The sequence below is a fragment of the Strongylocentrotus purpuratus genome, unplaced genomic scaffold (assembly GCF_000002235.5).
Source record: "Strongylocentrotus purpuratus isolate Spur 01 unplaced genomic scaffold, Spur_5.0 spur5_scaffold_1, whole genome shotgun sequence".
NCBI classification, from domain to species: Eukaryota; Metazoa; Echinodermata; class Echinoidea; order Camarodonta; family Strongylocentrotidae; genus Strongylocentrotus; species Strongylocentrotus purpuratus.
In genome coordinates this window covers 3,154,674-3,226,762 of record NW_022145594.1, presented here as the reverse complement: position 1 = coordinate 3,226,762, position 72,089 = coordinate 3,154,674, and the positions used below count along the sequence as shown (strand labels likewise).

The window sequence follows — 72,089 nt, the reverse complement described above, 5'->3', positions numbered from 1 at the left end:
TACACCATGGATGGATTCTATCTTCTCTATCTGCTCCTGTTCCTCTTGATGAGATCTGGTGATGTTGAAACCAATCCAGGTCCTAACGCTGCAGAAAGGTACATGTATGCATATACTGGCTTTGAATAATCGGGTCATCGCGTCCGGTTGGGTTATTGCGTCCGGTTGGGTTATTGCGTTACACGACCTTTCATGAAACAAAAGACCATGTGAATATGCATGTTCAGGATGCGATGTTTACTTTAGTAGATTTGCTGTAGGGTTTTCACAAAGTGTCTGGTAAATTGGACCAGACCATTTGTAGATGAGAGGGGTTTATTTCACAACATTATCCCCAACATTTTGTGAATAAAGGGGCATTTTTTCACGAAATGGAGGGCAACGTGAACCCGAAATGATGACCCGATGATTCAGAGTAAGCTCATATATACTAGTAGTATGTAGTAACCTTTAGGGGTTAACAATAAAGTTTAGTTCTGGTCACGCGATTGCATTGCAAAAGAAACATTGTTGAAGTGATTTGAAAGGTTGATCATGCATGTAGTCGTCAACATTATTATTTTGCCCAGTCTTGCTAAAAGTCACATGCACTGTACTGGACACAGAAATGTGTATATAGGACTACACAAACATGTAGCATGAAAGTGTGGTCCACAACAAATTAATTGTCATATTTTGAATATGAGGGCAAGGAACATTATTTCTACGATGCTCTTCCACACTAACATACCGTAAACAGAATGAAAAGGCTCACAAATTATTTTCACCTTTCCCAGAACTCAACTTTTTCTTTATAAGTGAAAACAAAATATGCATACAGATAATCATAATAATGATAATAGTAGTAGTAGTAGTAGTAGAAGCCGTGGTTGTATATTAGTAGAAGTAAAAATAGTAATGATAATAATAATGACAATAATTATAATCATCATCATCATCATCATCTTATCAATTCTAGTAATAATAATGTAAATGTCATTATCATTATTATCATCAGAAGTATTAGTAATTTAGTTTTCTTCTTATTATTATTATGACTGTCATCACCATTATTGTATTTACTGCCAAACTCTACTTTTGGGGGAATTGCCAGAACAATACTGCCCTCACCTGCAATTTGTGGCAATATGTTTCAAATGTTGATCTCACAGGCAATATATTCTGCAGTCCCCCATGTTGTTTTATTGCACGCTCAAGCACGTAATACAATTTTTTTGAGTGTCACATGATAGCTTCTCAGCCAGTAGAATGCTCTCTATATCATACCCAATTGATTTATTATTCATTTTACAGTACTGTCAGTGAAATGGAGTTCCTGAAGCTGGCCCAGGATATTGATCCTTCTTACTACTACAATGTAGGGATATCCCTAGGGTTCTCCCATGCTCAGCTAAAGGTAATCCTGATTGAGAATTTGAAGAACTTCAAAGATGCCTTGATGGATGTCTTTATGAACTGGAATGTCAAGCAGCAACCTCCACACTCAAACAAGCGGCAGCTCTTGGCAGACAAACTACGAGAGGTTGACTTGGGTGGCCTATCAGACGGATTACTCAACGAGCCTCTTATTCCAAACAGCACAGGTAAACAGACACTAATTCTTGCTTATTGCTGGGACTAAAAACCGGGTACCAGGGTCCCGCCCAAGAGCCTTGGGTCCCGGGTCAAAAAATGAGATACCCATTTCCCAAAAATGGATGGCAATGAAAAAGATGCCCCTTAAAATTGAAGTGACTTCATTTATCAACAAAAACAATAAACACATGCGTACCTCGGCTCAGATCGGTACATTCTAACAATTGACATTATTTTCATCCATGTTTGCTTTTATTAGTGCTGATATCATGCCTCTTAATGTCAAAATCTGGGGTAAAAGTAGAAAGAGAACATTCAAGCCGCCATTTAGATTCACACAGGATTAAAAAAAGACTAAAAAACAATGTTGGAATAATAAAACGGCTTTCTAGAAAAATCTTCTTAAAAAAAAAAAAAATCCAATAATTTACTAATGACAAAATAAATATTTTTCTCTTATTCTAAAGCCCGAAGTTTAAGCGGGTACCCGAATTAAAACTATACCTGAAATTCCCAGCCCTATTCTTGCTACAACAAAAGAAAACCATGCATAAAAGTGAAGTCAGTTTTTAACATAGAGAAAGTGAGTGATGCTCTGTGTTCTATACATTTGCCACAATTTACTCAAGTGTCAAATTTTATCAGGCCCCGTGTATTTTTTAACATAATTTACTAATTTAAATTTGTTAATCCTATATATTTTCTCTACAAGCACTTTGAGAGACAGCAGAATTCAACGTTTGTCAGCTTTCTTTATGTGTACATGTTCTACAAACAAATTATATTCTTTTGCGTCATTTCATTATGATAATAATGCATCTGCCCACGGATGAATAATTGACTTCATACAAATTCAGACGAACATGTAGGACTTTGTGTCTTTGCATGAGTGTATGCACCTAGTTGTAGGTCACACTTTTAGCCTTATGCCTTTAAAATCCTTTCAGATGTATCAAAATATATATATATATGTGTAGTCATGTCAATATGCATTATCTGTTTATTTTTAGGAGGGCCATCAAGACTGCTCGAATCACATACCAACCATCCTTCTGCTGGATTTCAGACCAAACCACTTTCTCCTGAACTGGTTGAGCGGTGTGCAAATGATTTCAAGTTCAAGTACAGGTCAACTGTCTGTAAGATCAGAGCTGATCCTCTCAATCCTGCTTCCACTGTGCAGTTTCAAGACATGTATACTAATCTCGTCTTACTAGAAGAACATGGGACAGAGAAACAAATGCTAGATTACAATGATATCCTTGATCTCAAAGTCAATGGAGAGTTCCCCAAACGGATCATGGTTCAGGGAGAGGCAGGGGCTGGAAAAAGTACATTTTGTGCAAAGATTGCCTGGGACTGGATTGAAGGGATGTATTTCAGTCACTTTGTGTGGGTCTTGATTGTTCCACTACGTGAGTTTAAGCAACACAATATTGGCAAAATTGCAAAGTCTTATCTGGCCAAGAACAATCCAACAACGGCTTCCCAGATTACTGAGTATATCCAGTCAAATCCTGACAAGGTATTCATCGCACTCGATGGGCTAGACGAAGTCAGTGGCAAAATCATGAAGTCAAAATCACGGTCACGGTCTACTGATCAAATGCAACTTCAGCCATCACAGCCAAGTGTCAACTCTTCAGAGGCATGTGGAAGCTCATCTGAGACTGGTGATATTGGACTTGTAGATATTCTTTGTTCCGATCAACTTGCCTCTTGCCCTGTCTTGGTTACCACTCGCCCATGGAGAGCAGTAGAGATTAGATCAGATGGTGATCTAATGAAGCTCTACACATTCATTCGTGTTCAGGGTTTCAACAGAGAGAATTTGTCAGTTTACATTCACAAATACTTTCCAAAGAATGAGGATAAAGCAAATCAGCTAATCCAGTTCACCCATGAGAATGATGTCATATCTGAAAACATGGCCCACTATCCTATATATGTAGCCATGTTGTGTCTTATGTGGAAAGAACTTGGTGAGCAAAAACTAAAGGAAATGAAATCACTGAAAACTTTTTCTCAAATATTCAAAACAATGATTGCCTTTCTAAAAGAACATTATGCTCAGAAAGAGGTGAAGAAAGTAGGCAGCCCCTCACTTCTTGCCTCTTTGAAACAAATTGATGAGCTCCTTGGACCAATTGCCAAACAGGCCCTCAACGGTTTGCTAGAAAATACCTTGGTTTTTGGTGAAGATGATTTCGAAATATGCCCAGAATCCAAGGACACTGCCTGTAGGGTTGGGATTTTGTCTCAGGAGGACAGAATTACCACTAGCACGGACATACATAAGGGGAATTCTTATGTGCAATTGCCAGTCTTCTTCCCTCACAAACTGTTTCAGGAGTACATGGCTGGAGTCCATCTTGCTTCCCTGTATGAATCAGATCGTAATGAATTCAACAGGCTGATTGAGCAAGTAGTGCTTCCAAGGAAGGGGGAGTTTAGGTATCTCTTGTACTTCACTGTGTCACAGAACAAAAGTATTGCAACCCATGTAATGAAGTCTATGCTTCAGGGATTAAACAGGGATTCATTTGGTAAAGAGTTACCTTTCATTGTTGATGTAGCCTTTGAGAGTCAGGACCCAGATGTAGCAGCCTTGGTGAGGGACAGTGTTTCATCAGAGGAGATTAAGCTGGTCATATCCAGGGACATGACAGCACACGCTGTAGCTGGTTATGCATTCATTGGACCACATGTGGTAAGTTTGATCATAGTTTGATAAACAAAATTAGTTCATCCATTTTCTTACATTACGTCTTTTTGCAATTTTCTTACCATAAAAGAATATAATTATGGAAGGGTGCATCAAAGAGGTTTAAACGGTAATATTGTTAAACTAGAACTGCAATTGGTGATGATATGCATGCATGCATTCATGCCCGTATTTCTATTTCTTTGAGGAGATAAATAAAGCAATTAGATGATCCTTTGTACAATGTACACTTAAGGCACATGTCATTACGCACCTATGGTTTTCCATATGCTTTAGCCTACATGTATATGGCCTTGCATCCTAACGTACCAATACATGACGCATATAGAGCGATACATCGTAATGCAGGATATAAAAAGGCATCTAAAACGTCCGGATGACAGGTTTTCAAAATTGGGCTATGAGACATGCCCTGAGTTTGGCCATCCAGAATAAAATTGACGTCATAGCCGATACGTGTTACAGTTGGGCAGAAAACCTGCGTAATCCGAATTGTGACCTGCTTCCAATATCGATCTACTCAAAATTTACTGAGTGAACATATACTGTGTATGGAACCATTTGAAAAGCTATTCCATTGTGGTCATTTTAACCCATTGTCATGCACACTAAGGTACTACAAGCATGTCACGCATTGTACATGTATGTGATGCATAGCAAATTCAACATTTTAAAAATTAACCTAGTGATGATCGACGTCATGAAATTTTACCAAAGTTGGCATTCGGTTGTCAAGTAGTTTGATACACGATTACACATGTCTGTTAAGTTTCATAGACCTAGGTATAAAGTTTGCAAATAGATGTACAGTGTATGTTGAAGTTTTTATGGAATTATCCTGAAAAGTATGGTTTTCGAGAGCAATTTTTCGCAAAGTTGGTCAGTGGTAGGATGAATTTATTTGTTGTTGTTGCTGAAAAGTGTATATCTTTAAGTATCTAGATCCAAAAAAGGGTACTGATAAATTTAGGCATGATGGAGCTATGGCCCCATAAACATCCATTGTCAGATGTAATTCATATCATGCATGACTATTGATGTGTAAAATTCAGGAGAAATAGATGTATACCGGTATGTGCAATGCAAAGATAAAGATGCTGTACATATTTCAGACAGAAAGAGATTGATATGACAAAGTTAAGGTAATTTTTCTTTTTCAATGGTCAATATTTAAAGAACTTAAGCGATTGTTGAATTTCGGCCTTATATTTAGAGTATGAAGATTGCATTTTGAAGGACCAATTGTATATTTAAGATTAAGAGCAACTCTTGCACTATTTAGAGTATGTTTTTAGAAGTCTGTAGCATCTAGAATAGGGGAGATAGGTAGGCTGAAAGAAAGGCATGTAAACGGTCCCGAAACAGTCAAAATGGCGCCTGGACGAAGTTCAGCAGCTAGTGCAGACGGTGAGATGGTAAAGCATATGCATACAAAATCTGAAAGGAATTGGGATAGAGAAAGGACCTAATTAGGAATAACAAGCACTAGCTGCATGCAAAACAAATGTGATTTGGGTGGAAGAGGAATAAGAAAAAATTCAGAACGTGCAAATTGATATATTAGGCATTGACTCAATTAAATTACGTTATTATGTAGTATGTACTGGCACATGCATACACATTGCATCTATACCTTTTAGATGAGATAAAATTTGGGGACAGGAAACTTCATCAATAGTTTGCCCATTTTCATCCCTTCAAAAAAAAATATCTCTTGCCTAATTGAAATCGCAATTGTTGGTTTATGAATGTTTAACAGGAGCAAACATGGTAAACAGAGGTCAACAAAGGAATCTGTTTGATATTCTTGGCCCAATGTAAAATTGGTGTTATTGAAATTGCAACTCTTAACATAAATGTACATTATTAATTTTGATTTTAATTCATCCTCTGCTTCACTCTCCCTTGGTAAGATTGAATACATACAACTGTGCTCATGCCGGGGTATCAACATTTTTTCTTCTTTTCTCCTTTGCCAGCCTAAATTTTTTCTCTGTATCCCCCCTTTTAATTTAGTGATGGTATTCCTATTAAAATTTATAAATGATTAAGATATGATCGAGGCACCAGATGGTGTGGAATTAATTAATCTCCTTTGAAACCTGTTCTTAGACTTTACATGGTAAACTAAGATAAGATATTCCTACTTTTGCAAAAATAGGAATTTGATATGAAATGTCATGGCAATAGCTCTTCAGCCTGTACCTTTGGTTATTTCCTTTTCCCTCTTACTCTCTGTAGTTCTAGCAGCAAATTTAGGGCAACCGCTCATGTAGGTTACTCATGTATGGCTTACATCCAAGTGAACATCTGTATTCTGCATCTCAATCTCATCAGTAATCACTTTGTCATTTTATCCAGGTTAAGCTCAATATTTTGAGAAATTGTGGACGTACTATGTCACTTGATGTGGCAGAGATGATATGCTCCGTGCCATCCTTGAAGGAAGTTTTTCTTTATGATGCCGCATTCCATCATTGTTTTTTTGAAACACTTGCAAGGAAAGGAAAAGAATCAAAGGTGAGCAGTTCATCCACAATTGTGATATATGTTTGAGTTTTAAGTTAAGTTAATTCCATTACCATCTCTTCCTTTTTCTAATGTACATTTTACTTTTCTGTAATTCCTTTCAATATCTCATATATGGTGGTTCTTTTGACACAATGTGAACAACCCCAAAAATGGCCTAAAAAACACTCCATCCGGCAGGCGGAGCGCAATGACTTGTCCACAAAAAAACAAAAAACAAAATGAAGAGAAGAAAAGAAACAGGTTAGTGTCACACTCTTCTTCAGTGGCCAGATGTGACAGATGTTTAAAAACTAAATCTGTTTCTGATGCAGACACACATAAGGTGGTCTGCAACGTACTGGTCAGACGATTTCAAACTAACCTGTTTCTTGAATAATGCTGGTTCTTTTGACAGAAGAATATATCTTCTCAAAGATTATAGCATATACATAGATCCAGTCCAAACAAGGTGAAAAACTTACACTTTTAAATGCAGGGATATTACTTCACTAAATCCTTAAAAGTCAGTCCTGCAAGGTCTACACTATGCATTGATGACACTGATTACTACACAAACTATTGGACGTGATCATGAACCAAAAAATATAACAAAACTCTGAGAAATACTAAAGGGCTGCCTGCTAGGTGCACATCATCAGTTAGTAGGAAGCGGAACTGGTGCTGCTAGATTTTAGCGCAGCATTTGATACGATTGACCATGATCTGCTGCTTGAAAAAATGGAATCCTACATTTAAATCAGGGGAAGGGCACTTCGATGGTTTTCCTCATACCTTGAAAACAGAAAGCATGTTATGATAAAAAATGCCTCTTCGCAATCCTACCATGATAAACATGGGGTTCCACAAGGATCCGTCATCGGGCCCCTTGCCTTCAACAATGTACACAGAGCCAATGGAAGATATCGTAACATCTCATGGTGTAAATGTAATGCTTTATGCAGATTACACGCAAATTGTATATCGTGTTCAAGCATAGTGAATGTGAAGAATCATTAGAGAGGTTAAAAGCCTGCATAACTAAAATGAAGATTTGGGCAATGAAAAACAAATTGTCTTTGAATGATTCAAAAACTGAAGTTATCCATTTCACATCTAAGTTTCGTCAAGATCCCTCCCTATCTAGTGTATATGTCGGTGAATGCCACATTAATCCTGTGCCTTGAGCCAGAAATTTAGGGGTTATGTTTGACCAGCACATCACAAATCAGCAATGGCAGGAATCAGGTGCATGAGTTAAATCAGATGTTTCCTCTCGAAGCAAGGTGCTCTCACTCTGGTGCATGCTGTCTGTGCGTCCGACCCACTTTCTCATTAAAGGGATATCTCTAGAACACGGCCCTTGAGATATGACCTTTAAACTTAATGATAGTATGTATCACTATAGGAAGAGAATCTCATCAGATTTTGGAGTAAATAGGTCAAAGGTCAAGGTAACAAAGGTCAACTTATGAACTTCCAGAAAAAAGCACATGTATTTGTTAGTCGATTTCTGCCCCTCTATGGAATTTACAAAATGGAAGATGTTAAATTTTACATCACTTAACACAAAATGCAATTTAAAGATAAACAGTAATGAGATAACTACAGAGCAGTATATTACTAGTATCCCTGGGTAGCAGGGTTTGCACAATTTAAATCTTTTCCATAGACTGTATCTGGACAGCTACATTGTACCCCTTGGACAATTTACCCCCCTCCCTGGCAACTACCAAGGACAATTTATTTGGTGTAAAAGTGTGAGAGGTTAAGATATTAGAGTTAAAATGCCGGGGTTAGGAAAAAATGCCATAAGTGACAATTTTACACATCAATCAATTTTGATTTCACCAATCCTTTTCCTAGGTCAATTATAAAAGAAATAATTAAGCATACTAGCTCAACAAAGATCACCACACTAGATGTCAACATTTCCATGTCCCTTTCTACTTCTAACTATGTGCTGTGGGGCGCCATGTACACTCCAAATAATTGATTTTGTCCACGGGATCACTACTGACATTGATTTTGTCAAACCATGAACTGATTTTTTTTGTTTGAATTCTTTAATCCAAATTAAACATGGCACTCCCAGATTAAGGATATGTTTATGATCAGTTAGACATATATTTGAAATGCTTGAATTAATCTAGAAGAAAGGTAGAAGATTTGTTGATGCCACTTAATTGGTTTCATTGATTTAACATTAACTTAAAAGTATAGAATATTAAAAACTAATCCATCCTCCATGAATAATAACTTATTGAATTCCTCATGAAGGTAGAAATACTCTAGTTCGATTTTGTTGTGATAACCATCGGTTTTATTGTTACTTCTCTTGCCTGCACTATGTAATGAATTGTCAAGTATTCCTGTTAAAACTTTTAAACAATTTTCTTCTATACCTTCGTCCTTTCTCTCTCTGTCTCTCTGTATCTCTGTCTCTCCCTCTCTATCTGTCACTCCCTCTCTATGTCTTTTTTTCTCTACCTCTTCTCCCCATCTTCTCTCATCATAATGATGTTTCAATACTGGATTATTTGATGAGACCATGAATTCACTCTTTATTGGTCTTGCCTTGATTTTTGTTTTAAGTAGAATGTACATGTATTCCTGCACGCCCTCTCTCTCCTTTTCCTTCCTATATCTCATTAAAGTGACTCTGTATTACATTGTTGAAGATTGATGGAAAAATAGCGTATTTTTTAAAGCAAATGTTAGTTATTATATTCCTTCTACCGTACTAACCCCCTGACATGCCAAAAATCCTGAAAAAAACTCTCAACTAAGTATTTATGGTTTTCTCTGAAGTCGTCACTGTGCAACACCCTCTAACAGTAAATTTTCCCAACCAAATTTTGAATTTTCCCACCCAATTTTCCATGAAAATAAGACACCAAACAGGCTTTAAACAATCGTTCCACATATTAATGTTTGGAATGGTATATTTGGAGAGCCAATTCATTGCTTTGTGACGATTTATATTGACCTAAATTTAATTAAATTATAATAATATAGTTGGGAGAATTCAGGAATTGATCAGATCAGTTTATCTTTAATTGTACATCTAGCAGTGGAATCACTACGTTAGCACCATTTTATCTCATCTGCACATTGTTACCAAGTCCCTTTAACCACTTGACTGCAGACCACGTACAATGTACGTGTTCTCGCTCTCGCTTGCCTGTGGGTACCATGTACATTGAGCTCTTTCTGTGCGGCCCGCGGAGCTTTGAAAATAGGGTAAAACATTTACACACAGCTATCTCTATTTCCATAATTTGTTTTCATCATTCACAACTTATTAGGCGGTGTCACACAGAGGCCAAAAATCCGGATTTCAGTTACCCTCTTAACTGGCCGTCTGTCATCAATTAACCCTTAAAAAATCCCTTAAAAAGTCCCTTGAAAAATACTCTAATGAAGCAAGGTAATTCTCCCTTGAAAGGATTTTTCAAGGGATTTTTAAGTTTTTTTTCTGTCTGACACCAATGTTGGAATAATCTCCTTTAAGGTGAGTGTAAGGTCTGACTTAATGATTGGCTGGCATACGTGCTATCATAACCTGCGCACAATTAAATTAGGGCGGATTTAATGAGACGCATTAATTGCGCATTACTTTTGATTGAACATGTGATGTCACAATGCTTATGTACCTAAACGGCGCGTGCGCAATGGCCCATTAAAAATCCAGATTTTAGTTATCCGGATTATTCGTAGCCTGTCTGTCACCAGTCTGTCACCGATGTAAATGCAAAAAATAGATTTCTAAAATCTGGTTTATTCAAGATTGGTTGGGATTTTTCCTGTGACACCGCCTATTGATCGACTACTTGGTTGATACAAAACTCCTCAAATTTCCTCTCATTCCATAACATTAACGAGATTAAAGAGATCCAGTAACTTTGTCTTAGATCCTTTAGAAATAATCCTTGATTTAGCTCATGCTGCAATGATAATTATAAACCTTTAGGTCAGCTAGGAACTCCATGACTTTTACAAGCCGATCGCCTGTCTGATTATCAAGATATTAATGATTGAAATTACAAATTTTGAAAACCGTTCGCCAAACGGTTTTCACAACACTACAGTCTATTGGGGAAAACGAGTATGGTAAAACCGGTCACTCAAAGATGTTTACTTTTTTGAGGCACTTCTTGATCATTTTGAAGCGCGATTTTTTTTTTAGGGCTTCAATATTACACCATATCACAGACACTGGTAACATGTAGGACCGTTTATCTCAGATTTAACATTGTTAAACGATCCCTTTAACATCACTCGCCGTGTTGATTTAAGTTTGTAATTTCCGCACGCAGTAACGTTTGTAAATATACAAATGTTGTGAATCGAAATGCCATGTTTGAAATGCCATACTTGTCTTGAAACTTACAACCCTTTTCTCCCACCGTTGAATTTTCTCATGAATCTTAATCGTAAACTTGATAGTCCCCTTCCCTTTAAACCGCGTTCAATGAGATGTACATTGTACAACTAATAAAGGTTAGGATATTGTACAACTAATAAAGGTTAGGATATTTTTTCTGCTGTGTCCTTGATTTTGTTTAAAATAACAACCAACATATGGCATCGACTTTGAGACCTGCGAAGAAAAGGAAGGTTTCTGATGAAGGCAGAAACTTTAAATCAGATTGATCTCTGAACTATTTCTTCATAGAAGAGAAAGGTAACCCACTTTGCCTCATTTGTCACCAGAGTGTGAATGTAATGAAGGTTAACAACATAGCAAGACATTATGACATGCTGCATCTAGCAAATTATGGAGAGTTACAGGGTGAAGCTAGAAAACAAAGACCTGACAAATTAGTAACCGGTCTAACTTGCTGAAACTTTTTTTCCACTGATTTTGTTGTTTGATTATTAGTTTTTGCAAAATTGCAGATGTGTACACGTATTGCATTAGTGTTTGTGTGGGGGGGGGGGGGACATTACCTACGGCCCGCCAAGTTATGCCAATCGTTAGCTGTGGCCCGCGAGCTTTAAAAGGTTTGCCACTTGTGACGTACATGTACATGCTTAGTGCATTGTACTTTCAAGACCGAATCACTGCATATTATGCCTAGCTCTACTGTGTCATTAGCACTGCAATGATGTAATACAGGTCTTGAACAGTAGCTGGCGCTCTTGCCCCCCAAAAAGATCGAGCAGTGATGTTTCAGTCCAACGAATGATGTTAGTGCGAGTAGCACAGGGGGTATGAGCGTATTAAAGGTGAAATTACAATTATGTCAACTAATGTATCACTAGAAACTGGTAAGCTAACAGATGGCCATCGTACAAGTTTTAGGTCAACTACATATCGGGTGATTTATAAAAATACAAATACAACCACCTCCATAGCAGCTGGGATATACGAGAGATTCGCCAGGAAAATAACGATGTTTTAATGACGTCACTATATGGACCAATACTGCCCAAGCAGACGACATCCCATAAAGAATGAACATAATTGTAAAGCTATTATTTGTCAAATTATAATGAGTTTAGTGTATATAAATGTAATGGCATGTCAAACCATTCAAAAAGGGATATGACCCAATTCTAATAACTAAAATCTTTTGCTTGTAAATACACAGGATAGGAGTTAATTAACAATCAAAGAAACCAGACTTTCAAATTGAAAAAACCCCGGAATGATATTAAGGACGGCATTTGTTCCCTCTTGAAACGCCGAACATACCGCGGTGTGTGCAGCTGAATATACAATGGCGTCTTATTTTATTTACAAGCGACAGATTCCTTTATTTTTGTATCGCTGCATTTGTCATCAAAATAAAACCATGCGCGGGGTTTAGAGTGAGGCAATATATTATACATTTAGCCTGACGGTAGTGAAGTAAGAGAAAGAACTCAAGAAAAGATGAAAACACAGGCACTGAAAATGTGTAAGATGTCATGGGACATCGTCTGCTTGTGCAAATCATGTCCATACTGTGATCTCACACATCTCATCAGCGTTCGGAGATCTCTTCAGGTGCTATGCCGGGGCTGTATTTAAGCGTTTTGTAATTTATAATAATAGTTACTTCGAATGTTTCCAAGCATTGAATTTTGATAACCTTGTCGAATCCAAGTTTCAACTTTGCAATAATGAAAATAAAGTTAGTTTTTAAAATCAATGAATATCTACCTAAAGCCAATAGCAATCAAGTGGTCATTAATGAAAAACATTGTAAAGGCTATACAGTCTAAATATCAGTAAGAATTTGATTTAGACTCACACATAGAGGTTCCAAATTGATTGACAATCAAAGTATTTTGAAAGAATAATGTTTGGAGAGCAAACTTTTACATCAGTGAGCAGAGACGTACCTTAAGAGATGTCCTAGCTAGAACCCCTTTCTTGGATGCTAACACAATTGTGTACCTGGCTATCAAATTATTTCTCAACGGACAATTTTGGTTAATCTAGCTAGCTTCATGATTAAATTCCCTTTATCGCATTGACACTAAAACTATTATCTAGAGATATCATTTACATACAATCAGACTGGGTGATGATATATCAAACAACTAAACATAATTAGTTTTGCATTTTCCCAAAGAAACCAATGAAGCCTCAGTCTTTAATGTTTCTTTAATGAGATCGGACTGAGTGATGCTGTCAAACAACTTAATAATATTAAATTTGCATTTTCCTGAGCAAACTAAGGAAACCTTGGTCTATAGGTAGAAAAAAATGATGGCGGTGGTGCTCGAATTAATGGTGTAGGTCTTTCTACACAGTTTTGAGTACAACCAGGGGGAGGGGGGGGGGATCTGCACATGATATGCATTTTTAAGAGAGGAAAGACAAGAAACTAACAACCATCACATCATGGTATAAATAGGCAATTATGCTCTGCAAACTTCACAACTTGTAGGCCTTGATAACAATTTGTTTTGAAAAGCTATTGTTTGCCACAGGCTCCATAGGCCTGCAATCTCATAGACCACTGTTCACAATGAAAATTTGATCCATTTATTTGAATGCATTACAAAAAAGTCTATTCTTCTTAGGAAACCATTGTCATGTATTTCGCATGTGAGTGTCCTACATTGCATACAGGTCAGTGGGTATCTCACAAGTTGTACTACTATGACATCACTATTTTAATCAAAATGGCAACTCTCATGCGAGAATGGCTAGCAAGGAAACTGCAAAATATGGACAGATTTTTTTCCTTGCTAAGTAATCAAATAGGAGTAATTTCAAGATATTTTTGACCGGCTCTAATTTGTTTTAGTAAGGCTTTCACTTAAAATTTGTTGGGTTTCATTCTCCTTAAAGATTACATGTGGAATATTTAATGAACACAAAGACCCTTGCACCCAAGAACTCCAGAAGAAGAAGAAGACCACTTAATTAAATATTCCTTCTGATGATTTTTATTCATTTTATTTTTTATTTATTTATTTATTTAACTGTTTTTGTTAAGAAATGTGAATATAAAGACAGGTTTTATATACATACCGTAGGTGATAGATATATGAATGCAATGAGAAATTAGTTCTAGTAAATAAAACAAATGCATGTATGGATTAGCTGCTTTACTATATTGACAAACAATGCAGGTCCAGACTCTCTGGCTTCAGCGTCTCAATTGTCCCACACCAGCCTCATCAAATCACCTAGCAGAAGCACTGTGTTCTATGCCAAACGTGACTGACCTGACACTCGTTGGGAAGGCATTCACTCAGGAGCTCTTCTCTACATTGGAAGCAAAGGCCTCATCCATACAGGTATGTGTGTCCTAATATAAATGTCATTGAAAAGGGTCATTGAAAAAAGAAAGTGTAGTAATAGTTATACGGTGCACAGTATATACATCTATGTTTTTTCCTCGAAACACCCTTTTTAAAGGCCATTCACTTGGTATACTGGAACAGACATGAAATAAAAGCATTCTACACATGTACTGATTCAGTTGAAATTCAAGTTTGTATAACATTTACATTGTTTTGATTAGTGCTGTAGCCGAAGCGCCGAACCGAACGGAAGTTCGCCAAACATGGCACTTCCGAACCGAACCGAACCGAACCGAACTAAACGCAAAGGCCTGGTTCGGATGTTTGGCAGAAAAATGTTAACGTTTTCGCAAGCTAATAAACTTGTCATTTTGTACCTAATTTTCATGTCATGATTGCTCATTTTATATTTACTTTTTTCCCATTTTCCGCCTTTGTGATTTATGCCATGGATTTATGCCTATCCATGCAGTGGTGGGCGCGACTTCACTGGCGGCATTTAAATCCCAAATCCTGACCACACTACGTCGCGATCGCAAGCCATGTGACATGTGCGTGATCTAGGCGCTGATCAAAACAAGTTCAGCCAAACCCATTCAACAAAACAAAAAAAATTTTATTGTAACAATATCGGGCAAATTTTACAAGATAAATAATAAAATAAATATATATTATAGTATGGTATTTATTTATTCAGGAAAAATAGGGATTTTATATTTTTCCTATTGAAAATAAACACTTATAAAAACTAGAAATGCAATCGTGTCAGAACGATGTGCGTGCAATGACGCCGTGTTTCTACGTGTCAAACAAAAGAGCTTCTCTCGGACTATCCAGAGCAATTTGCACGAAGTCTGTAGCTTCTGTGATATTGGAGATAGGTAGGGCGAAAGAAAGGCATCAACAGTGACCTTGATGGGATGGTACTATGCCTACGAAGTTTGAAAGAAATTGGGATAGGGGAAAGAACCTAGAAAGGGCTCGCAAGCACTGCGTGCACAAACCAATTGGATTTGGTGCATGTTTGACATTGCAATCAAGTTCGTTCTGGGGGCCAAAAGCGTGAACCCGATATGCCCCATAGACAATGCGTGTAATGAATGGGCGGAAAACGTGCAGGATCTGTATTATGGCCGGAGTTAAATTGTTTTTTCTCTCTCTCTTTACGTCTCTTTATGGGCCGTATTTGGTATCATTAGAAAGAGAATTTCATGGTTGTTATTGTAAACCACTCTCTTTTTTTCTATGATAATCCTATCGAAACACGTGATGTAAAATAGATGTATAGGACAAAATGGCGTCTTAAATGGCCCCCTTGACCAATTTCAAAAATCCGGCCAAGAGGTGCCCTGCGTATTGGAACTCGGCATGTCACTGCAAATTTTCAAGGAAAAAAAAGGACGTTTAAGGGGCGAAAAGCAGTCTGAAAAATGACGTCATAGCCGAAACGTGTTAGGTTCGGGCGGAAACTCGGCGGAATTCGTGTAGTGATCTTTGTTCAAATGCGATTTACTCACAATTTTCTGTGTGAACATATATAATACTTGGTATCATCCGAAAGGGCACTTCATTGCGGTCAGTTTGACACCATTGTTAACTGCGCGCAATGTATTGCGCGCATTGAACGCGCTATTACGTAATCCATAGTAAATTCATCATTTTTGGCGATAACTTTGCGCTGACATATTCGAATTTTACCAAACTTGGTAAACAGTTGTCACGTATATGGATACATATGTCTGCAAAGTTTCATTGATGTAGGTAGAACGATCGCCATTGTAGAGCAAGTTGAAGTTATTTCTCAATTTTCTTGAAAATGGCGAATTTGGAGGGCAATTTTCTCAAATTTGGTCAGTGATAGGGTATATAATTTTGTATATGGCTGGAAAGGGCATATCTTCAAGTATCTAAATCCAAAAAAAGGTACGGGTTTGCCAAGCCATTATGGAGATACGGCCACAGACAGAAAGCCAATTCCCAGAACTTTAGAAGGCGCTATTTATGTTGTGCAAAACCATTGGAGCGTGAAATTTGGCATGGCTATGTGCAATTATGAGATAAAGATACTGTGAGATTTAAATACAAAACGGAATTTATATGAGAAAGTTATGGCAGTTTTAGATTATTTAGGGGTCCATTTTTCAAGAACTTGAGAGATTTTTGACGGAGTCGGTTTTAGATTTGAATTTCGAGTATGAAGATGGCATTTTGAAGGTCAAGTCATCCGTCGCAGATGAAAGAACATCTCTCAGACTATCTAGAGGAATTTGTTAGAAGTTTGTAGGATCTAGGATAGTGGAGATAGGAAGGAAGATATAAAGGCCTTAAAATGGACCAGAAACAGACAAAATGGCACCTGGACGGTCATGCATGAGTGATTTCCAAAATCGAAGAATGTAGTGACCTTGATGAGATGTTAGAGACTATGCCTATGAAATTTGAAAGGAAAAGGACATGAGGAAAGCACCTTACTAGGAATCACAAGCACTACGTGCAAAACGAATGCGATTTCCGGACGATAAGGATAAGGAAAACAAGGATAAGTATATTAATGGGGCAGAATGTGAACGAAAACAAGGCAATGACGAAGGCAAACAGTAATCAACGAGCCTGAGTCGCTATTCAAGATGGCATCTTTCATGACTTTCACATTAGACAACAATCGTCTCGGAAAATCTTTAACAAATATCATTTATTGACAAATTGAAAACATGATTCTTTTAAAATTGAAAATTAAACATGATTCAAGACGGAAATACGAATGTAAGTAGTACTTTTCTTATCAAATAATTACGTTTAGAGCAGCATTGTGTTTCATCAAAAGTGGGCAGAAGTCCTCCGTGCTGGTCGGGACCGGCCGGCCGGCCCACCTAGTGCCGACAGCTGTGGCTATAACGCTGCTTGCTATTATATTACCGAACCCCGAACTGAACCAAGTTCGGGTGAAAAATTGCCGAACTCTGCCGAACCGAACACGAACATAGCGTCTGACTTACAGCACTAGTTTTGATCAATAATCAATATCCAACCTTTTCCAAGTTTGATCGATATGAAAAATAGGTCATACAGTTTTTTTAAGAGCCAAATTTAATAAAGGCTTGAATTTACCAAACTGTACTAACAATCCTCCTGACTTAGGACCTTGTGCACATGAAATCCAGAGTTATAAATACCTTTAATACATTGATAGCAAAGGTTTATTTCCGGGTATTATTATTTTCGATGTTATTAGGAGTAGGAACAGGTTGGAAGCGCTACAAAGAATATGTACAGAATTTTGAAAAAAATCACTCATACTATTCCTCTTCATAGAAACCTTAGTGTGTTCTTTTTGAGAATAGGCAAGAATTGAATTGAAAATAAAATCTCTTCACTCATTTTTGTTTAGAATGTTATTAAGGTACAACTATGTAATTAATGGAATTTGTGTAAAATGTAAAAATACAGTCAGAAATTAGTAAATAAGACATATGCATGGATATATGTGCTGTTTAACTATATTCACAACCATTGCAGGTCCAGACTCTCACGCTAAATGATGTGAGTTCCACACCAGCCTCATCACACCACATAGCAGAAGTACTGTCTTCTATGCCAAACCTGACTAACCTTAGACTCGCTGGAAAGGCATTCACTCAGGAGTTCTTCTCTACATTGAAAGCAAAGGCCTCATCCATACAGGTATGTGTGTACTAATGCAAATTCTCATGGAAAGGGTCATTGAAAGAACGTAAGAGCAGTTGTAATTATATGGTGCACATGTTTTTTCTCCAAACACATTTTTTTAAAAGGTGTTTTACTTGGTATATTGAGACAGTCATGGAAGGAAAGCAAAATACACATGTACTGATTCAGTTGAAATTCAAGTTTGTAGAAGATTTACATTGTTTTGATCAATAATCAATATCCAACCTTTTCCAAGTTTGATTGATATGAAAAATAGATCATACAGTTTTTTTAAGTGTCAAATTTAATAAAGGCTTGAATTTACCAAACTGTACTAACAATCCCCCTGACTTAGGACCTTGTGCACATGAAATCCAGAGTTATGAATACCTTTAATACATTGATAGCAAAGGTATATTTCCGGGTATTATTAATTTCGATGTTATTACGAGTAGGACTTATCGATACAAACCGTTTGAAAGGGCTACAGAGAATACGTACATAATTTTGAAAAAATCATGCCAAACCTGGCTGACCTGACACTCACTAGAGAGGGTCTCCCTGAGGAGTTCTACTCTACATTGAAAGCAATGGTATCATCCATAAAGGTATGTGTGTACTAATGATAATGTCATGGAGGGTGATTGAAAGAGAGAAATAGTGGTAATATTTATATGGTGCACATGTATATCTTTTTTTTCTTCTCCAAATACTCCTTTTTTTGTAAGGCCATTCACTTGGTATATTGGAATAGTCATGAAACAGGGAAGGAAAGCAAACTACACATGTACATGTACTACGGATTCCGTTGAAATTCAAGTGTGTATAAGATTGACATTATTTTGATCAATAATCAGTATCCAACCTTTTTCAAGTTTGATTGATAATGAAAAAAGTGTCATATAGTTTTGTAAGATCCAATTTTAGTATAGGCTTGAATTTACCAAACTGAACCATAGCAACAAACGTCCTAACTTAGGGGTCTTGTGCATATGAAATCCAGAGTTATAAATACCTTTAATACTGAAAGTAATCTTTTAATGATTTAATTTAAAAAAGATCACAAGATCAAAACTAGATTTTAATTCGTCACTTTGACGAATAAGGTGGTCTGTCTTCAATGTTATGATACGTTTGAATATTTACTATACAGTGCGTCCCAGAAAAAACGAAACCGAGAATTATCAACGTTTGATCATAACTTAATCACAATTATAATTGATAAATGACACATATTTGGAAAGCTGAGATCCTCCTCTTTCATCTGATATAACTTATATAAAGCATATTTCACGCATGAGTGATTAAGATGACTTTGAAGAGAGGAAAACAAAAAGTCATTTGGCGGACGGTATCTGAATTTCAAAGAGAAAATCACTTTTCCAGAAAGTTGAGTTTCTGTCCTTTCATATGACACCTCAATCACGAAAGATGAGCTAGGAATAACAAAGTTCTGTATGTTTAAAGTAGTGCTTGCATATCCATAATTTTATCAAACGAATTCATTTTCACTGGCTGCCTGCCTTAGCGACACACAGAATTAAGAAAAGACTTAACTCCGTTTCGTTGACAATCGGCCGTAGACGAAAGACTTCATGCATGGCTGATTGCCAACGAAACGGAGTTAAGTCTTTTGACAATTCTGTTTTTTGCTACGGCAGGCAGCCAGTGAAAACGAATTCGTTTGATAAAATTATGGAAATGCAATCACTACTTTAAACATACAGAACTTTGTTATTCCTGGCTCATTTTTCGTGATCGAGGTGTCATATGAAAGGGCAGAAACTCAACTTTCTAGAAATGTGAAATTCAGATACCGTCCGCCAAATGACTTTTTGGTTTCCTCTCTTCAAATTCATTTAAATCACTCATGCGTGAGATATGCATCACGTGAGTTGCATCAAATGAAAGAGGAGGATCTAAGCTTTCCAAATATGTGTCATTTATTAATTATAAATGTGACTAAGTTATGATAAAACATCAATAATTTTTGGTTTCGTTTTTCTGGGATGCACTGTATAGAGAAAGGGAGAAGTTATATAGACATGTACCTGTAAACAATGATGATGATGATGATCATGGTAGTAATGGTGATGATAAAGATGATGATGATAATGTTGATGATGAAGAAAATGATGATGATCATCATCATGATAATTTTGATGATCATGAGCATGATGAAGTTGATCATGATCATCATCAGACCATGATGATGATGATCATCATCATCATCACAACGATGATCATGATGATATTGATGATCATGATCATGATCGTGAGCATGATCCTGACATCTGATTGGAAAAATGAGGGGTGATTTAGATAACATGTAGTCTCAGCTACAACATACTCAAAAATCAACAAAAACCATTCTCAAATCCCACTTTGCAAGTGAAATATGAGCATGATCCCGGCATCTGATCGAGAAATAAATGACACATTTGTGATAGCTTGTTGTCTCAGCTACAATATACTCAATGCTCAGCGAAAACGAAGCTAAAATGACGGAGATATTGCTTGTGAAAGACTTTAATCGAAAAAATACGCCATGATGCTTTCGTCAAAATGAAAATTCGTGACCACTGCATTTGTAGAGAATTGTCTCAGCTAAAATATATCTAAATTTGGAAGTAAATCAATTAATATTTACAGAGATACAATCAATTTTCCAAAAATATGCTGATTCATAATATGCAAATTGAAATTTTGAGTTCGGAGGCAATTATGATGACGTCATGAGTTAATTGAGGGTCAAATGAGACATGAAATCATAACTCTGATTCATACTCTATCAAAATATGAAGAAAAAAATTGGGTTCACTTTGCATCCGAAAGCGCTACAATGGATTTTGTATAGGCATGTTTTTGCCCATGTATGCTATGTATTACAAGAGCTCGCACGCACGGACATTATCTCCATTACGCGCGGAAACGCGCGCGCATGCGCATGTGCGCGTTTTTTTGCGAAATGCTTCAAATGGCCTGAAACGTATGCAAAATGAATTTGAAACGATTTCGAGCATTTTAAAATTTTGCGCGCGCGCGTTTTTTGACCTGAAATTGACCGGACGGATATTGACCTTAATCATGATAAATATGAATAAAAAATGCCTTTCCGTTATGAAGATATGATCCTGAGTAAAAAGTACCACAAAAAAAAAAAATGGCGCCTGGATGACGTCATGAAGACTTGATGACCTTGAAAATGTTCCTGTCACGTCTTATGACAATGACCTATAACTGTGCCAAAATTGAACGAAATTGCCTGAACCGATCTTGAGTTATCCTGTAAACAAAAAAGGGGGTACAATAAATAAAAATAAATAAATAAATAAATAAATAAAGAAGAAAGAAAATTCTGAAGAAAACAATAGGTGATCTGTCGAAGACGACAGACCACCTAATAAGACTATTTAAAGACATTTTTGCTGGAATTTTAGACTTTGGCAAGATCATATTTAGTCATTTTGTCCAGGCTGTTCATAGTGTCAATGTGGAGTTCTACTCTACATTGAAAGCAAAAGCATTATCTATACATGTATGTGTGCACTAAATATGTATATGGCATAGATAGGGTCATTGAAAGAAAGAAACGGCAGTAATAGTTATTATTATTATTATTATTTATTCGGCATTTCAAAATACAAGAACAATACAGAGTAATATGCAAATTACAGCAATTACAGGAACATATATATATACATGATAAAGAAAGGACCTGAATCAGAGATGATGGGGCTGCCTGGGTTTGGAAAAGGTTAACTAAATTACCATGACCCACAGGTCTTCTTTCCCACACCCCTTCAACTCCATCCAGGTCAGGATAAGAAATTCCAAAGAAAACATATTATATAAATTAACAGTGTATAACTGGAAACTGGCAACACACTTGGTGTAATAAATGTAACATGAATGTCTCAAGCAATATAACATTCAAACTGATCATTTAAACATGTATAATAATTCAAATATATGATTGAATTATAAACAGATTGACAAAACTTACCAATAATTATTATCTAATTTAAGTTATATGGTGCATATGTATATATGTTTTTTTTGAGTGAAAATGATTCAACAGAAAACATCTGTTAGATCTACTACTGGTGTTAAATCTATATGTTCTCATTAATATGCTTAGATTTTATTTTAGAAGCCAAATATCTTTGAATATACATCATAAGCATACCTTGGCTAATATGAGAATATAGCTCATATGAAGTTATTTTCATCCATGTTTGGAATTGTTTAGTGCTTTTCTTTTAGTCTAAATACCTCAAGTTTCTTTTAAAACCTAATGTATTTGCTTTAATAGTAATCACAATAAGTTTTGATACTCGTGGCTTTTACAAACCTAATTTATAAAAACGTAATCGTACCCAGATATCATTAACCTTACGTTAACTGTAGAAATTTCGCGACTACTAAACCGCGACAGATATACAATTTTCCTTTCATGACTTTTTTCTTTTGAGTCTTACGCATCTTCTAAAACTCGGACGTATAGTTACAAAGTCACGTGACCTTTTGTCTTCGCATGTCAGCCTCAAAACGCTCATTTTTGTGATTTGTGTACAAAACATATGGAAATGTCATTTTTCCTAAAAAGAGATAAAACATTGGTTATTTAGTCTTGTTTTAAGTTTAGGTGTTTGTTTTGGGGTCAAAATAGTTGAATTGTAGTTAGAAATGAAATAAAACAACAAAAACAACAAAACCAATAAAATACATAAGTTAAAAAAACAATGAAATACATAAGAGATAACATAAGGAATAACCTGGCTCTTCCAATTTTTGTGTTGTGTTATTATTCCAAATGGTCTAACAAATATATGTAGTGAAAAAGAATGCTTAAATATGAATAATGTATGATTTATGGGCAAAAATGTGAATTATATGACCTTATTTGCATAAATTACCATAAATATGCAAATGAGTGAATGTTTCAAAAAATTGAAATTACCATAGTATTCTATACAGTACACTTCACTTGACATGTACGCAAATTTTCGCGGCGATCGGCAGTGAAACGGCCGAGATCTTGGGGGGGGGGGGGTCAAATTGACCCCTCCCTCCAGTAAAAACCTGGTCTGAAATAGCCCAGTTAAAATAGGATTAAAACTATGAGAGCATTATGAGAAAGACAAGAACTTCTCAAAATTATTGTAAACATGCAGATACATAACTTGGACAAAGAATTCAATTGTTGTCCAAGAAATGCCACAGAAATAGTGATATTTCAGGAGTTATTAGGTACATTTAGTATCAGGATGGTCCTGGTGCAAGGTTCTTACACATGTACTGTTCATCTTGATCACTACGCTAGAATCCACTCTACTGCCCTCTGCGGTAAAAAGCAGTATAGCAGTGGATTAGAGTGTAGTGATTAGCAATATTAAACATTATATCCCTTATCGTGTTCGCAACAAGAAAATTACTAGTATTACTAGAATAGATGTTTTCTGTCGAGTAGTTCATTTTTTATTGCTGACGTCACAAATAGTCAACTTTTCCCGGGAAAAGTGAACTATTCTTTTTCCCTAAAAAATAGTTTAGGTTCGTGAGGTCGGATGTTAAAGGTCACAGGATCATTGATCATTGAACATGAGTAGGTACTTCTCTTTCCCATCTTTTTTCTACTTTTATCTCTTTCTGCCCTATTTTTCGCTTTCTTCTATTCTTTCTTTCTCTGTAACCTTCTTTATTGACGTGTGTGTGTGTGTGTTGATGTACGGATGCATACTTGTATTATTTAATTCTGTTACTTTTTATTGTTAATTTATGTGCATTATCTTGTTATTGTTTGTTTGCAGGGCCCCGATTACAAGCAGATTTCTGCTTCTTAGGGGTCCTAACCATTATATTGTATATTGTATATTGTATTTTCATTGTAAATTGTTTTTATACTGGTTGAATAAATGAAATGAAATGAAACATACATGTAGGGGGAGTCATATCAGAGATGCAGTCACATTCATCTTGTTTATTCTGCATTGTGTACATTACATACTGGTAAATGTCTATTTTGGCTGTGCACAGTGCAGTCATTCTTGATGCTGCACAGTAACCAATGGTTAAATTCTATAAATTTAGTATCAAAGATGCACAAGATTCTAGGCTATTAAGTCAGGACAGATCTTGGAAATAAATTATTCTCAAACACATTACTTACAGGAAAGTAGGCAGCTTCTACCAACCCAAGCCATTTTAGGGTTGAATCATAAAAGTAATGCTCTTCTGTCTCTGTTGGTCTCTGATCCCCTAATAGTATGAGAAAAAGTATAAAGATTTGTCTAACATGTAGTTGATTTTGATTTACTTGTCGCCGATACCATATTCCACTACTACTGTTATAGTGGATGGATTGCTCATAAGAAAGACGAACTCATCCAGAATATCCCGCTTGGAATCGGATAAGACCGTAGTCTGATTTTATTCAATCTGAAAGAACAAATTGAAGAATTCATAAATACATAAGTCAACTTGACTCATTCATATCAGTTGCAAGTATAAATGTAACCTCTATATAACAGAAAATGCAAATCTGACTGAATATCCTTTTTTTCGTGCATAATTAAGCACTAATTGAAATATAGATATCACTACTAAATGACCAAAATGGCATCTTATATCTTTCATAATATTCCTAGAAAAACCCCTCTTCAACATTCAGGTTTTATGAATGACAACACAAGGTCAAATAATTTCTCTTGACCTTCATAACAAATGTGACACACCTTTCAAGTGACTGATATTCATATTAAAATCCATACAGAAATCTGTTTAAAAGACTCCATTGATTGTCATACTCATAAAATAGCTTTACCAAAATACAACAGATATCATAAAATTCCCTTTTTAAAGACCATGTTCAGTTGAAAATCCAACAACCTCCGTGTGCAATACCGATAGCTAGTCTTAATTCAGACCATTAATTGAAAGTCTATCAATACGACCATAAATAAACCACCAAATCATCTTTTTCTCGTAAATTGTAAATACCCGAGTGCTACAATCAACCCTGAAAATAATGCCCTTTAATATTTGTATACTGCTTATTCTTAGCAATGTGTCAAATACATGTCAAATATATACTTTATATCAAATGGTCTGCACACAAGAATATCACCTTTACACGTGTACACTCTCACTGAGCGAAACTCTATTTCGTTTAAAACAAATCAGAAAACATCCATAATTGTCATGTTTGCATAAATCATTCTGAAACCACATTCACACCAAGCTGTACTCACTTCTTGGCAGGATATACTGTCGAAATACCGATTGTCTCATTCTAAAATGAGGCATTCTTGCACAAAAAATTAGAAAGCGAACATCGCAAGATGTTGCCTCTGGAAAACCCAAAAGTGCTCTCCTGGTTTTTACATTTAATTAGCACATACGTACACATCTACAACTGAATTACGTAATGGTATCTGCAAATCAAAAAACATAATGAAATCAGTGTCTTCAACGAAACAGTGGATACTACTGCATTACTAATGTAAATTTCTTGTGCAAAATTTGTCTTACTCTAGCTTTTTTTAATTCTCCTAAATTCTTTTTTTTCCTTGTTATTTTAACTTTAGATGTTGAGTGTGTATTCCCCAAGAAAATATATAATATGCCAGAATGAAATAGATCCACTTACTTGAAACTGATACAAAGTTTACAAGCAATGTTGCTATTATATGTTACAGGGTTGTTTTCCTCAGATCAGGAAGGGAAACTTCAGGTTCAATGGAGTTGCTCAAGATGACTTGAACTCATTTCTTGACACCCTCACACGTTTGCAAAGGTCAGTACAGTATATGTGATAACAAAACAAAAATCAGGTAACAGTATGTAGACTTTTCATGAATAGTGCGATATATAAACAATATAAAGAGCCTCTAGTGGAATACTAAGAAAAGCTACAATGCTGATACCTCTTTAGGGAGCATCTGATAAAGTGATACTGTTTACCTTTAAAAAGAAAGAAGAAGATTTCTTGTCTTACAGTACTGAATATTTAGTAACAGCTTTATTGAACAAATTTCCAACTGTAAATTGGAATCGGTCAACCTAAATTTTGTTGATTTTTTTGTGTTCATTATATATACTGTATACATATGTTTTTTTTTTTTTTTTTTTTTTTTTTTTGGGGGGTGGGGGGAAGGGGGGCTGTAGTCTCTTTTATTTATTTTTTCTTCTTCAGTCACTGATCAAAATGTTTCTTGAGACTAGTACTTTCAATAAGACCAATAGTAGTCGATTTTTTATTTCTCATCTTGCAAACAGATGTTAAGAAAAAATCTGTATAATTTATAGCTCAGCCGACTTGGCCAACTCAAACGTTACTCAGTTTCCCATCATTCCTTACAGTCTTATCAACCTTATTTCAGGTCACGCTATCCATTAAGAAGCAGCTCAAATGACTCAGACAACTCAGCTGACTTGGGCAGCTCAAATGACTCAGACAACTCAGCTGACTTGGGCAGCTCAAACGACTCAGACAACTCAGCTGATGCCAACACCAGTGTTACCCCAGAGAACCTACCAAGGGAGTTAGGTGCTAATATTCCAGTCTTGCAAGAGTCTCTGGACAATTTCATTGTGGGGCAACCTTTACAACAGCCACATACATTGAGGACTCAGTCTGAGAATAATGCACTACCATTGGATCCTTGGCCTAGTCAGCTCCAATTAATGCCTTACAATCTTCAATCTGGCATGTCTGCTGGGTACCACACCCTTGCTCCAAATGAGCCATTCAGTGGTTATTATTGCAGTCCTGAGTATAAAGAGGCTTACTACAGACCTACCTACCAACCCACTATGTCAAGTTCTGCTCCGCCTCCTAACCCTTCAGTCTCGAGGCATGATCAACCTACCATGTTCGCAGGGTACGTTTCACCAACACAGTATCGACCACTGAATGATGAGAGCACAGGTTCTACATGTACCATCCTGCCTTGGTCAAGTCAGGATCACCACACTCAATCCTACCATGCCTCTACGTCCAGCCCTGCTCTGTTGTGTAACCCTCCAGTCTCTGGATATCTTCAACCTGCCATGTCGAGATTACACATTTCAGATGGACCATTTAAACCAATGATTGTAGAGGGGTCAGGAACTAGCCAACCTCAGCCTAGTCAAAATCGCTCCACTACAGTATTCCATTCAGCTTCCCATTATCCACCAATTGTACGGGAAAGAACAAGTAGACCAGGTTCTTTAAATCAGGGATCACATTCCACCAACTTTTCGTCCCTAATCCAAAGTACAAGCAATACTGGTAGAGACCACCCTCAACAGCAACCCATTGTTGATGTACACTATCCAAGAAGGACATTTCCACCATCAGACCACCCTCAACAGCAACCCATGGGTGATGTACACTATCCAAGAAGGACATTACCACCATCAGACCACCCTCAACAGCAACCCATTGTTGATGTACACTATCCAAGAAGGACATTTCCACCATCAGACCACCCTCAACAGCAACCCATGGGTGATGTATACTATCCAAGAAGGACATCACCACCATCATACCACCCTCAACAGCAACCCATGGGTGATGTACACTCTCAAAGATGGACATTACCACCATCATACCACCCTCAACAGCAACCCATGTTTGATGTACACTCTCAAAGATGGACATTACCACCATCAGACCACCCTCAACAGCAACTTTTGGGTGATGTACACTCTCAAAGAAGGACATTAATACCATCATACCACCCTCAACAGCAACCCATGGGTGATGTTCACTCTCAAAGAAGGACATTAACACCATCATACCATCCTCAACAGCAACCCATGTTTGATGTACACTCTCAAAGATGGACATTTCCACCATCAGACCACCCTCAACAGCAACCCATGGGTGATGTAAACTCTCAAAGGACATTAACACCATCATACCATCCTCAACAGCAACCCATGTTTGATGTACACTCTCAAAGATGGACATTTCCACCATCATACCACCCTCAACAGCAACCCATGGGTGATGTTCACTCTCAAAGAAGGACATTAACACCATCATACCATCCTCAACAGCAACCCATGTTTGATGTACACTCTCAAAGATGGACATTTCCACCATCAGACCACCCTCAACAGCAACCCATGAGTGACATACACTCTCAAAGATGAACATTACCACCATTATACCACCCTCAACAGCAACCTTTGGGTGAAGTACACTCTCAAAGAAGGACATTACCACCATCAGACCACCCTCAACAGCAACCCATGAGTGACATACACTCTCAAAGATTGACATTTCCACCATCAGACCCCCCTCAACAGCTTCCCATGGGTGATGTACACTCTCCTAGAAGAACATTTCCATCATAAGACCACCCTCAATAGCAACCCATGGGTGATGTACACTATCCAAGAAGGACATTACCACCATCAAACCACCCTCAACAGCAACCCATGGGTGATGTTCACTATCCAAGAAGGACATTACCTTCATCAGACCACCCTCAAGAGCACCCCATGGGTGATGTACACTATCCAAGAAGGACATTACCACCATCAGACCACCCTCAAGAGCATGTTGGCAATGTATCAGATATGCTATGTCAATCCTCTCAGACACTCAGAGAGGGTAGCAACAGTCGGAGCAGGCCTTACAAGAGGCCAGCTCCTTCTACTCAGTCAAGAGTTCCACAGGATGATCCTGAAATTCCAGAGAAGCAATCTAAGTATGAAGTCTAATTCCTATGGTATTGGTAGAGTAAGACAGTGTCCCAGGGGTAGCACTTCATCTTGACTTTGAGTATGTATGATGCAGGGCTCCACACTGGTTCTTTTCTTGGAAAAGAGGTTAAGATTTAACTTTTCCCGTCTGTATGCATTTCAGCCCCAAGAAAAAAAAAAAAAATTCTGGGGTCCGGACCTAGATGTTGGGTGTCCATGTGTCCCGGCTGGCCTGTTGTTTTCAACAGTGATAGCAAGAAATTTGGGATAACCTTTCGGCAATGTTCGCAAACGTTTGAATATATGTAAAAAGGCTGTTTTCTTCTTTTTCACCTTGATGAGTACAGTCCACTTTCTGGTGTTAGTGTATACATTTTACGAGAAAGAGAACATAATGTTGTCACCATGTTCAAAAACTTGTGAAAGGCCTACCGGTATGTAACAAATAATGCAAAACTAGGATACGTTTTGTGAATGTAATAAATCCAAAACAGAGTTGAATCCAGGGCTGGTGTTGAATGTCGTTTGCTGAACCGGTTGGAGTTGACGATTTACGTGTAATTTTTTCATTCACCAGCCCCTAGAGATTTGGAAATTCATGATTTCAAGTTTGGTGTTGGTGTTGGTGTTGCAGGGTTCCGCAGGTAACTATGCGTGCATCTGTCACGAATCTCACGATCAAGCCAAGGTAAAATCCATGTCCAGTCAAAACAACTGTAAATCATGGGAGCTTTATATATTTTCCATGAGAAATTATAATTTCTCTATTCATTTTTGTATATGACATTACATTTGATATTCGATATGATGTATTTCATTGGAATTTCTGAATGGATTATGCTTTTATTGCAAGACTTTTTCGCCTCTAGAGTAGGACGTCACTGCACTCGGTGTTGAGCTATTGATAACGTGATCGGTATCGTCCTTCTAAACTGACCGTCGGTGAAAACAAAAAATATGAAAATCTATGAAAATAAAAAAACTGACCGTTGGTGTTGGAGCACGGTTCAGCAGCCTTTTCTCAACACCAACACCGAACAACATACTTGAAATCACTCATTGTGTACAATGAGTGATTTCAAGTATGTTGTTCGGTGTTGGTGTTGAGAAAAGCCTCCTGTATAATATTATGCAGAAAGGGGTCATGTTGTGTGGAAAATGTTTTTGAAAATACTCCAAATAGGCCCATTTTTTTTAACTTGGCTATGATCATGCATTATGCCTGTGTATAGAAGGTGACAACAACTAGTTGTTATAATGATAATAATAATAATGACACTCAAACATTATTGTGTGGAAAATGTTTTTGAAAATACTCCAAATAGGATTCATTTTTGACTTGGCTATGTTAATGCATTATGCCTGTGTATAGAAGGTGACAACAACTAGTTGTTATAATGATGATAACGATGGCTTCTAAGATATAGTACCCACGCCATCATACCATAACACTCAAACATTATTACAATGGTCCTAGGTGGCTGAATATGTAGTGCTTTGGTATATCGGGTGCTGATGTGTACCTGGGTGGAGAGTGGCAAATGTGGATTAATGCCTTGTCAAGGATGTTTTACTATTTTGTTTAGGTGATTTGTATGCAATGTATGAAATAACACTCAACTTTCACAAAGTGAGTTATGAGGTTATGTATATAATATTTCAAATTATCTTATCAAAATATCACTGTATTGTCAATGTCATTGCACACATGTTCAAAACAAATATAATTAAGTAGAATCTAAATTAACTTGTGAATAATTACCATAAATGACCCAGATGTTAAGAGCCATATTGCTCTAGTTATCATGTCAGCGAACTTGATAGAGCTCAATCGGTATACTTGAGAACTAGCTTTATCTGGTAAGGGTGTACCGGTATGTCAAAGGCCTGAGTTATCAGTGTAACATTTTATCTGACATTGATTATTGTTTTAAATTTAGAAATACATCCACTTCTAGATTTTAAAATCCATTTGAGGAAATATATTTCCAGGACTTTCCCTACATCACTCCAGTGTATATGTTAATATGCTGTTATCATACATATCTCTTTGGTAATGTACCATGCCTGAGTTATCAGTGTAATATTTAATTTCACATGGATCATTGTTTGTATTTGTTTAACTACATTCACCAGTACTTAAAAATAAATCCAGTTGAGGAAATACTTTCCTGGGTTTTCTTTACATCACACCACTGTTTGTGTAAATATGCTGCTATACTATTGAGATACTTCTGTCTTTTGTTAATGTAACATACCTGAATTATCAGTGTAATGTTTTATTTGACATGGATTATTGTTTATATATGTTTTAACTACATGTATATATCCACCAGTACTATATAATAAATCTAATTGAGGAAATATTTTCCAGGTTTTTTAAAAACATCATTCCAGTATATTAATATGTAAATATGCTACTAAAATTGTACCATACATGTTTATTCTAATTGTATTCAGTACTGCATTTCAATAATGTTGATGATATATATTCCAGGCTTTTCTTCGCATTATTCCATTATGATTATGCGATGGTATCATACATGTATATTTTGAACTTGTATATGTTTGCCATACTTGCCTTGTAAATAAGTTTGATATTTTAGTAAGTTGGCATTCCTGATTGGCTTATAAGATACAAACATAAATAATACTCTTATGAGCATTCTGTTACCTTGCCTTTTGATCACCGTTCTCTTCTGATTAAGTGATGTCATTTTTATAATCCGCTCTGATTTTCTTAATAGACAATGTGAATCGTTCAGATCTGCGAGTTTATCCAGATTTGTTCATTCAAAAGAATGTACTAAACAGGTCTTTCTATATATATTAGTTAATTATGAATAACTGAAATGAAGTTTGCAATGCTGTAGATATTTCAACATTTTGATAAATTTGTAGTTTAATGATGGTGTATTTGTTAGTAAGTTTCTAATTAGCTGAAACGGTGTCACGTGACACTCAAAATTTTGTTATACATGTATTTGCACAACCTAATTTTGCATGTTATAATTGTTTGCATTGTCTTAACTGTGCGCATCTGACGGGAAGGCAACCTGAAAGTAATCAAGAGGGCATGACTCCAAAGGTTCGCAAATATCCACAATTGTGTATAATAAATATTCCATGCATTTCATTGTCCTGTGTAACATGTATTCATCTCCTAATTCAGAAGTCCCCTCGTGCCATTATATTTCAACCTCAGCCTATGGCCTCAGTGAAATATAAAATTTCTGATAGATGTGGGTTAGCAATATATATCTGCTGCACCAATATTTTATACTTCATAATTGATGTGTATTATTTTGATAGCATTGTTCTTTAAGTCCCTGATACAAAGTGTATTACCCTTCAACCTAATCTGACTGATACCAGGAATATGTTAGAACGTTCAAGAAAGGTAGTGAAACGCATCATAGCTGCAGTGGATTTAGCATCAATCGAAGATCTGTACCAGAATAATGTCCTCTCTAAAAGAGAAACAGATAATGCAGGACCCCTCGCATCCACTTAGTGAGAACTTTAAGTTTAACAGATCAGGAGTACACCTGTGTGCACCACAAACTCAACGTGCATGTGTCCGACGATCCTTTGTTCCTAAGTCTATCGTCTATCCATGTGTTTAACTCCAAAGCAAGACGAGTTTCACCATCATGAAGTTACCTTTTAAATGTGCAACAGTGTACAGATTTGTCATCTCTCTCTCTCCCTTTTTACCCTTTCTCTTGTTCTATCCCCTCTCCCCTCCCCCTCTCTTTCTCTCTCTCTCTCTCTCTCTTCTCTCTCTCTATTTCTCTTCTCTCCCCTGTATCTTAGCTAAAATTCCTACTTGTGCACATACATTGCCAATACATAGATTTCATACTGTATCTAAGTTATCGGTAATCAATTAAGCCACAAAATAATAATGTACTGGATTGTCTAAACATAATATGATCTAGCCACACTATACCAATGGCACTGAATGTAAGAGTTTGATAAATGATATTGGATAAGTAATAAAATGCAGTAAGTAGGTAGATCAGTAATTACTATCAATGATACAAATAGTAATACTAATGATTATAATAATAATAAGCTCATTTGGTTAATAATCTTTCGGATGATATTGATTTCTAGGATGACGATGTTATGTATGTATTTGATTTCATTATGTGTATGTTTATATTGTATTACTTGTATCAACCAGCGGAATTCAAATTTCCTGATATGGACAAATTTCAACAGAAGTCAGGATTATAAATTTAATAAAGAATGGAAGATTTAAATATACCTTCTGTATCTCTGATCTCTTTGTATGATGTGAAATATATAGGAGAGACATGGGAAGACGATGAGAGAGAGAGAGAGGGAGAGAGAGAAAGAGAGAGAGAGAGGGGAGGGAGGAAGGGAAAGGGAGAGATGAGAGAAACTGATTAATAGTGATGAAGAGAAAAACAAAAGAGAGGAGCAAAAAGCGAGATGTTAAGAAAACTTTAAAACATGAGTGAGAGAAGAGGGTTTTTTTTTTTTAAAGGGGGGGGGGAGCATGGGAAACGGTGATAGCTAGATGACTTTGGAGGGAGACTGAATGGGAAGATAGAGAAAGGAAAAGAGGATCACAAATAAGGAGATAGAGCGGGGTGAGAGGGAGAGCAATGAAGAGAGATACGAGGAAGGGTGATGAAGGAAGAGGGGGTTCGGGGATGGGGGCAAATATAGAGAGATAATGGAGATGGATGATAGGGGGGGGGGGTGAGAGGGAACGAGCAGGAGAAACGATAATAGGGTGATTGGTGATATAGAGAGGTAAGAAACATTCATTATTGTAAACAGACTGAGAGGAAAGGGAGTAGAAATATGGAGGAATGAAACATGAGCTAGAGAGAGAGAGAGAGACAGAGAAGACACGAATGGGATTGAAGAGAGAATGGTAAGATTGAGAGGAAGAGAGAGAGAGAGAGAGAGATGTCGGATACAAAAAATAAATGGATAAAAGAAGGAAGGGATGGAAAAATTATACTAGGGATGCATGCTGAGAGACTAAGAAATAATAGAGATAGATCGATAAAGACGGAGAGAAAGTGAGAGAGAGGGCCGGGGATCGGGGGGGGGGGGCAGGGGAGACACATACCGGGACAGAAATAAACGGAATAGTGGAGGAATGAGAGAGAGAGAGAGAGAGAGAGAGAGAGAGAGGGAGGGGGAGGGGTTGGAGTAAAAGATAGTGAAATAGAAAGGGAGATAGAGAGAGAGAGAGAGAGAGAGAAAACATTTTAAAAAGACAGAGAAGCAGTGAGTGGCATTGTAAATGAGCATTATATTTCTTATTTCATCATTAACCCTCAAAAACGCATTTTTTAATGGATTTATCATTTTATTCATAAAAAAAATCACTAACTGGTAGCCGATATAGGCTGCATAGCCCTTTGAAGTAACAGAACAATTGGAAGAAGAAGCACCTCAGCCATTGGCGTATACGGCCATATTTTTACTAGGGTCGGATGAGGCCTCTTGCCACTAGAAAGATAACTTAGGGGAGGGGGGGGGGTAGCCCAAACTCCTTTAGAACCGCTTTTAATATGTTTCTATTTAGAACCAATGCGTAGTCTCAATAAATGTACTAACTTTTCTAAGAGTGCACTGATGAATACTTCAATTCATTATGCAACTCAACATAATAACTAACCCTTCATATTTATTCCCCCACGTTATTGTTTGGGGAAAACCCAGTAATTCCCCCCAAAAAAATTACACCTACTTTTGAGACTCACTGTTCAATAAAATTGAAAAAACCTTTTTTTTGTTATGCTCTCTTAAAGACAAGTTTATAGAACAAAGGGTTTTTTCTTGGGAACCACTAATACGGATGGGGTCCCCAGACCTGTTATAGGTCCCCGTCAGCTTGCAGAGGCAAGCCCGGGGGTCGAGGGGCGGAGCCCCCGGACGCTCTCAAGTTTTAGTTATTCAGAACCTTCCAGATAGCCGTCTGCGGTAGAAACACACCCTCTCTCCTAACAACAATTTTATAGAACGTACAACAGGTTGTTTTGAGGTCCAGGGGCCCGCCTTAGAGCCCCTGCCGGGTAGATCCTTTGCTAGGGAGCCCCGAAGTTCTTCAGTTTTTAACAATTTATTTTAGAACCTTTAAGATGGCTGCCACGAGTGATAGAAATTGTTATTTTCTCCTTGAAATTAAATAGCCTTTATCATTTCATTTTTAGAAAAAATGATCTCTCTCTCTCTTTAAAAAAAAATATTTTGCATAAATTATATTAACTGTGTTTTGTACTGTTTTATTTTCCTCCGAAGTCTTCGTAGGCCCATGTCAAGTAAACTCAACGAAGGAAATCTGTATGTATGTAAATTTAGGTTTAATGTTTTTATTTCCTGTTCTCTCTCTCCCTCTCTCTCTCTCTCTCTCTCTCTTCCTCCCCCTCTCCCCCTCTCCCTCCTTCTCTCTCTCTCTCTTTCTCTCTCTCTCTCTCTCTCTCCTTCTCTCTCTCCCCTCTCTCTCTCTCTCTCTCTCTCGTATATATCTCTCTGTGTTTCTCTCACTCTCTCTATACCTCTCTTTCATTTTCATATCTTCTCCTCTTAACCTTCTTTTCTATTTTTTATTTACGTCGCTCTCTTCCCCCTTTCCAGGCCTCCGAAAAGGAGTGCATGGCCGAATCGCCCCCTGGATCCGCCACTGACATGACAACAATCGTTATTGGAGACCCTGAAAACTGTCTCACTAATGACCGATTTCAATCTATAGCTAATTGTGTAAAAAAAAAAAAGGAAAAGACAAAAGGAAAGCTAGCCTATGAGACGGTGCAGATGAAGTGCTCTGATGAAAGAGACTTTCTGTCATATATAGTCTACCAGATCATGCAACAATAATGCTTATAATATTATGATAATTGTGATTTACAGCGTACTTGCAGTTCCACACCACACTAGCAGAAGACTGAACTGAACTGAACTTTCTACACTATTATAGCTGTGTACCCCGCACTTCGCTGAGATAGGTGAGCCAATTAAGTCATGACTCGAAAACAGAAGTCTGGAAAGACAGACCCCCCCCCCCCCCCCCCCCCCCCTCCATCAGTAAAAGTGAGCCATGAGATCAAGTTCGATGCTGCATTATTAAAGAAGGAACGCCGTGGGGCAGATAATCTGTCAAGATTGAAGAGCGCCATCTAAACCCCAACAACAACATTGCTGAAAAGAGCCGGGGATTCCCCTCATTCATTCGCGCGCTCAGTGACCCACCGAACTGTACAGTCGCCATTTTTCTGCCAGATATGTGCACATCATGACATGCACACGTCCTGTACTGTACTGCCACGCCACCTCGCCTAGCTTTCGAGTTCGATTCATTGATTGATCTTAGTAAATTTGAGGATCTTTCTTCAGTTGCAGTAGCCTTAGATTGAAGTCTGTCGACGAAATGCTGCCTTTGCTTGTAAACATAATCAGACTGAAGTGAAACAAGGTTACTGGTTAGTGTATGATCATCATGATCTACATATAGATGGAGTCGGGCTAACTCGGCCCACGGGACTACTCGGCCCAGCTGGAAAAACTGGGCCGAGATGTCCCGACCTGATTAATCGATCGAGAGATACCAATGTGTATATGTTTGTGCTCTTTGTGACTTAATAATGCCCTTTCCAACCAAAATCTTTAATGGAATTGTGTTAAATGATACCAATGAAGACAATTTATAACTTATCTTTAGGTAAAATGACCAAAAAAAATGACATTTCGGACAATTTACTCACAGCTCGCAATCCGCATTGCCGCACGTACATTAAATGTGCGTTGTATCTACTCGGACCACTGAAATTCGAGCAGTGTTTTTGTCGGTAAATCACTGCAAAAATATCATTTTTATCTCGTATGAAGGTCTATTTTTTATTCCTGACACAGATTTCATTATTGAGAAGTCGAATATAGTACATTTTAGACGAGATGGTTGATGTTTGTTCACATTCTTTCGTCCTGGCCGTAAATTAGCAGACTACTGCCTAGTGCTACCGCAGCAGCTCAGCTCAGTGTGCAGCTAGCCGTACAGCGCCGCCGCCCAGGTCGGCGGGGGAATTCACTGACTCGTGCCGGGCCGCTGCACTGCATTGCATGATTGTACTGCCCAATTTGATCGAGTGATGCGAGTAACTAATCAAACTAGATCTATATCTACTGTATTATCATTATTCATTCCGAGTAGAATATCCAATTTGATTTTAGTGAGTAAACTAGACCTAGATCTATATCTACTGTAGCTACATCATTATTATATTCTAGATTAGTCATTCAGAGTAGAATATCCGATCAATGAAGGAATGGAATTTTTCTTTTTTCATAATCAGATAATCATATTTTACTCCTAAAAGTTAAAGACTTGATAAATAGCTAGATCTCTCGTAAGGGCCTAGCCTAGTACTGTAAGAGAAGTGAGCTGAAGAATCGCCTTCTTTTTTTTATTTTGGAGGGGCAGGCGCGTAGCCAGGGAGGGGGGGGGGGCAGTGGGGGCGGTCGCCCTCCCCCCCCCCCCCCCCCAAAAAAAGGAAGAGGACGTAAGAAGAAAAAGGATTAAGAGTCGAGAACGGTACAACGAGTCGTCTTCTTTCTCTAATTATTTAATGAAACATCAAAGCATCAAAGGGGGGGGGGGGTGGGGGTCAAAACGAATTTCCATCCCCCCCCCAAAAAAAAAAAAAAAAAAACACAGTATAAAGCAGTATAATTGATTACTATTTAGTAACCAAAAAGAACATACAAAAATAATAAAACCTAAATTGAATCAATTTAAAATGATATTCCATTCAAAGAATTAAATTTCATAATTAAATTTCAATTTACATGACATGGGGTGGAGATGATGAGAGGGATGGAGATGATGAGAGGGATGGAGACAATGTGAGAGATGGAGATGATGAGAGGGATGGAGACAATGAGAGGGATGGAGATGAGAGGGATTGGTGAGGGATGGAGATGATGAGAGAGATGGAGACAATGAGAGGAATGGACATGGTGAGAGGAATGGAGATGATGAGAGGGATGGGAGGGATTGTTGTGAGGGATGGAGACAGTGTGAGGGATGAAGATGATGGAAGGGATAGAGATGGTGACAAGATGGTGAGAGGGATGGAGACGGGAGGGATGGAGACGTCTCCATCCCTCTAATCATCAATATCGTCTTCATCCCTTACATCATCAAAATTGTCTCCATCCCTCTCATCATCTCCAATTCTCCATCCCTCACATCGTCTCCATCCCTCTCATCATCTCCATCCCTCACATTGTCTCCATCTCTCTCATCATCTCCATCCCTCACATTGTCTCCATCCCTTTCATTATCAATATCCTCTCCATTCCTCTCATCATCTCCATCCCTCACCAATCCCTCTCATCATCTCCATCCCTTACATCATCAACATTGTCTCCATTATGTATTATGCCACGTTGTGGAAATGCAATTTTATTTTTGTATTCATTATTTATTTATAGTATGTACATATTTACAGGTACACAAGATCAGATATAAATTTGTTAACCCCCAGCCCCCCCCCCCCAAAAAAAAATAAAATTGTAACATGCCTTGTGTTGTGGTATTGGTACGTATTATTTCATATGCAATTTACAAGGCAAAAAAAAATCTAAATAAATAAAGTTAAAACAATTAAATAAAAAAATGAGGACATGTTTGAAAAACACACATAATAGCAATAAACATTATTTGTTTACGACTCCAAGATACAAATTCCAACAATATGACGTCAAGCTGACTCAAAATAACAAATGATAAGCAGGTGTAATCGTGTATTAATTTTATGCCATGTCGTGGTAATGCAATTTTGTTTTTTTATTTATTATTTATTTATAGTATGTACATATTTACAGGTACACAAGATCAGATATAAATCTGTTAACCCCCAGCCCCCCCCCTCCCCCCCCCCCAAAAAAAAAAGTTGTAACATGCAGAGACCAGTACAGATGACATGCCACACCATTCCTTGTGTTGTGGTATTGGTATGTATTATTTCATATATTGAAGTTACAAGGCAAAAAAAACCTAAATAAATAAACAAAGTTAAAACAATTAAATAAAATTGAGGACATGTTTGAAAAACACACATAATAACAATAAACATTATTTGTTTACGATTCCAAGATACAAATTCCAACAATATGACGTCAAGCAGACTTATAATAACAAATGATAAGCAGGTGTAATCGTGTATTAATTTTATGCCACGTTGTGGTAATGCAATTTTGTTTTTTATTTATTATTTATTTATAGTATACATATTTATACAGGTACACAGATATCGGTTATAAATCTGTTAACCCCCAGCCCCCCCCCCCCAAAAAAAAAAATAATTTTGTAACATGCAGAAACCAGTACAGATGACACGCCACACCATTCCTTGTGTTGAGGTATTGGTACGTATTATTTCATATATGCAAGTTACAAGGCAAAAAAAAAACCTAAATAAATAAACAAAGTTAGAACAATTAAATAAAAATGAGGACATGTTTGAAAAAAAGATTAAAAAGGGCACTTATTCAAGATTATTTCAAGATTTATGAGAATGGAAAATGGACACTTATTGCAAAGGAAAATGGGAACATGCCGAAGGAAAAGGGGCACGTGTCAAAAATAAAAAAGGGCACTCGTCAGAGGTGAAATGGGGGAAGGGGCACTTTTACTAAGTAATAGGGGCACTTGTCAAAGGAAAAGGGGCACTTCTTACAAAATTAAAGGGGCACTTTTTCTATGTAAAAAGGGGCACTTTTGGGGTATCTGAAAAAGTGGGGGGGGGGGGCACTGTGCCCCCCCCCCACCCCCCGGGAGGGCCGCCTCTGCCCCTGCCCCTCCATGCACCGGCACGTCATTGCAATATCATGTCTTAATTGCTTTGCTTTGTATATATCTCTTTGATTCCCAGAAAAAGGGAACAAAAAGGAGATTTTTTGGTTTGTTTGGGGGGGGGGGGGGTGGTGGGGGCTGCATTAGTTATACTAAAAACTTGAAGCCAATACCTTCTTTTCGTAGAATTTTTTTGAAGCAGCCCCCTCCAAAAAAATAAGGCGATTCTTCAGCTCACTGAAGAATCTGCTTAGAGTACTAGGCTAGGCCCTTACGTTAGATCTAGCTATTTATCAAGTCTCTAACTTTTAGGAGTAAAATATGATTATCTGATTATGAAAAAAGAAAAATTCCATTCCTTCATTAATCGGATATTCTACTCTGAATGACTAATCTAGAATATAATAATGATGTAGCTACAGTAGATATAGATCTAGGTCTAGTTTACTCACTAAAATCAAATTGGATATTCTACTCGGAATGAATAATGATAATACAGTAGATATAGATCTAGTTTGATTAGTTATACTCACATCACTCGATCAAATTGGGCAGTACAATCATGCAATGCAGTGCAGCGGCCCGGCACGAGTCAGTGAATTCCCCCGCCGACCCGGCCGGCGGCGCTGTACGGCTAGCTGCACACTGAGCTGAGCTGCTGCGGTAGCACTATGCAGTAGTCTGCTAATTTACGGCCAGAACGAAAGAATGTGAACAAACATCAACCATCTCGTCTAAAATATACTATATTCGACTTCTCAATAATGATATCTGTGTCAGGAATAAAAAATAGACCTTCATACGAGATAAAAATGATATTTTTGCAGTGATTTACCGACAAAAACACTGCTCGAATTTTAGTGGTCCGAGTAGATACAACGCACATTTAATGTACGTGCGGCAATGCAGATTGCGAGCTGTGAGTAAATTGTCCGAAATGTCATTTTTTTTGTCATTTTACCTAAAGATAAGTCATAGATTGTCTTCATTAGAATCATTTAACACAATTCCATTAAAGATTTAGGTTGGAAAGGGCATTATTAAGTCACAAAGAGCACAAACATATACACATTGGTATCTCTCGATCGATTAATCAGGTCGGGACATCTCGGCCCAGTTTTTCCAGCTGGGCCGAGTAGTCCCGTGGGCCGAGTTAGCCCGGATTCATATAGATCTAGATCTAGATCTACCTTGTTGTTCCTTGTGTTGTAGTATGGTGAAGTGTGCATGACGTCATCAAATATCTATTTTTAGAATTTCTCGATTTTTTCGTATTAAATGGAAGCAAATTTAATGCATACATCTTTGTTAGAAGCATTTAATTCACCTGTTACAAATAATTGTACTTCAATAGTCAGAATGCAAATTGCATGTAGACCGTATTCCATGATGTTGTTAGGAAAATAGGATCTAGATCTAGGTAGTTTAGGACAAGAAATCATGGTTGTCCTACCTACATGTAACAACAACTAATGTTTGCAATTCACATTCTGACTATTGACATAAAATTATTTGTAACGAGGCACGTAACAAAGATTTATCTATTAATTTGATTCCATTCCTGTGCCTCTTCTTGCCACTGCTGGGCCGAGGAGCCTTGAATGCACTCTATATATGGTGTAGACTGTGCAATACATGATGACGCTCATTGCATGCTGGGAAAGAAACCTAGCTGTGTGCCCTGATTCTCGACTACAAAAAAACAAAAATCACAAAATCATTGTTTTCTGCCCAAATATAGCATTTCGTGAATATTAACCCTGCGAGGCACAGCTTCTTGGCTGGTCCCAGCCATTCTTTCCAAAGGCGGGTTTCAGGAGGCGGGGGCAAAAAGTTTATGGCGTCGAAACCCCCAAAACCTTAAGCTATTATTAAAAGATGTAGTGAATTGAAACTCTGAATGATAGTTAGTCCATCTGTTTTATGTACGTAAAATATTTATATTTTTGAATATTGTTTTCAGATATTCTCGTTCATGTCATATCACCATTTTCCAGAGGACTAAATCTCTGTAGAGTGCAAAGAACATCTTACACCATGGATGGATTCTGCCTTCTCTATCTGCTCCTGATCCTCTTGATGAGATCTGGTGACATTGAAACCAATCCAGGTCCTAACCCTGCAGTAAGGTACGTATGCATATACTAGAAGCACCTTCAGGGTTAACAATGACGTTGAATTCTGGGCCCTGTTTCATAAACCTTGTTATCAATAACAAGTTACAATAACTGTTTTGATCTACTAGAATAAGCCAGTTCACGGTTGCATGAGCAAGAGCAGATAAAGGTTATTGCAGAACAAATTGTGAAAAATACGGAGACGAAATACCGGATATGTGTTGATGGAAGTAATATGTAACATTATTCATTCATGCACAAGCAGTGCACTCCATGATACACAGGTGGAAGTATTCTTTGAAAAGGGAAAACAAAGGCTAAAGCACCTCCATCGCTGTAGGAGTGATTATTTCAAAATGTACAAAGTGGGACCTCTTCATGTTTTGAAGATCTTTGGATATTCAGGGTCATTGCAGAGTTGTGCTAACCGTGAACTAGTCTATTGTGGCATTTGTTCTGCTGAGAGCCTAAGATCAGGAATGTCATAGAAATTTAGCATTTGTGATTGATAACAAGTTTTATGAAACAGGGACCTATAGTTACGCGATTGCATTTCCAAAGAAACGGTTTGGAAGCGATTGGAAAGGTTGTATGGTGTATACTGTGAGGTGTTGGAGTTGTCAAAACAATAATTTTGCCCAGTCTTGCTAAAAAGTCACATGTACATGTATTAGCTGGACACAGAAATATGTATATATGGAACTCCACAAACATATGTCGGGAAAGTGCATGTGGTCAAAAACAAAATATTTGTCATTGAAAAAAAATGAGGGCATTTGAAGAGCTATCTTTTTCAGTCAGGGAAGATTTTGTTCTATGATACCCTTCTGTACTAAAATAAAAAAAGTGTGAAAAAGCTCAATATTTTTGTCACCTTTCCCAAAAACTCAACCTTCTTTAAACAAGGCAAATCACTCAATGTGGTCAATCATCATGAATGAGTCAATGTGCCACTTAAAATCATCATTTTATAGAACAAACGTTTAGTGATTACAAATATTTTGCATGGTACAGATTATAGTAATGATGATGAAGGTAATAATAATGAAAATAATAACAATGATGATAATTGTAAAATTAATAATAATGATAATAATAATAATCATCATCATCATCATCAATTGTATTAATATACATTTAAAAATTATCAGTATTTTGACAAATAGTAAAGTAATCCTTTACTTCTTCTTATTATTATTATCATCATCGTCATTATTGCATTTACTGCCTAACTCTGCTTTTTTAAAATAATAACCCTTGTCAGAACAATACTGCCCTGAGCTGACCTGCAACTTGGGCCAATATGTTTTAAATGTTATTATATACATGTACCTCACTTAAGTAATCCAGCAATCTGATTGGTCGAAATTGCATTCATAAACTTTAACTGTTCCCGAAAATTCCCGGTAACCATGGTTAAAAAACAGTCAAAAATCCCAATAACCATGGTTATTGGGAAAATAGGTCAGTCTCCATGGTTACCCCATAGGTTTACATGTTAAAAAATGGTCTGAGCGATCGAGGATACCGTACGTGTGCGAAGAATTGGTCGGTAATTTCAATACAATTGAATCTCGATCGATCTTACCGACAATTTTATCTTGCATTGTTGACATGAAGACGAAAATAAACTTCCAAAAACAAAAAAACGACATCTGCCGATAGATCTTGATCTAAGTTCGTGCCAATATGCATTGCAAAAGTAAAAGAAGGGCCCGTTTAATGGAGCAGCGGCGAAGCATCGACCACGCGAAGCCGTTTTCAATTCATTTTAATGTATATTAAAGAAAACTACTGTATATGGTGAAAGAGCGCGCTGGCCGAGCGGTTTAAGGCGCTGGTTTAAGTTTTATCACCTTTTGTACGCAAGAGATCGAATCTCATCTTCGACAATTTTTTTTTCTTCTTTTTTTTTTCTTCTTTTTTTTTGGCATATAAAAGTATTAATGACTGCTTTAATATTCGAGAAATAGTTGTTTTTATACGCTCTCGGGAAGGTTACAATTGGGCTAGTCCCCTCGGCACGCCTCGGGTAATAGCACAATTCTAACCTTCCCTTGAGCGTATAAAAACAACTATTTCTCTCAAAGCAGTCATTAATACTATAATATCACAGGCATATTATATTCTTATATTCCTAGGCTGTTATATATTGCATGCTCGAGCACGTATGTAATTGTTGAGTATCACATGACTTCTCAGGCAATAGGATGTTCTCTATACTATTGTACCCAATTGATTTATTATTCATTTTACAGTACTGTCAGTGAAATGGAGTTCCTAAAGCTGGCCCAGGACATCGCTCCATCATACTACGAGGCTGTAGGGATATCTCTAGGGATCCCCCGTGCTCAGCTACAAGCAATCCTAAGTGAGCAGTTGAAGAACTATGCAAGTGCATTTATGGATGTATTCATGAAATGGAATGTCATGCAGCAACCTCCACACTCAAACAAACGGCAGCTTTTGGCAGACAAACTACGAAAGATTGACTTGGGTGGCCTGTCAGACAGATTACTCAATGAGCCTCTAATTCCAAACAGCCAAGGTAAACAGATACTAATTTTTGCTTAGGGCTGGGACTCAAAACCTGGTACCCGGATCCTGCCTGAGAGCCTTGGGTCCCAAGACAAAAAAATTAGATATCCCTTTCCCGAAATTGGATGGCAATGAAAAATATACCCCTTAAAACTAAAAGTGACCTTATTTATCAAACAAATAAATGAACACATGCGTACTTCGTCTCAGATCGGTATATTCTAACAATTTAAATCATTTTCATCCATGTTTGGTGATGCTTAGTGCTAATATCTTGCCTCAAAATCTGGTGTTAATATAGAAAGAGAACATTCGAGCCTCCATTTTGATTCACGCAGGATTTAATCAGACTAAAAATAATAAATAAATAAAACAGCTTTCTAAAAAAACTTCTTCATGAAATACTGATCAAATGATGTACATGTACTAAAGACAAAATGAATTGTCTGTTATTCTTAACACTGCATGCTTAGTTTAAAAGCTGATAATTACTTAGTAATCACAACAATTTAGATATACTCATTGCTGTTGCAGGACAAGTTCGGACTAGTCACGGAAAGATGCGCAGTACACTTAAATTTGCTGTAATGCGTGCCGAAACATACTAACAAATATACATGATCTTACCAAGAAATCATTGAAAACTATAAGATCACACTGGGAAAGATACAACTACCGGTACTCAAAATTTTACCGTAAGCAGATCATAACTTGGACAAAGATTTCAATAGTTATCCAAGAAATGCGACATAAATAGTGATATTTGAGGAGTGAAGGGGCCTGCTGAACATATTTAATTACTACACTTGAATCCACTGTTTTACTGCTTTTTACCGCAGATGGCAGTAGAGTGGATTCTAGCCGCCTCGTGATCAACATAAACAGTATATACACATGCAAGTACCTCGCAGCAAGGCCATTCATCCTGCATGAATAAAAATGGCGGCTCGTGTGTTTTCTTTCTATTTTCGCCCCAGTTTTTGTCTCGCCTGCGTAGCAAAAAGCGAGACATAGGCGCCACTTTTCTGGTGACGACGACGGTGGCGGGTACCCAAATTAAAACTATTCCCAAAATTCCCAGCCCTACATGTATTGTTGCTGAAGATATAGAAACCATGCATGAAAGTGAAATGAGTTTTTACCATAAAGAAAGTGAGTGTTGCTCTGTGTTCTATACATTTGCCACAATTTACAGAAGTGTCAAATTTTATCAGGCCCCATGAATTTAACTTTGTTAATCGTAGATATTTTCTGTACACCAGTATAGTCAGGCGCGTCCCCGGGGGGGGTATTTTTTTGTGGGTGGTATTTTTTTGTGTGTAAACCCCCCTAAATTTCTCTGAAACCTCCCCCTTTTGAAAAAAAAAAAAGTATTCCCATGGTTGACCCCAAAAAGCTGACCTTATCCCCCCCCCCCCCAACGGAGCAAAATGTCAAATTTTCAAATTTCGAGACCAAAAAAAAAAATGTGTCCTTTTACCCCCCCCCCCCCCCCCCCCCCCCCCCCCCCCGCTTATTCAGCGGTTGGCTGAGTAGTTGCGATTTTTTTGGGACCAAAAAAAAAAAAAGTGACCTCTTACCCCCCCTCCGCTTATTCAGCGGCTGGCTGAGTCGTTGCGAAATTTTCGGCCTGATTTATAAATGTTAAAAACCCCCCCTTGAAAAAATCCTGCGTACGTGCCTGAGTATAGTACAAGTTCTTTGAGTGACAGCAGAATTTTAATGTTTGTCAGCTTTCTTTATGTTTACATGATCTACAAACAAATTATATTATTTTGCGTTGATCATTTCATTATGAAAACTCTAATTATGCATCTGCCCACGGTTGCATAATTGACTTCATGACTTCATACAAGTCAAATTCAAACAAACATGTAGGACTTTGCGTCTTTGAGTACATGCACCTTGTCGTAGGTCACACTATTAGCCTCAGGCCTTTAAAATCCTTTCAGATGTATCAAAATATATATTTATGTGTAATCATGTGAATATGGATTATCTTTGTATTTTTAGGAGGACCATCAAGACTGCTTGAATCACAGACCAAACCTCCTTCAGCTGGATCTCAGACCAAACCACTTTCTCCTGAACTGGTTGAGCGGTGTGCAAATGATTTCAAGTTCAAGTACAGGTCAACTGTCTGTAAGATCAGAGCTGATCCTCTCAATCCTGCTTCCATTGTGCAGTTAAAAGACATGTATACTAATCTTGTCTTACTAGAAGAACATGGGACAGAGAAACGAATGCTAGATTACAATGATATCCTTAATCTCGAAGTCAATGGAGAGTTCCCCAAGCGGATCATGGTCCAGGGAGAGGCAGGGGCTGGAAAAACTACATTTTGTGCTAAGATTGCCTGGGACTGGATTGAAGGGAGACATTTCAGTCGCTTTGTGTGGGTCTTGATTGTTCCTCTACGTGAATTTAAGCAACACACTATTGGCAAGATTGTAAAGTCTTATCTGGCCAAAACCAATCCAGCAACGGTTTCTCAGATTACTGAGTATATCCAGTCAAATCCTGACAAGGTATTCATTGCATTCGATGGGCTAGACGAGGTCAGTGGCGAAATCATGAAGCCAAAATCCTGCGAATCACAGTCTACTGATCAAATGCAACTTCAGCCATCACAGCCAAGTGTCAACTCTTCAGAGGCATGTGGAAGCTCATCTGAGACTGGTGATATTGGGCTTGTAGATATTCTTTGTTCAGACCAACTTGCCTCTTGCCCAGTCTTGGTTACCACTCGCCCCTGGAAAGCAGTAGAGATTAGATCAGATGGTGATCTAATGAAGCTTTACACTTTCATTCATGTTAAGGGTTTCAACAGAGAGAATTTGTCAGTTTACATTCACAAATACTTTCCAAAGAATGAGGATAAAGCAAATCAGCTTATCCAGTTCACCCGTGAGAATGATGTCATATCTGAAAACATGGCCCACTATCCTATATATGTAGCCATGTTGTGTCTTATGTGGAAAGAACTTGGTGAGCAAAAACTAAAGGAAATTAAATCACTGAAAACTTTTTCTCAAATATTCAAAACAATGATTGCCTTTCTAAAAGAACATTATGCTCAGAAAGAGGTGAAGAAAGTAGGCAGCTCCTCACTTCGTGCCTCTTTGACAACAATTGATGAGCTCCTTGGACCAATTGCCAAACAGGCCTTCAACGGTTTGCTAGAAAATACCTTGGTTTTTGGTGAAGATGATTTCGAAATATGCCCAGAATCCAAGGACACTGCCTGTAGGGTCGGGATTTTGTCTCAGGAGGACAGAATTACCACTAGCATGGACATGCATAAAGGGAATTCTTATGTGCAATTGCCAGTCTTCTTCCCTCACAAACTGTTTCAGGAGTACATGGCTGGAGTCCATCTTGCTTTCCTGTATGAATCAGATCGTAATGAATTCAACAGGCTGATTGAGCAAGTAGTGCTGCCAAGGAAGGAGGAGTTTAGGTATCTCCTGTACTTCACTGTGTCACAGAACAAAAGTATTGCCACCCATGTAATGAAGTCTATGCTTCAGGGAGTATACAGGGATTCATTCGCCATACGTAGAGAGTTAACTTTCATTGTTGATGTAGCCTTTGAGAGTCAGGACCCAGATGTAGCAGCCTTGGTGAAGGACAGGGTTTTATCAGAGGAGATTAAGCTGACCATATCCAAGGACATGACAGCACACAATGTAGCTGGTTATGCATTCATGGGACATGTGGTAAGTTTGATCATAGTTTGATAAAAAAAACTAGACCTTTTCAGATGGGCTGTATAACGTACAGACCACCTTATAATTTCGTTAGAATTGCCTTTATTATTTATTTTTCTTACATCTAACCACTTTTTTGTAAGCACGATTACTTGAAAATGGCTCAATCAAATACCTTCAAATTTGGCACACACATGTATAGGCATATGTACAAAGCACAATAACGTTTTCAACATTGACCTTTACTGATGACGTCATCTAGGCGCCATTTTGTAAAATTTTACGAAAATCAACACATGATCATATCTTCATAACCAAAGGTTATTTCTCATTCATAATTATCATGATCAAGGTCAATATCCGTCCGGTCAATTGCAGGTCAAATAACGCACGTGTGCGCGTACGTCCGCGCGTCAATGCGCGCGCAAAATTTTGAAATGCTCAAAATCGTCTCAAAATCATTTTGCATACGTTTTAGTCCATTCTAAGCATTTTATAAAAAAAAATTTTTTTCTCTGTTGCGAGCCTATATTTTTGCTCTGTATCCACCCTTTTCATTTAGTGATGGTATATTCCAATTGACATTTATAAATGATTAAGGTATGATTGAGGCACCAGATGGTGTGGACTTGAATAATCTCCTTTGAAACCTGTTCTTAGAGTTATACTCTCATTTAATTTTGTTTAAGGATTCTCTGTTTATTACATGGTAAACTAAGATGAGATATTCCTACTGTCGCAAAAATTGGAATCTGATATGAAATGTCATGGTGATAGCTCTTCAGCCTGTACCCTTAGTTATTTCCTTTTCCCTCTTACTCTCTGTAGTTCTAGCAGCAAATTTAGGGCAAACACTCATGTAGGTTACTCATGTTTGGCTTACATCCAAGTGAACATCTATATTCTGCATCCCATCAGTAATCACTTTGTCATTTTATCAGGTTGAACTCGGTATTGAGAGAGATTGTGGACCTACTATGTCACTTGATGTGGCAGAGATGATATGCTCCATTCCATCCTTGAAGGATTTTTTTGTTAACGAAGCTGCATTCCACCATCTTTTTTTTGAAACACTTGCAAGGAAAGGAAAAGAATCAAAGGTGAGCAGTTAATCCACAATTTTGATGTATGTGTGAGTTTTAATTTCATTTCATTCCAATACCATCTCTTCCCTTTTCTAATTCCTTTTAATATCTCATATATGCTGTTTTTTTGTACAGAAGATTATATCAATGGTCTTTTCACTAAGTTGGCAGCATTGTTAACAAAAGCTTTCAAGTGTGAAAACTAACTGTGGAAACCTAGAGTGTGGGCGGGGAGCACCATGTAAACAGCTGTATGCTTATAGAACTTGAATGCTCTAAAATAAACTCACATGTAGGAAGATCACAACATACTTAGAGGGGAAGTCCACCTTGATATTCAGTTTGTTTTAATAAATGCAGAAAAATAAGAGAAACGTGGGTGAAAGTTTGAACAATATCTGATTGAAGATACAAAAGTTATGAATTTTTGATGGCATTTTTTTTCAATTCATAAAGCTCAATAAAAAACACATTTGTAACTCTGATGTATCTTGTATTAAAGCTCCTCTCCAATTTGCTCTTTGCAGACAATTTCATAAAACTTTCATTTTCTTTGTTATTGATGACGGAATAGATTTGTTTCGTTCAGAGGTTGCGTAAAACTTATTTGTAATAATTATATTTAGGGTGAATGTAAGATCATTAAGGAAAATCATACATTTTTAAAGTATTTTATTACAGGGTCAAATGGAGGGGACTTTGCAAGATACGTCACAGGGTAGTAAAACATTGGGTAGATAACAAAAATGTACTCATTTTTTAGACTACAATCAATGGGAAGAAATGAGAAGGGAGAGTGATTCTTGCCTTTAGTTTGGACTCTGATGCTTTTTAGTATTGGTCACATTCGCTTTTGCAAGAAGAGAATTTGCATAATACTTACAACTTGGGATTAAGGATTGTATAACATGTTTGGGCATGTACTGAAAATCAGGTATATGTATTTATTAATCCTAGAAATATTATATTCGTGAAAGTTAAAGGTTTATTATTATCATTTTTATGCCTTAATTTGCCCACCAAAGGTGCTGCCGGAGGCTTTATGTTAGTCTTGGGCTGTCCGTCCGTTCGACCCACTTTCTCGTTAACGTCATATCTTAAGAACCACTTGAGATATGAACTTTAAACTTGATGGTAGTATGTATCACCATAGGAAGACAATCTCATCAGATGTTGGAGTAAATAGGTCAAAGTTCAAGGGCACAACGGTCAACTCATGAAATTCCAGAAAATAGTACATGTATTTGCTTGTCGATTCTGGCCCCTCTATGGAATTTACCAAATGGAAGATGTTAAATTTTACATCACATAACACAAACAACAACTAAAATATATACAATAATTAGATGAATACAGATAATTATATGATTATAGTACCTGGGTAGCAGGGTTTGCACGATTTAAATTACTTTCATAGAGGCTGTTCACACCGCAATGAGATAGCGCGGTCTATCGTAGCACCCCCTTTTTTCTAGCGCGCGCTAGACCGCGCTTTCTCTCGTGGACCACCCTCAAGAGGTGCTCTAGTGGCACGCCGTTTTTGCTTGCCGTAGCTCGCTGTTGGGCGGACCAAACCGACATTGTACCTTCCAAACCGCAGAGATAGCGCGGTCTAGCGCGCGCTATCTCTGCCGGTGTGAACAACCTCATAGACTCTATCTGGACAACTACATTGTACCCCTTAGACAATAGCGAGCTTTCGATTTAGGCACCCGACGTCGGCTACTTTGAGGTACTGAAAGGTGGAGACGTTGCGCAGCTCACGTTCGTTCCATTCGCGGCAGTGCTTTCGATTTTTCACGACGGTGCTTTCGTCGGTCACGTGACCAATTTTTTAATATCAGGTGATTAAATCAGGTAATAAATTCACAGTTCGCGAAAAATCCTTTACGAAGAATAATAACATGAGGATGACAGAAATAGAAAGTGATAGAATGGTAAAACAAAGAATAACATTAGAGAAGGTGATATAGAAGGAAGAAAAAAAGAATAACATAAGGAATGACAGAAAGAGAAAGTGATAGAATGGTAAAACAAAGAATAACATTAGAGAAGGTGATATAGAATGATAAAAACAAAGAATAACATAAGAGAAGGTGATAGAATGATAAAAACAAAGAATAAGATAAGAGAAGGTGATAGAAGGAAGAAACAAAGAATAATATAAGGAATGACAGAAAAAGAAAGTGATAGAATGGTAAAACAAGGAATAACATAAGAAAAGGTGATAAAAGGAAGAAACAAGAATATCATAAGGAAAGAGAAAGTGATAGAATGATACAAACAAAGAATAACATGATAGTAAAAGATGATAGAAGGAAGAAACAAAGAATAACATAAGGAAAGATAGAAAGAGGAAGTGATAGAATGATAAAAACAAAGAATAACATACGAAAAGGTGATAAAAGGAAGAAACAAAGAATAACATAATGAAAGATAGAAAGAGGAAGTGATAGAATGATAAAAACAAAGAATAAAATAAGAGAAGGTGATAGAAGGAAGAAACAAAGAATAACATAAGGAAAGAAAGAAAGAGAAAGTGATAGAATGATAAAACAAGGAATAACATAAGAAAAGGTGATAGAAAAAGAAACAAAAGATAGCAAGAGGAAATAATAGAATAATAAAAACAAAGAATAACATGAAAGAAGGTTATGAAACTACACTCACATTGAAGTTTTCACGGCGACGTGGATTCACAGAAATTGCCCCCAACTCCTGTCGAGTGATTTGGAAGGGAACGTGGGCCCAGAAGCTCACACATGCGCAGGGGATAAACATGACGTCACCCGTGGTAGCCCACGTCGGGTGCCTAAAATCGAAAGCTCGCTAATTTACCCCCTCCCTAGCAGCTACCAAAGGACAATTTATTTGGTGAAAAAATGTGAGAGGTTAAAATATCAGAGGTAAAATGCCAGGGCTAAGAACAAATGCCAGATGTGACAATTCTACACATCAATTTCGATAGAAGTGTTTTATTTTGGTTTTCGCCTATCCTTTTTCTAGGTCAATCGATCATAAAAGAAACTCTGAATTAAGGATATTAAGCGAACAAAGACCACTGCACTAGATGTCAACATTTTCATGTCGCCCCCCTTCCACTTCCAACTATGCTCCGTGGGGCACCATATACGTGACACATGTGTGATTCCGTCACAAAATCTTTTCAAATATTTGATTTTGTCACAAAATCAGTCTCATAGTGATTTTGTTCTCGGAATCAAACGTGCAAGTGATACTGTCCATGGGATCACTATTGCCATTGATTTTGTCACACCATGAAGTGATTTTTTATATTTTTATTCTTGTATCTTAATTAAACAAGGCACTCCCAGATCAAGGATGTTTATGATCATATAGACATATATTTGAAATGTTTGAATTAATCTAAAAGATAGGTAAGAAGATTTTTTGATGCCATCTTAATTTGTTTCATAGATATTAACATAAACTTAAAACTATAGAATATTAAAAACAAATCTATCCTTCATGAATTTTAACTTATTGATTTCCATATAAAAGTACAAATACTCTTTTTAGATTTTGTTGTGATAACCATTGGTTTTATTTTTTTACTTCTCTTGCTTGCGCTGTGTAATGAAATGTTACGTATTCCTGTTAAAACTTTTAAACAATTTTCTTCTATACCTTCATCCTTCTCTCTCTCTCTCTCTGTCTATCTGTCTTTTTTCCCCCTCCTTCTCCCTATCTTCTCTCATCATAATGATGTTTCAATATTGGATTATTATTTTGATGAGACCACGAATTCACTCTCTAATGGTCTTTCCCTTGATTTAAAAGAAAAAGTAGAATGTACCATATATTTATTTCCTGCACACCCTCTCTCTCTCCCTTTCCTTTATATATCTAATTAATGAAACAGTGTAAAGGCTATATAGTCTAAATACCAGTAAGAAATTGATTTAGACTCACACATGTACGTTTTAGTTTGATTGACAACCATACTATATTGAAAGAATAATATTTTGAGAGCAAACTGTTACATCAGTGAGCAGAGACGTAATTTAGGAGATGTCCTAGAACCCCATTTTTGGACGCTAACATGATTGTTTGCCTGGCTGTCAAATTATTTCAGAACGGACAATTTTGGCTAATCTAGCCTAATCTAGCCTAATCTAGCTACATGTAGCTTCATGATTAAGTCTGTATAAATTCCCTTTATTACATCAACACTGAAACTAATATGATTATCTAAAGATACCAATTAGATACAATCAGACTGGGTGCTGATATCTTGCAACTAAAGATAATAACTGACGACGGATAGTCAATCTGTTCGAAACGCCGAGCCACTCATCCTCTCCAAGCGCTGTAGTTCTCCTTCGAACTATAAGCTAAGAAAGATAACAAACAGTCCTTTTCAGGACTACACACCCCCAAGCAATATTATCGAGTCAGAGTCCTTTTCAGGACTCCTCAGTCCTCTCTCTCTCTCACATGGTGCACCCGCAAGCCTACTGTATAAAGATAATCAGTTATGCATTTTCCAAAATCAAGGAAACCTTGGTCTTTAGATACAATGTTTCATTAATGAGATATATCTCGTATCAAATCAGACTGAGTGATGCTGTCAAACAACTTAATAATATTCAATTTGCATTTTCCTATTAAAATAAACCAAGGAAACCTCGGTCTAAAGATAGACAGTATGATATTACTAAATATGTAAGGCCTCGACTTGTAGGCCTCGACTTGTAGGCCTCAATGAAAGATTTTGCTAAGTGCTGTTGTTTGCCACTGGCGCCATATGCCTACACTGTCATAGACCACTGTTCAAAATGAAAATTTGATCATCCATTTATTGAATGCTTTACAAAAAAGTCTATTTTAGGAGACCATTGTAATGTATTTCACAGGTTAGTGTCATACATTGTATTAACTAAAATACAGGTCAGTGGGTATATTACAAGTTGTACTACTATGACATCACTATTTTAATCAAATCTGAATATAAATACAGCTGTGTTATACATACCCGAGGTGATAATATAAGAATGCCATTAGAAATTAGTACTAGTAAATGAAACAAATGCATGTATAGATTAGCTTCTTAACTATATTGACAAACAATGCAGGTCCAGTCTATCGAGCTTGATTGTATCCAGTTTCCCACACCAACCTCAGGACATCACCTAGCAGAAGCACTGTGTTCTATGCCGAACCTGACTAAACTGATACTCTCTGACGGGGATCTCAACGAGGAGTTTTACTCTACATTGAAAGGAAAGGCATCATCCATACAGGTATTTGTGTACTTATGTAATTATCATGGAAAGGGTCATTGAAAGAAAGAAAGAGCAGTAATAGTTATATTGTGCACATGTATATACACGTATGTTTTTTTCTTCTCTCAAAACACTCCTTTTTTAAAGGCAATTCACTTGGTATATTGGAACAGTCATGAAACATGAAATAAAAGCAAACTACACATGTACTGATTCACTTGAAACTCAAGTTTGTATAAGATTTACACTGTTTTGATCGATAGTCATATCTTACCTTTTCCAAGTTTGATTGATATGAAATATGTCATACAGCTTTTTAAGCGCCAATTCTGATAAAGGCTTGAATTAACCAAACTGCACTAACAAAACTTCTGACTTAGGGTCTAACCGTCTTGTGCGCATAGCAAAGGATTATTTACGAGTAGTATTAATTTAAATGTTATTAGGAGTAGGACATATCGATACAAACAGGTTGAAAGCCCTACAAAGAATACATATAGAATGTTAAACTAGAATTTAGTTCGTCACGAGGACGAATAAGGTGGTCTGTCTTCAAGTCTTATGATAGATTATATAATATTTACTATATTGAGAAAGGGAGAAGTTATAAAGACATGTAAACAATGATGATCATGATGATGATGATGATGATGATGATCTTGATAGTAATGGTGATGACGATGATGATGATGATCATCATGATGATGTTGATACAACTTTTAAAAGTAAAAGTGCTTACCTTGACCATGTACATTCAAAATGGCTGCCGTTTCGGTGACAAACATCTAACAACTTCTTATCCATGGGTTTGGGGGAAATTTCAAGGTTATGGCAACCACTTCTGATTTTAAAAGTTGCTTAGTTGGATTTGTTATGTCAGAAAACATATGATTAGACCCTAAAATCATTAGAATCGGACAATGTTAACTGTGTTTGTGAATTTCTAAAGTGCATTGACCTTTTTTACCATAGCGCCCTCATTTAAGGTCGGAGGTATAACAACCTATACATTTTCGGAATCCTTATGACCAGACGAGTAATTTGATATGTGATTTAATAAGGTTCACTGTGTTAGTGAATTTGACCACCAGTCAAAAGTGTGCTGACCTTTCAACGTTTTTGACCATAGCGCCCTCATTTAGGGTCGGAGGTATAGCAAACTATACATTTTTGGAATCCTCATGACCAGACGAGTAATTTGATATACATATCGACACGATTGGAACTATTTGAATTTTTATCCCTGTGTGACCTTTGTTGACCCCTCACGAAAATGCCCGGGATTTTCAAGGGGGCAGCCCAAGTCAAAATTGTTCGGTATTCATCGAACACTTTCAAACCTTTGTTCCCAGAGATTGGTCACGGGACCTACAGGCTGGTCTCCTACTATAGGGCCTGATGACTGACAGAAATTTGAAGGAAATTGACCATGTCGATTTCGAGTGAACGTGTGCACAAAAAAGTGTACGGAAGAAATAAAAATAAAGAATAAATAAATAAAGAAAGAAAATTCTAACAAAATCAATAGGTGATCTGTCATCGACAGACCACCCAAAAATCATTTGTACTAAATCACTTTCTTTATAGAAACTTTAATGTGTTATTTTTGAGAATAGACAAGAATTGCAAATAAAATCTATTCAATGATTTTTGTTGAGAATGTTATTATGAATAGAACTATGTAATTAATGGAATTTGTGTGAAATATAAGAATGGAGGCAGAAATGAGTAAATAAAGCATATGCATTCATAGACATGCTCCTTAACTATATTCACAAACAATGCAGGTCCAGATGTTCGGGATGGATGATATCCAGCTTCGCCGGCCCACTACAGCCTCACATCACCTAGCAGAAGCACTGTGTTCCATGCCAAACCTGACTTGCCTCTCATTCACTGGAGAGGATCCCAATGAGGAATTCTACTCTGCATTGAAAGCAAAGGCATCATCCATACAGGTAGGTGTGTTCTAATTATTTAAAGGGTCATTGAAGACAAAAAAGAGTATTAGTGATTATATGATGCACATGTATATCAGGGTTTTTTGTCTCGCCTGCGTAGCAAAAAAGCGAGACATAGGCGCCGCTTTTCCGGTGACGGCGACGGCGACGGCGACAGCGTCAACATCAAAAACTTAACCTAAGGTTAAGTTATTGAAATTTTGATATAATTTTGAAAGTATAAGTCCTTAGTCAATGAAACTTGGACTATAGGGTTATCAAGTATCCCCAAGCATGTGAGTTGAATTTTAGGTCACAAAGTGAAGGTCAAAGGTCATTTCCGGTCAACAGACTTGGACTATGTTGTGGCATCATTATCAAAAACTTTTTGAATTTTTGATATAATTTTGAAAGTATAAGTTCTTAGTCAATGAAACTTGGACTATAGGGTAATCAAGTATCCCCAATCATGTGAGTAGAATTCAGGTCACTAAGTTAAGGTCGAAGGTCATTTTAGGTCAACAAACTTAGAGACTTTTTGTGGCATCAACATCAAGATTTCGAATTTTTATATTTTCAAAAGTGTTTGTTCAAATTCCATGAAACTTGTACCCAGAGATATCAAGTATCACAAGTCATATGACACAAATTCCAGGTCACAAAGTCAAAGGTCATTTTAGGTCAGTAGACTTGGATTATGTTTTCACAACTTGATATATGAGAATAAATGAATCAATTTTTTCTTATTTGTTCAATCAATATTCACTTCAAAATGCTAATTATATTCAGAGGATTTCATTTTTGGGGGCCTGCTAATGGGCCACCCTATCTATAAATAATGTTCCAACCTCAATTTTTCATCTTATCAAATTGCGTAATGCAGGCGAGACCGCCGAGAGCGTTTCCCTTGTTCTAATGGCAAAAACACTTTTGTTTTTTAAAGTTCATTCACAGAATATTTATGAATAGTCATGCAACATGGAAATAAAGGAAACTGATTCAGTTGAAATTCAAGTGTTTATAAGATTGACTTTGATGCTGCTTATAAGTATCGGCTTGCATGGTGATGTAGATATACAGTAGGCTTGCGGGTGCACCATGTGAGAGAGAAGGAGGATTCGAAACTCCCCAAAGTCCGCAACCCGGAGACTCCAGCCCAGACAGATAGGTAGACGGACGAGCAGACCATCCATGTCCACACCCCGGTGACTCAAGCCCACACAGTCATGTATTTTTCCCCCACGTCCGCACCCCGGTGACTTAAGCTCACGAACGCCAGCTATTCTCCACTCCCGAGTCCTGATGACGGATAGTCAACCTGTTCGAAACGTTGAGCCACTCCCGCCACTTATCCTCTCCAAGCGCTATAGTTCTCCTTAGAACTATTAGCTAAGAAAGATAACCAACAGTCTTTTTCAAGACTACATCAACAGTTCTTTTCAGGACGATTACTGAGAGTCGTTTTGAGGACTCCTCAATCCTCCCTCTCTCTCACATGGTGCACCCGCAAGCCTACTGTTTAAGTTTGACTCTGTTTCGATCAATTATCATTATCCAATGTTTTCCAAGTTAGATTAATAGTAAAAATAAATCTTATCCTTTTTTAAGAGCCAATTTCAATAAAGGCTTAAATTTACCAAACTGAACCATAGCAATAAATTACCTCTTGTGCACATGAAATCCAGAATTATGAATACCTTTAAAACATTAATAGCACATATACATTTATGGTTATCATTCATTTCAGTGTGAGAAGGAGTAGGATTTTAAAATGCAAACAGGTTGGAATCCCCATCAAGAATACTTACAGGTCACTTTTTACTAAATCCTCCTCTCCATAGAAACTTGAGTGTTCTTTTTTCTTCTTCATTAGTCAAGAATTTGAATTTGATAATCTATTCTATCATTCTTGTTGAGAATATTATTATGAATACAACTATGTAATTAATGGCATTTGTGTGAAATGTACGAATACAGTCAGAAATTACTAAATAAAACATCTGCATTCATAGATGTGCTGCTTAACTATATTCACAAACAATGTAGGTCCAGACTCTCAAGCTTACATATCGCAACCGTCCCACACCAGCCACATCACATCACCTAGCAGAAACACTGTGTTCTATGCCAAAGCTGACTGACGTGAAACTTGATATGTCACTCAATAAGGAATTCTACCCTGCATTGATAGCAAATGCATCATCCATACAGGTATGTGTGTCTTAATATTAATGACATGGAGGACATTGAAAGAAAGAAATAGCGGTAATAGTTTAATATGGTGCACATGTATATCTGTTTTTTTAAGGCCATTCACTTGGTATATTTGAATAGACATGAAACATGGAAGGATTTTGAAAACTACACATGCACTGATTCAGTTGAAATTCAAGCATGTTAAGATTGACATTGTTTTGATCAATAATCAATATCCAACCTTTTCCAAGTTTGATTTATATGAGAAATTGTCATATAGTTTTTAAGAGCCAATTTTAGTTTGGGCTTGAATTTACCAAACTGAACCATAGTAACAAACCTCCTGACTTAGGGGTCTTGCACGTGCACACAAAATCCAGAGTTATAAATACCTTTAATATTGAAACTAATCTGTTAATGATCTAATTTTTAAAAAATTCACAAGATAAAATAAGATATTTTGTCCGGCCTGAAAGAAACAGCAGTAATAGTTGTATGCTGCATATGTATATATGTTTTTTTAATGTGAAAATGATACAACAGAAAACATCTGCTAGATCTACTTCTGTTGTTAGATCTAAATGTTCCCATTAATATGCTTAAATTTCATTGTAGCAGCCAAATACCTTTGAAAATACATAGCATGCATACCTTGGGTGATATCGAATATATTTCATATGAAGTTATTTTCATCCATGTTTGGCATTGTTTATTGCTTTTCTTTTGGTCTAAATACCATGAGTTTCTTTTAATACATGATACGTTTGCTTACTTGTTTGCTTGCGTTACTAATCGCTGTTGCAAACCTAGATAAGAACGTGATTGTACCGATATATCATTCAAAACTATGAGAGCATAATGACAAACAAAAAAAACTTCTCAAAATTATTGTAAACATGCAGATACATGAAATCAATAGTTGTCCAAGAAATGTCACAGAAATAGTGATATATCAGGAGTTATTAGTTATATTTAGTATCTGAATGGGCTTTGGAAATCATTTATTCATTCATATTGTTGTGTGAAGTTGTGAACTGCGCATACAAGTAACATGCATTAAACAGGGATTGTATTGACTCTAATAAAGAGCTACTTGTTTTAAGTTATATTTTATTTCTGATTTAATTGATTGATATCCCAGAAGTAATGAGCTTTTAATTTGCCCTAATTCTAAAGAGGATCACTGTATTCTTCACCAGCTTGCCAGCTTACCAACTGAATTGTCCCTGCATATATAGCCAGCCTGCAGATGTTAACAGGATATTGGAAGGTTGCTAAGTTAGATAAATATATATATATATATATATATATATATATGCCTGCCAATAGCTCAACAGGATCATCAAATTCCCCTCTATATGTAGACACAAATTTGTTCTCAAGCCAACCTGCTGTTAAGCACGCCATTAAGCTTGCAGCCATTTTTTTCCACGAGATTTTCGAAGTGCTTATAGACGAGCTTGCCAATGAACTCACCGACGAGCTTGCATATTTAGAGCACGCCAACGAGCTTATCAGCCAGTGACGAGCTTGCCAAAAAAGCTAGCCTCAAGCTGTTTTTCCCCAAATTAACGAGCTCGCTGGCATGCTCGCAGCTAATTTGCATATTTGGAACGAATGAGCTCGCTGGCGAGTTCGTCTGCGTGCTCGTCGACGAACTCGCCGGCGAGCACGCTGTCGAGCTCGCATGTAAGTGTACTGAAATTTGTATAGGGGTGGTGTGAGGTTCTTATACATGTACTGTCCATCTTGATCACTACGCTAGAATTCACTCTACTGCCCTCTGCGGTAAAAAGCAGTATAGCAGTGGATTAGAGTGTAGTGATTAGCACTATTAAACAATAGATGAGCATTTCAATAAAATGGTACCCAGTAACTCCTCGAATATCACTATTTTGTGGCATTTCATGGAAGACTATCTGCTTACGTTATTTTTGGGCAGTTGTCTTTTCCGATGCGCTTTCATAGTTTTGAAAAATATCTTGGTACGATCACATATATTTATTACGGTTTGTTTTGGCACATATTACAGCTAATGCAGTGTTATGCCTACATCACATATAAACCAGGCTCCGTACGATTTTCCCTACCCGGTGGCTTGACGTGGATTACGAGACCGTACAGGAACCTTCCGATTTTCATTTCTACAGCATATATGGTCACATATTCTGCGGCGCCCGGGAGGTGCCCGGTGAATATTGGTCGAGTGAAATGCAAGGCGCCCGTAAGGGTGCCGGCAGGGTGCCGGCCGGTAAGCTTACGGGCTACGTCCGATGAACAGGTGCACCCATGGCTCCCGGAAGGTGCCCGGTCGGGTGCCGTGAGGTGCACTGACTTATTTGTCCTCTGGCATCCGCACTTCCTGTATTTAAAGCTGCGTTGTACGTTTTGAGATGCCGCCGTGAGGGACCCGCAAGGGCAATATTCATTTAAAATGGCCCCTGGACGGCAGACGCCTGTTGTTGTGCATTCACCTGGGGCTCTTGAGGGGCCCGTGAGGGAGCCGTAGGCAGGGCTCAAATTAATTTTTTGTCCACGGGGGCTCTTTCCAAAAAAAAAGAGCCCCCGTGAGCCTTCTCACGGGGGCTCTTTTAGTGCTGAAGGGGACTCTTAATTTTTTTACAAATTTCCATTGGTACCCATGAAACTCCTAATTCCTTGTTTTTTATCATTATCATTTATCGTCCACGAGCCGCATAGCGGCGAGGCGATATTTTGTTGTTGCTATTTTGAATCCCGTAAGACAGTGATGTTTTCCTGATATCTCCTAACATGCGGAGCATCGTCCACGAGCCGCGAAGCAGCGAGGCGATTTTTTGGTGCTATTTTGAACCCCCGTAAGTGATATTTTCATGGCATCTACTAACGTGCGTAGCATTTTTGGGGTGCTATTTTGAACCCCCGTAAGTGATGCTTTCCTGGCATCTACTGACATCTATACTGTGTTGGTCTGCACACATGATGGCATTTTTCTATGCACATCACATTTTCACTTGGCAGCCCAAGGGGGAGGGGGGATAGAAGGGTTAAACCCCCTAAACCGCCTAGATCCACCCCTGCAACATCTTTGGTCTTGTTCTTCTCGATATTGATTTACTGGTCAAGGTACATAATTTGCTGGTCTTTTAGAATCACCAGATTTCAGAAGATTCACACTTTTCACAACGAAAAACTTCTGCATATTTCAGTCTTTGCGTGATCGTCTCCAGCTCCAGCAGATATTGGGCGTCAGCGTGCAAACCTGTACTACCGGCGCAGTATAGCCACTGCTGACGGCCGCACAATATAGTGCGAGCTTCCGTTTTTTGTATCGGTAATACTCATAGAGATGGGAGAGATAGCGCCATCTAAGTTCCATTTCATTGGTTTAAGGTTTGAAAATTGATACTCAATATTGTGTTAAAGTTATATCAGAAAAGATAATTTTTATTTTATAATTCCACGGGGGCGATTTTTAATTTTGCAATCGCCCCCGTGAGCAACCTGACGGGAGCGATTATGGAGCTCCCGGGGGCGAATCGCCCAGCGCCCGCGTGTATTTTGAGCGTTGGCCGTAGGGTACACGTATGAAACCCTTGAGCACTGCAAGAAGCCTGTAAAGATTTGTCACGAGAGGTTGCATTATGACCCCCTCCCCCCTAAGATTTCGGCTATGGTTGGCTGTACGAAGATGAAAATTGATACACATATTGAATAATACTTTTTCAATATTTTGCTTCATTAAAAAAAAAATTATTTATTTGTTTAACAAATTACATAATATTATACAAATATACACTGTCTTGAGAGGTTCTGGTTAGAACTATTGGCAAGAGATGACTCCAATAGTACTTTTGGAATCACTGAGTACCAATAGTTTTAACCAGTACCTCAAAAAAAAGGCAGGGTATATTTGTTTTATATCCTACATCAAAAATTTATAATCAAGCAAAATAAGTCAAAAATTTATAATCAAGCAAAAAAGGTCACCTTTAATATTTGCTTGGTTGCTCCTGCCTTGAGGTCTCCAACTGGTTTTCCACTGAATCCAAAAATTCCAAATCATCTCACTCTAAGTCTAACGCGAACAAGTTCCAACGTCAACGATTAACATATTTACAGTGTTTCAAACGTTTAACAAACAATGTTTCAAACATATATACATCCTTCCATGTTTCATCTGGTCTACTTGTTGTAAAAATTCACCACACAGCTATTAAAATGAAACTGTTGTGGGTGAAGATTCTGCTGGTTCATGTCAATGTTCATAGTTCCAAACATCCTGTCTTGCTGTTGCGGTGGTTGTGGAAGTTGGGCTGGTGGCATCACTTGCAAGGGAAGGGCATCCATAACGCGTAGATGCCCACTATCTGTGAAGTCAAAGATGTCTGGATCATCGTCATTGTCAATGTTTTCTATCTCATCTAGATTAGAGGTTGTTGCTGTTGATTTTGATGGTTGATCTAGATCTGGATGAATTCTAGAAAGAGTTTCTGACATTTCACGCTTCTTTAGCTCACTAGTACGAACATAGTTTTTGATTGATGTTTCGGAGTGGTGGCCTGAAACGGACATGATATCTGTCGATGCATGCCCTGCGTGATTGAGCAAAGTAATACTGTTGCACGCAAGGAGTGGTTGGTGTAGTGCTTTGTGCAACCAGCGGCTTTACAAATGTTCTTGGTCATTTGAGAAAGGGTCCATTTCCCAACAGGGGAATTCGCATACCACACAATCTTTTTTACCGACTCTCTGCTTTGGCCTCTGCCACATCCATTCGCACTGAGGATTCAGTTTCGACAAATACTTTTTCATGTTCATGACAGGGCACCTGGGGTTTCCTGGGAGTGCATGCAGTTGTCCACCCTGACTTTGGTCCTCATCATCTTGATGGTTTTTATTGTGCATATCTCTGACAGTGTAATATTCCTTGCCATCTTCCAAATGGAGATCAAAATCGGTCGGTTTCATGTCACACACACTTTCCATGCCACGGTTTGCAAAGTAAATCATTATGTCCAGATACACTTTCTTTTGTAGACCTTCAGCTGTGTCTAAATTTAGACTTGCTTGGATACATGCCATATCATCGTCACTGATGGAGGGATGATGTTTCACATTTGCCTTCCCACTGGCTGGTCTTCAGTTTCAAAAGAACAGCATTAAAAGTCTGATTTGAGCGAGTAAATTCCTTACCCTTTACAATGTCTAGTCCTCTAGTGTTCAAGAAATGACGCTGTAGTGCAAATTGTATTGCTTGCATGGACTTCTTCTTCTTCTGTCAAATAGTGAGATTGCAACGGGTTCAAAACACCTGTGCAAGGCTGATCTGTGGTTGTTCTAAATTCACACGGATCACCCCAATTTTAAGAAATCTACATTGGTTACCAGTACGCCAGAGAATAACATTCAAAATCTTGCTGATTGTATATAAAGCACTTCTTGGTCAAGCTCCCACTTATATCAAAGAACTGTTGAATTTCAAACCTAATCAACACAATCGCAACTTGCGCAGTTCCCGAGATACTTTGTTGCTACAGATCCCATCTATCAAAACAAAAATAACGCTAGGTGATCGAGCATTTGCTTGTGCAGCCCCAAAACTCTGGAATAACTTGCCATTTGAAGTCAGGAAATCATCATCTGTAAACGTCTTTAAGTCAAAACTGAAAACACTTCTTTTTAATTAACTGTACCGTAAATCTAAGCATATCAGGAGCTCTTGTAGCGCAGTAGAATATATACATAATGTTGGATAGTTTCTGCGCTTTATAAATGTACTATTATTATTATTATTATTATTATAGAGTTCCCCTTTCTTGTTCCTTGCACCGGCGTAGAACTGCGACAGAAGTAGATCAAGCCCTTCACCATCAATATCATCGAAACTCGCCTCCACCTCCTTGCAAAATTTGCCAAACACTGACATTCCATACTTAATTTGTTTCTTTGTGTTGTCGCTGTCCATAGAATAAATAAAATCATTCAGATCTTCATCTTTGACACTGTCAAATCTCTGATTTGCGGAGGCCGCCATCTTTGCAGACGATCATAACAACAACAAAACTTGCACAAATTCAAGACCGAAAGCTGGCGCTATACAGGTAATGCAGTAGGTACTGTGACTCTAGCGTAATTTTTACATCCTGAGTGCCGTGACACCGCGGGAGTTGCTGACTGCAGGCATTTGAAATCTTGTACGCTCGCTGAATTTTCAACAAAAAAAATCAACTCCCAAATAGTACTTCTACTCCCCAATAGTACTCTCATATAGTACTTTTTCAGAGCAACCTTAAAATAGTTGGAATATTTCTGGTCATGTGACGAGCTCTCAACCAACCAAAAACTAATAAATTTTTGATGCAGGATATAATACACATTATATACCTCACTTAAGAAATCCAGCCATCTGATTGGTCGAATTGCATTCATAAACTTCAACTGTTCCTGTAAAATTCTCGGTAACCATGCATAAAACATTTCAATATTTTTAATAACCATGGTTATTAAAAACAGTTGGTCAGCCTCCATGGTTACCCCATAGGTTTACATGTTAAAAAATGGTTTGAGCGATGGAGGATGCCGTATGTGTGCGAAGGATTGGTCGGTAATTTCAATACAATTGAATCTCGATCGATCTTACCGACAATTTTATCTTGCATTGTTGACATGAAGACGAAAATAAACTTCCAAAAACAAAAAAACAACATCTGCCGATAGATCTTGATCTAAGTTCGTGCCAATATGCATTGCAAAAGTAAAAGAAGAGTCCGTATATGGAGCTTTTGCGAAGCATTCATCACACGCGAAGCCGGTTTCAATCCATTTTAATGTATATATTGGAGAAAACTGCCAAGCATGTTAACGGCGGGCCATAGCCGAGTGGTCTAAGCGTTGGTTTTCGGTACACCTCTTGTTGTACGCAAGGGTTCGAATCCCGTCTTCGACAAAATGTTAAATATTTTTAATTTTTCATTTTTTAGTCTATTTTTTTTCGGCATATAAAAGTATTAATGACTGCTTTAATATTCGAGAAATAGTTGTTTTCATACGCTCTCGGGAAGGTTACAATTGGGCTATTCCCCTCGGCAAGCCTCGGGGAATAGCACAATTCTAACCTTCCCTTGAGCGTAATAAAACAACTATTTCTCTCAAAGCAGTCATTAATACTATAATATGTAATAAAAACATACCTATTTCAGTTTTATAGTGTAAAGTGGTTGGAAAATTATTTGTTTTATGTTGTTTTGAAAATTTTAAACGCTCTAACATATGAACTACATGGTTTGTTTGAAATTAAAGTTAAGTAAAATTCCTTAATTGTCATGTCGTGAATGATATAGTACCAGCTCAACTATTTCATATCTTGTTTTTCATATTTTATGTTTTCTTTTGTTGGATGAACCCCACATTGATTCTTCTTTAGTCTAACACACTAGCAAATAGAGAAAATTGCACATTTTGATTGACATGTGATCAATAATTGTAATTTGACACCCCTACCGTAGATCCGAATTGCACAGTTGGTATCAAAATGTGTGAAAGACTTGAAAGAAAATATAAAGTAATTCAAGTGGTAAAGACGGAGCACAAAAAACTCTAGGGGGGGGGCATTATGGCCCCACTGCCTGATTAGGGTTAAACCAATAAACAGTTTCAACCAAACAAGGCTCAGGTATGTGAGAGCATGAAAATATTAAATGAAAAGAGTTTAGGTTCGTGAGGCCAGATGTTAAAGGTCACAGGATCATTGATCATTGAATATACATGTAGGGGGATTCATATCAGAGATGCAGTCACATTCATCTTGCTTTTTCTGCATTGTGTACATTACATATGGGTAAATGTCTATTTTGGCTGTGCATAGTGCAATCATTCTCGATGCTGCACAGTAACCAATGGTTAAATTCTATAAATTCAGTATCAAAGATGCACAAGTTCTAGGCTAGTAAGTCGGGACAGATCTTGGAAATAATTTTTTCTTAAACACATTACTTTCAGGAAAGTAGGCTGCTTCCACCAACCCAAGCCTTTTAAGGGTTGAATCGTAAAAGTAATGCTTTTCTGTTCTCTGTTGTTCTCTGTTGTTCTCTGATCCCCTAATAGTATGAGAAAAAGTATAAAGATTTGTCTAACAGGTAGTTGATTTTGATTTACTTGTCGTAGATACCATATTCCACTACTTCTGCTATAGAGGATACTACTACCAGTACTAATGTAAATCTCTTTTTCTTACTGTAGCCTTTTTAATTCTCCATACTTCTTTTTTTTCCTTCTTATTTTCATTTTGTTTAAGGGATGTAACTTTAGCTGTTGAGTGTGTATTCCCCAAGAAAATATATTATATGCCAGAATGAAATAGATCCACTTACTTTAAACTGATACAAATTTTGCTATTACATTTTACAGGGTTGTTTTCCTCAGATCAGGAAGGGAAACTTCAGGTTCAATGGAGTTGCTCAAGATGACTTGAACTCATTTCTTCACACCCTCACATGTTGGCAAAGGTCAGTACAGTATATGTGATAAACAAAATTAAGATTCAGGTAACAGCATGTAGACTTTTCATGAATAGTGCGATATATAAACAATATAAAAAGCCTCTAGTGGAATAGTTGGGGTTGTTCGGGATATTTTGGTGCAGATTCTTCTAAAAGCACCAAATTTGACCCAGAGGTAGCTTATAGTACCATACTATTACGATTTCTGCAAAGCGCCAAGAAGGGCGCCCACTGTGGCCGCCATATTGGGCAAATCCAAAATGGCCGCCATCTGAGTTAAAAGGTCAAGAGTAGTTCCAAAAGGAAAAGGGCTAATATGATACAAATTTATATATTTATGGGGTTTGGGGGGTCAGAGAATCTGAATATAATGTTCTTTCATCGATTTGAGGTTTCCTTGGGGCTGCCATACTGGTCATATTGGTCAAATTCAAAATGGCCGCCATCTGATAGTTATAGGTCAATAGTAGTTCCGAAAGGAAAAGGGCTAGAATGATAAAAGTTTATATATTTATGGGGTTTTCGGGGTCAGAGAATCTGATCATCATGTTCTTTCATCGATTTGAGGTCTCCTTGGGGCTGCCATACTGGTCATATTGGTCATATCCAAAATGGCCGCCATCTGATAGTTACAAGTCAAGTGTAGTTACGAAAGGAAAACGGCTAGAATGATAAAAGTTTATATATTTATGGGGTTTTCGGGGTCAGAGAATCTGATCATCATGTTCTTTCATCGATTTGAGGTCTCCTTGGGGCTGCCATACTGGTCATACTGGTCAAATCCAAAATGGCCGCCATCTGATAGTTATAGGTCAATAGTAGTTCCAAAAGGAAAACGGCTAGAATGATAACAGTTTATATATTTGTGGGGTTTTCGGGGTCAGAGAATCTGATTATCATGTTCTTTTATCAATTTTATGTCACCAATCCTGTCCTACTCGACAGGCTACAATGAAGTCCATTTCCTGGTTGAAGAAAATGAGAGAATATGTGCCAAATTCACACTTGAGTGGGTTAATGACTACAACATATTTCAAGAGTTGTAAGAACAGTAGTTAGTTGGAGGTGTTGAATATGTTCCTCTTATGTCCTGTCTTACTCACGATGAGGAGGTCGTCGATGTAGGCGTACACAACTGCTAGACCATGGGTAACCTCGATCATCAAAAAACCGTTGAAAAGTATATATGTGCGGCATTTCAAAGCCCAAAAGGCATAGGCACAAATTAAACCCAAAGGGTGTGGTGAAGGCTGTTTTGTGTACGTCTCCTGGATCGACTGGAATTTGGTGGTGCGCTCTGATGACATCGTGTTTGGAGAAAACTCTGTTGCCTGCTAGAGCTGAGGTGAAATCTTGAAGATGGGGAATAGGACATTTATCGGGCGCTGTATTCTTATTTACATGTAGTTCACGGTAGTCATCGCTCGGTCTCCAGTCTCGGGGTTTTTTCTTGGGCACCAAGTGGGGATGCCGAACTGCTGCCAAAAGGTCGGACGATGCCTAATTCTAGCATTTTTTCCCCCTTGTAGACTGGACGTGTGAGGTCTGGACATTGGTCAAGAAGAGATTTGGAAGCACTTGACTGTCTGCCTTGAAAAAAACTTGCGAAGTAATAATTGGGAAGGTGTGCGATCTCTCAAAGTCCTCATAAATCGGCACCCGATGAAGGCGTTTTTGCTCGGAGGTGGAGTTCCTCTGTATCAATTCGGCTTTCAGTTTAACGTAGGGCTGTTCTTGAGGAAGAGATATCAGTAAGTCCCAAATTTCCTGGGCATTTTCCGGCTGCAAGAAGGCGACGACGTAGACAAACCTTGTTTTCTGTTTGGTGATGCCTCGGGTTATGAATTGTGCCTGGACTTGGGCAAACCAAATAGTAGGATCACTGTACCAGAAAGGAGGAAGTTTGATTTGAACATTGGAGACAGATGAAGGGCAAGCAGAAGTTTCAGAAGTTGAAGAATGGGTGTGATCGTCAGTAGCCATGGTGACAGTTCAAAGTTAAGACGTGAGTAGAAATATGTAGGAAAGGGAGACAAAACTGAAGCAGTTTTGATGAAGGATGTCTGCGACTCAGTAGGTTGGTCGAGGGTCACCAGTTAAACGATGCTCTGCAAATACGAGGGCGGATGTAGCAACAACATTGACAGCAACGACTAATAGAACATAATGATGAAAAGTATGGGCGCAGGCCAAGAATCTTCCCTCATCTTCTTCAACCAGGAAATGGACTTCATTGTAGCCTTGAACATGTAGGACAGGATTGGTGACATAAAATCGATAAAAGAACATCATAATCAGATTATCCGACCCTGGAAACCCCATGAATTTATCAAATCAATTTTATCTCAAATCGATGAAAGAACATGATAATCAGTTTCTCTGACCCCGAAAAACCCCATGAATATATAAACTTTTTATCATACTACCCCATTTCCTTTCGTATACACTTGGCCTGTATAACTATCAGATGGCGGCCATTTTGGATTTGATTAATATGACCAGTATGGCAGCCCCAAGGAGACCTCAAATCGATGAAAGAACATCATAATCAAATTATCTGACCCCCAAAACCCCATAAATATATAAGCTTTTATCATACTAGCCCATTTCCTTTTGTAGCTACACTTGACCTGTAACTCAGATGGCGGCCATTTTGGATTTGACCAATATATGACCAGTATGACAGCCTCGAGGAGATCTCAAATCGATGAAAGAACATTATATTCAGATTCTTTGACCCCCAAACCCATAAATATACAAATTTTTATGATACTAGCCCTTTTCCTTTTGAAACTACGCTTGACCTTTAACTCAGATGGCAGCCATTTTGGATTTGACCAATATGGCGGCCACAGAGGGTGCCCGTCTTGGCGTTCGGCAGAAATCATAATAGTATATGGTACTATAAGCTACCTTTGGGCCATATTTGTTTTTTTTAGAAGAATCTGCACCAAACGACCCCTAAATAGCCCTAACAGCCCCGACTTTAGTGGAATACTAAGAAAAGCTACAATGCTGATATTTCTTCTGGGAGCATGCAATAAAGTGATACTGTTTACCTTAAAAAAAATGAAGATTTTATTGAACAAATTCCCTACTAATAAGTGGATCAGTCAACCTAAATTTTGTTGAATGTTTTTGTTCTTTATATGTACTAGTATTATATACTGTTAACATATGTTGTTCTTTTTTTTGGGGGGGGGGCTGTATATATTCATCTCTTCTTCAGTCGCTGACCAAAATGTTTCTTGATAGTTTCAATAAGACCAATAGTAGTTGATTTTTTAATTCTCATCTTGCAAACAGATAGTAAGAAAAAAATCTGTTTCCTTTAGTGCTCAGCCGACTTGGCCAACTCAAACGTTACTCAGTTTCCCATCATTCCTTACAGTCCTTATACCTTATTTCAGGTCCATCTATCCATTAAGAAGCACCTCTAATGAATCAGACAACTCAGCTGACTTGGGCAGCTCAAACAACTCGGACAACTCAGCTGATGCCAACACCAGTGTTACCCCAGACACCCTACCAAGGGGGTTAGGTGCTAATATTCCAGTCTTGCAAGAGTCTTGGGACAATTTCATCGTGGGGCAACCTTTACAACAGCCACGTACATTGAGGACTCAGTCTGGTTTGGGGCCAGTCTATTCAGAGAATAATGCACTACCGTGGAATGCTGGGCCTAGTCAGCCCCAATTTATGCCTTCCAATCTCCAATCAGGCATGTTTACTGGGTACCACACCCCTGCTCCAAATGAGCCATTCAGTGTTTATTACTGCAGTCCTGAGTATAGAGAGGCTTACCACAATCCTACCTACCATGCCACTATGTCAAGTTCTGCTCCGTCTCCTAACCCTCCAGTCTCAAGGCATGATCAACCTACCATGTTCGCAGGGTACCTTTCACCAGCACAGTATCAACCACCGGTTCATGGGAGCACAGGTAGACCAGGTTCTTCCAGTCAGGTATCATATTCCACCAACCTTTCATCACCAATCCAAAGTACAAGCAGTACTGGTAGAGACCACCCTCAACAGCAACCCATGGGTGATGTACACTCTCAAAGATGGACATTACCACCATCATACCAACCTCAACAGCAACCTATGGATGATGTACACTCTCAAAGATGGACATTACCACCATCATACCACCCTCAACAGCAACCCATGGGTGATGTACACTATCCAAGAAGGACATTACCATCATCAGACCACTCTCAACAGCAACCCATGGGTGATGTACACTACCCAAGTTGGACATTACCTTTATCAGACCACCCTCAACAGCAACCCATGGGTGATATACACTACCCAAGTTGGATATTACCTTTATCAGACCACCCTCAACAGCAACCCATGGGTGATACACACTATCCAAGAAGGACATTACCACCATCAGACCACCCTCAACAGCATGGTGGCAGTACAACAGATACTCTATGTCAATTCTCTCAGACACACAGAGAGGGTAGCAGCAGTCAGAACAGGCCTGACAAGAGGCAAGCTCCTTCTACTGAGTCAAGAATTCCACAGGATGATCCTGAAATTCCAGAGAAGCAATCAAAGTATGAAGTCTAGTTGCTATAGTGTCGGTAGAGTAAGACAGTGTCCCAGTGGTAACACTTTATCTTGACTTTGTCAATGCATGATGCAGGGCTCCACACTGACTCTTTTTTTTTTAAAAGAGGTTGAGGTTTAATTTTTACAGTCTGTATGCATATAAGCCCTAAGAAAAACGTTGTTAGGACCTAGATGTTGGGTACTGTCCATGTGTCTTGGCTAGCCTGTTGGTTTCAAGCCCTGGAGTGATAGCAAAAACTTTGGGGTAAAAGGGGATAACTTTCGGCAATGTGTATGCAAAAGTCTGAATATTTGTAAAAAGGCAGTCTTCTACTGTTAGTGTAAGAATTTTATGAGAAAGAGAACATAATATCAGTTGTCACAATGTTCAAAAACATGTGAAAGGCCTACAGTATGTAGAAAATGATGCAAAACTAGGATACGCTT

The 72,089-nt window shown here is 37.7% G+C and overlaps 3 protein-coding genes across 5 annotated transcripts; all 3 read left to right on the top strand.

The window, feature by feature from the left end:
• The first annotated feature begins 1,292 nt into the window (after nucleotides 1-1,292).
• LOC105440342 (NACHT, LRR and PYD domains-containing protein 3-like) lies at nucleotides 1,293-6,547 on the top strand. Its single transcript, XM_030977786.1, has 4 exons — nucleotides 1,293-1,583; nucleotides 2,586-3,557; nucleotides 3,969-4,285; nucleotides 6,542-6,547. The coding sequence occupies exons 1-4, from the start codon at nucleotides 1,307-1,309 to the stop codon at nucleotides 6,545-6,547; spliced, it is 1,572 nt and encodes a 523-aa protein (XP_030833646.1). The 5' UTR covers nucleotides 1,293-1,306.
• A 35,191-nt stretch (nucleotides 6,548-41,738) lies between these two features.
• On the top strand, nucleotides 41,739-46,612 carry LOC105438815. The gene is made up of 4 exons (XM_030977773.1): nucleotides 41,739-41,896; nucleotides 44,143-44,432; nucleotides 44,957-45,006; nucleotides 46,436-46,612. The coding sequence occupies exons 1-4, from the start codon at nucleotides 41,805-41,807 to the stop codon at nucleotides 46,610-46,612; spliced, it is 609 nt and encodes a 202-aa protein (XP_030833633.1). The 5' UTR covers nucleotides 41,739-41,804.
• LOC105438814 (NACHT, LRR and PYD domains-containing protein 12-like) lies at nucleotides 46,385-67,186 on the top strand. Of its 3 annotated transcripts, XM_030977507.1 has the most exons (6): nucleotides 46,385-48,141; nucleotides 49,074-49,232; nucleotides 54,314-54,481; nucleotides 56,251-56,421; nucleotides 58,450-58,614; nucleotides 66,988-67,186. In XM_030977507.1, the coding sequence occupies exons 1-6, from the start codon at nucleotides 46,618-46,620 to the stop codon at nucleotides 67,102-67,104; spliced, it is 2,304 nt and encodes a 767-aa protein (XP_030833367.1). In that variant the 5' UTR covers nucleotides 46,385-46,617; the 3' UTR covers nucleotides 67,105-67,186. The 3 variants fall into 3 exon arrangements, with proteins under 3 accessions (XP_030833367.1, XP_030833368.1, XP_030833369.1); XM_030977508.1 differs by lacking the exon at nucleotides 58,450-58,614 and having other exon boundaries at nucleotides 46,389-48,141; XM_030977509.1 differs by lacking the exons at nucleotides 56,251-56,421; nucleotides 58,450-58,614 and having other exon boundaries at nucleotides 46,390-48,141.
• The last annotated feature ends 4,903 nt before the right edge of the window (nucleotides 67,187-72,089 follow it).

What these genes read in the sequence shown, in the direction of transcription:
- LOC105440342 (XM_030977786.1), top strand. Translation starts at nt 1,307, where the DNA reads ATGGAGTTCCTGAAGCTGGCCCAGGATATTGATCCTTCTTACTACTAC. An exon ending in TCTTATTCCAAACAGCACAG is followed by an intron (nt 1,584 to 2,585) that starts GTAAACAGACAC and finishes GTTTATTTTTAG; the next exon opens with GAGGGCCATCAAGACTGCTC. An exon ending in TCTTATGTGGAAAGAACTTG is followed by an intron (nt 3,558 to 3,968) that starts GTGAGCAAAAAC and finishes TGTATGAATCAG; the next exon opens with ATCGTAATGAATTCAACAGG.
- LOC105438815 (XM_030977773.1), top strand. Translation starts at nt 41,805, where the DNA reads ATGGATGGATTCTGCCTTCTCTATCTGCTCCTGATCCTCTTGATGAGA. An exon ending in GGTCCTAACCCTGCAGTAAG is followed by an intron (nt 41,897 to 44,142) that starts GTACGTATGCAT and finishes TTCATTTTACAG; the next exon opens with TACTGTCAGTGAAATGGAGT. An exon ending in TCTAATTCCAAACAGCCAAG is followed by an intron (nt 44,433 to 44,956) that starts GTAAACAGATAC and finishes TTGCTGTTGCAG; the next exon opens with GACAAGTTCGGACTAGTCAC.
- LOC105438814 (XM_030977507.1), top strand. Translation starts at nt 46,618, where the DNA reads ATGTATACTAATCTTGTCTTACTAGAAGAACATGGGACAGAGAAACGA. An exon ending in ATGCATTCATGGGACATGTG is followed by an intron (nt 48,142 to 49,073) that starts GTAAGTTTGATC and finishes TCATTTTATCAG; the next exon opens with GTTGAACTCGGTATTGAGAG. An exon ending in GAAAGGCATCATCCATACAG is followed by an intron (nt 54,482 to 56,250) that starts GTATTTGTGTAC and finishes CAAACAATGCAG; the next exon opens with GTCCAGATGTTCGGGATGGA.